Source organism: Lactuca serriola, chromosome 1 (genome assembly GCF_051521515.1).
Source record: "Lactuca serriola cultivar US96UC23 chromosome 1, Lser_US96UC23_V15, whole genome shotgun sequence".
NCBI lineage: Eukaryota > Viridiplantae > Streptophyta > Magnoliopsida > Asterales > Asteraceae > Lactuca > Lactuca serriola.
The window spans coordinates 64,014,921-64,087,009 of record NC_136408.1 but is presented as its reverse complement, the minus strand read 5'-3'; the positions used below and the strand labels follow the sequence as shown (position 1 = coordinate 64,087,009).

At 34.1% G+C, this 72,089-nt stretch overlaps 2 protein-coding genes, 1 long non-coding RNA gene and 1 pseudogene across 4 annotated transcripts; 1 reads left to right on the top strand and 3 right to left on the bottom strand.

Moving 5' to 3' along the window:
- Positions 1-31,092: 31,092 nt before the first annotated feature.
- Positions 31,093-34,666, top strand: LOC145089840 (putative glycosyltransferase At5g03795). The gene is made up of 4 exons (XM_079028233.1): positions 31,093-31,802; positions 32,988-33,235; positions 33,438-33,789; positions 33,869-34,666. The coding sequence occupies exons 1-4, from the start codon at positions 31,452-31,454 to the stop codon at positions 34,541-34,543; spliced, it is 1,626 nt and encodes a 541-aa protein (XP_078884359.1). The 5' UTR covers positions 31,093-31,451; the 3' UTR covers positions 34,544-34,666.
- A 13,090-nt stretch (positions 34,667-47,756) lies between these two features.
- On the bottom strand, positions 47,757-48,772 carry LOC145056354 (uncharacterized). Its single transcript, XM_079004195.1, has 3 exons — positions 48,685-48,772; positions 48,190-48,605; positions 47,757-47,972 (listed from the first exon to the last, which is right to left on the bottom strand). The coding sequence occupies exons 1-3, from the start codon at positions 48,770-48,772 to the stop codon at positions 47,757-47,759; spliced, it is 720 nt and encodes a 239-aa protein (XP_078860321.1).
- Positions 48,773-57,734: 8,962 nt separating this feature from the next.
- Positions 57,735-59,258, bottom strand: LOC145089836 (uncharacterized). Its single transcript, XR_013701406.1, has 3 exons — positions 59,212-59,258; positions 58,510-59,124; positions 57,735-58,406 (listed from the first exon to the last, which is right to left on the bottom strand). It is a non-coding gene; the product is annotated as an uncharacterized LOC145089836 (long non-coding RNA).
- A 231-nt stretch (positions 59,259-59,489) lies between these two features.
- On the bottom strand, positions 59,490-60,781 carry LOC145089827 (GATA transcription factor 24-like; annotated as a pseudogene). The gene is made up of 6 exons (XR_013701405.1): positions 60,668-60,781; positions 60,388-60,471; positions 60,164-60,296; positions 59,999-60,050; positions 59,677-59,925; positions 59,490-59,521 (listed from the first exon to the last, which is right to left on the bottom strand). The product of XR_013701405.1 is annotated as a GATA transcription factor 24-like (transcript).
- Positions 60,782-72,089: the final 11,308 nt, after the last annotated feature.

Genomic DNA, 72,089 nt, shown 5'->3' with positions numbered 1-72,089 from the left:
TCAAGCTCACGAGGTGAATATTAGAAACTCATGAGGTGAGCTAGTTCACGAGGTGAATATTAGAAACTCATGAGGTGACCCCAGAAAATTCACCCTATAAATAGAAATCAAGGTTCAGCCGATTTAGGTTGCTCATCTCTTACTCTCCCACTCCCGATACTCTCTTTAAGCCCTATTTTAAGCCCCCGAAGCCCTGTTATCATTCCCAAGACCCGAAGCCCGAAGATCCCGAGAAGAAAAGAGTTTCCGATCCGAAGCTTTACCCGCGAGAAGCCTGGTGTGTGAATTGATCCCGGTTTCACCGAAGAATACTACTCTTATAGCCGTAGTGCTGTCCGATCATCTTCTGATCAAGTGAGTGTGTAGTTACTTTCTTCTAACGTATAATTATGATGTATTTTATACAAAATACGTATTATGTGTATATTTTGTTCTTATATGTGTAAATGTATATTCACTTTCTTCTATCTCATAAATATGATTTAATCTCTATGAAATACGTGTTATGTGTATGTGTCTCATCTATTGATTAGAATATGTATTTAATGACAACGCTATACAGGTTTTAAACTATGTATAAAAATATATATTTTTATCTATTAATATGTTGGGTAGAATATGGGTAGATAGTTGATGTGTGATAAACAGATGAGATGCATCGATGTTGTTGTTGTTGATGGAGTTGTTCAGCGAAGTATGGATAACGACCACAGACTCTTTTAGACAGTCCTGTGGAACGCTAGCAGGTTCATAACCTGTAGGTGTTGTGAACGATGTGTTCAGCGGTGTACTCTATCCCCCTCATGGTTGCCTTTAGGACATATACTGTTGAGGAAACCCCTTTGCAGTAATGTTCGTCCCGATGAAAATCCTAGATTTGGTCCCTTGAGATAGATGTTGTTTTAGGGACGTAAAGTGAGGATAACAGGAATGGGTAATCGGGTTACTGTTGGTTGGTGAAATTAAATATAATTATTTATTATGGGTTGAAAACCCTATATGCTCACCAGGTTCCCAAGCCTGACCCACTCAGTTTATTTGTATTACAGGTAGTGGCGCGAGGGCATAAGATGGATGAATCATCAAGTTATTTTGTTTATTAGACTAGTTGTTATATGTAACTGTTGTATGGTCTATCTTTTGTTGTTTATGCTTTTGTGTCTGTAGCAAAACATGACATCCCGAGTTTCGATTATATAATAAAAAAACATTTCTTTATCAAATGCTTTGGTAAATATTATTTTATCATACTTTGTTTTTGGGAACAAATTCCGCAACTCTTTTAAATCAAAAGGATTTACTCTAAAATTATTTTAAAAGCAAAAATGAAACCGGTCTTTTCTGGCCGTGATTTTGGGGATGTCAAAAGTTTTTTGATATGTTTCACTCGAGATAAGTGCCTTTGGTTAAGAGAGAAAGATGAGCCCAGGAGTATCTGGACCTAAGGCAGGGGACGGAGACGTTGACCGAGATCACTAAGATGTTCACTGAGAGAGCATTGTTCTGCCCTGATTTTGCTGCTTCTGAGCAAGCTCAAATGACCCGGTACTTGAGCACACCCAAGACGGACATCCGCTAATTTATGCCTGCTCAACGCTATGGTACAATTGTGGAGTTACAGGAGGCCGCTAGGCAACAGGAGATAGAGTTGGAACTCCAGGCGAGGGAGCAGGGGCAGGCTCCGATGCAGTCGCAACCTGCAGTGATGCATTTCAAGGCCGCTGATGTGAGATCTAGGAGTCAGAGGGGCCTCACTTTTAGGACGTGCGACAAGGTTCATGAGGGACCTTTCCGGTTATCTGTTGGATGCCACAAGTGTGCAAAGGAGGGGCACTTTGCAATGGATAATCTACAGCCAGCCCCAGTACCGAGCACCAGGATTTTCTACCATTGTGATTAGGTTGACATGTGAAGGTCAACTGTTCATTGATCGCCGCCAAGCCAGCTCAGACCCCGACGCCAGCCACTCTGAGGATCACTAATGGGCACCAGGGTAGGGCAAATCCCCCGAGGGCTTGGGGTTGTGCTATTCAGCTCATTGTCGAGGAGGTCAGGGCAATGCCAGGCGTCTTTACTGGTATGTTTCTATTTATATTACATTGAATTATTTATGATATGCCTATGTTTATGATTATTTTAGGTACCTTCCTAGTGAACTCTTTTCCCGCTCTTGTGCTTTTTGACTCAGGTTCGAGTCAAACTTTTGTATCCCAGACGTTCATTAGGGGGGTTGATATGCCTATTAGAGAGTTAGAGTGTCCATTGCGGGTTTCTATCGCCAATGAACATTGGGTTTCGGCATACAGGGTTTATCGGGGTTGTATTTTGGAGACTTTTTGGGTACTTTATCCGATCGATTTAATTCTGATCCCCATGGGGGATGTGTGTGATAGTGGGAATGGATTGGGTGAGTAGGTTTGGTGCTATAATAGACTGCAAGGGTCAGTAGGTGGTGGTTCAAACCCCAAGTGGGGGAGAACTGTTTATCTATGGGGAGGGTATCAGGACTGGGTCATCTTTTTACTCTGCTGCCAAGGCTCGGCAGTATATTCAACATTGTTGTATAAGTTATCTACCTTTTGTGATTGATACAAGGGTTTCAAGAACCCTTTCAATTTTTGAAACTGCCTCCATTAGGGTTCAGTTTCTATAAACCCTAATTTTGATCTATTCAACTTTCTGCAAGATTAATGAGAACAATGGCTCTGATACCACTTATGGGTTTTATATGTTACAAAAAATCTATTTTTGGCGGAAAAACATAAACACTAAGTTCACATGCACCCTAAGGATCTATGTTCTCATTATGATTTGCAAACAACTATTGAATATCAAGAACCTTAGAAGTACATTGCTATTTTCGAAAAACACTAAATGATTATGAAAAAAATACATACCTTATGTTTATTGTAGTAAATAAACAATGATTCCTTCCTGATCTAGCTTAAGAAAGTAAGCATCAGAAGTCTCGTGCCTCTAACGTTTCCACCTAAACCCTAGCAAATTGGAGGTTAAAGATGAGAGAGGAGGAGAAAGGGAATTTTCAAAATTTTCTTTTGAATGAGTTGAATTTCTAAATCCATAACCCAAGCTGGTTTATATAGATGATAGGGAGGCTAAGGATAAGCCATGTTTCCTTAGATAAGCCCTTATCTATTTTCTTGTTCCCTAAGGCATTCCAAGCTTCCTTAAAGCCCAAGAATACCTCTAGAAACCATATAGCTATCTAGAATTTCGTCCCCCCTCCTAGGGAGGTTCTAGAATTTGTCAATGTTCAACTTTTGAATAGTCACCATTAGTCCTTCCAGATTTAATTAATCCAATTAACCCCAAAATTAATTTCAATTAATTTCTGATTAATTCTTAATTAAATAATACTATTTCTATTTAATATATTATTCTCATAATATATTAATAAATCACTTATCTTTTATTTTTTTAATTTATTAACTATATAATAAGTTAATAAATCAATTTCTCTCTCTCCAAATAGCAATCTAGGCAATTACTACGTTTGAGGGCAACCCAAAAGGACTTTGCTAATAGTTCAAGATTATACTAATTTATTTATTGGCTTAGACACCTAATCTAATATAACTATCCTGTTAACTTTGATGTATTCCTAGAGGGATACGTTAACAATTATAAGCATGATACTTTCTGTTGGTGTGCTAAACTATGGGAGTTCTTTGTTTATCTTTCATCTGAGTTTAACTGGGTTTGGTTGTATGGAGTATTTGATTTGTGAATAAGAACTAGAACTATTGAAGGATTTTTATGTATTTTTTAATTTTCTCTCCGTGTTTGTGTGTGTGTGTGTGTTTTGTGCGTGTTTAATTTTGTGAGTGTGTGTTCTTGATTTTCAGGTTTAAATGTTTTCAATTTATGCGTTTTAATTTGGTTTGTTACATGGATTCATTAGTGGAGGAGACGAGTTTGCAGGTGGAAGAGCTTAACATAAAATGAGAAGGGATATAGACACCAAAGTCGATGGTGGGAAGGATTCCGACGAAGTCCGACAATATGGGATTTAGATGGTTAAAAAAAAGGACCGTTGCTAGGAATTCAAGCTTGAAAACTTTTAAAATCACAGATCTTACATGGAGCTTGTAAAAATATTGAAATCACCACCTTCTCTTTTCATGATCCTAGTTTTCCACGTATGTATGTGTGTTTGGGGGAAACCAAACATAGAGCTTGAAGAAACATAATCACAAAATTAGTGATGGGTGAGGAAGAAGATGATGTGATATATATATATATATATATATATATATATATATATATATATATATATATATATATATATATATAGAGAGAGAGAGAGAGAGAGAGAGAGAGGGGGGGGAGAGAAAAAGAGTAAGAGAATGAGAGGGTATGGGGGAGTGATAGGGTGGGGTATGCTACTTTTTTATTATTATTATTATTATTATTATTATTATTATTATTATTTTAAAATTAAAAATGTATAAAAAGAAATATAAGAAATACAAAAAGGAAATTAAAAGGATAAAATAGTCTTTTTTAAGTTTTTTAGCACTAAAGTTACGAATTTTTTTTATTTTGGACCTTCCATGCAAGTTGAAAACTTTTTGGCTCTCGTACACAATTTTTTTTGCAAACAACAGGGACCAAATTTGCAGTTTTGTCTAATATTTATTGTTTGATTTCTAGAGATGGTTCGAACGCCAATCCAAGGCTATCTTCTAACCAATGCAAAGCAATTCTAAAAGTATCAAACATTTAGTTTATAAACAATGTAGACCCAACAATCAAATATGAATTTTAAGAAAATACATTAACAATGTATAATAACGAGAACACATGTACCAAGATATAAAATATGTAAGTGGCAAGCAAATTAACACAAGAGACACATACATTTACATGGTTACAAAATTAAGATTGTCTACATCCGTGGGGAGAGACATATGGGAACTTGTACATTGATAATCATATTGTGATCGCAAAACACTTAAAATTATACAAAATGAAGATGCAAACACTGGAGCCTTCAACAAATCTTCAAGAGAAAATGACATAAGAACTATGGTGAAAATAAGGCTAAATATTGGATTTATGACTCATGGTCCTTATTAACAAGTTGGTAGAGACATTACCAAGTCACACAAAATCCACCCTGAAAGCACCATATGTGCTATGCATGTCGTGTCAGGCATGCGGCTAAGTCTAACTACACATTCCAACAGTCAAATGTGCGGACCTATGTAACATGTGAACTTGTGAGCATGTAACGATCACAAAGCATCAACGTACTTGATACCATTTCATGCGACATGCATGTCATGTAACCGAAGGTGTGAGGCTCTTCTAGATAGCCTCCTCTAAGGCTGCAGATTGGTTTTGTTCATAAGTTTATTGGATTTCACTAACAAATAACACTCCACTTTGATACCAATACATCCACAAAAAAATCTAAGAGTAACACCCTAGTTGAATAAATGTATGCCAAAATTTAATATAAAATTTTCACTCTAAGTTGTGACCTAACCATCACTTAAAAATGGTCGACTCCACACAAATGACATACCTTATGAGTCCATATCAACCACAAAACCGGCCATCAAATAATTAACCATCCCCATAAAATATCTTTTGACTCGAACACATTACTTTGAAATGTTTTTTGATATGAACTTTATAAAGACATCTAGATAATCTTCAAACTACTTTGTAGAACCATACCGATTGAACCTTTTTGTGATAACAATACTTTTCTTCATGGATAAGAACCATAAAATAGTCCAATATATGTAAATGTTTTCGTTCTCGATGTGAGTAACAAATATAAACAATGATGAATTATGTTTGTTAATTATATTCCACAACCACTCAAAATGAACAAAAAAAACCCAAAAAAATAAATAAGGAGATTGAAACAAGGAGTTCAATATCATGTGCTGTCTTGTGGTTTTTATATAAAAGTTGAATATTTATGATGTTACCCATCCAAATATAACACTGGCATACATAGGAACGGTCAAAACGGGCTTAAAGAATAGAAAACACACACAAAAGTAGATTCTCCCGAGAAAGATATGATGTGTAGAGTGAGGTTATTGCAAACGTCAAAACGAACCTACAAAGATCAACATAATAGACAGTGACATTACCAATGTTTGATACCCCTGACAATATGCAATGATCATGGCATCATGGAAAAGGAAACACTTCTAGTGATTGTGTATCTGAAGACAAATTATAACACTCGTCATTGTGGTAAGTCATATAATTATTTAAGTGTTGGTACTTTTTTTAGACTTAGTTATGACCATTATACACAATCAAACATAGGAACATAGATATTGAAACTTTAGTGAAGTATATAGGGGGAAGGTGTTTAAATATCCAGCGGCAGTGGAATAAAATATTAAATATTTGTTGCACCATATTTCTTTCTTTTTTGGAGCTATAGACGATAATATTTGTACATATTTTTTAGTGGTTGAACCGTAATACAAAAATAAAATTTTAATTTTTTTTACCCTTATAAGATGAAATCGAGTGGTTGTCCGGGCCACCCCGGAAACCCTTTATCTCCGCCCCTGAGTGCAATATGATTAAAGTAAACAAGTTAATGGTGTATTTTTAATTAAGGATTAGAATATATGTGTACTAGATAAAAATATGAGAACACATTAGATAAAAATATGAGAACACATTATAGCAAAGATACAAAAAATATGTACTCTTTGTTCTTGCATTCAAACCTCTTCCCTCCTAATTATGTCCAAGATTTTTTATGGATGTTTTTGTACCATGGTGCAGTTCAAAAATAAGGCACGATTCATAGACACACATAATTATAAAGAATGAATGATATATATATATATATATATATATATATATATATATATATATATATATATATATATATATATATATATATATATATATATATATATATAAAAGTTATGACCAATAGGTGATTTTATCACTCTCCAAATGATTATTCATTATTTCTTAAAAAACACAATAACTCTACTATTATTGTTGTTGTCAGGCGAATGGTATATACTAATCATAGGTGATCATCTTGAAGAAACTACAAGACTAAGGACTTTCTTAATGATCATTTTCATATTAAATATCTTGTCTACATAAACTATTTTTTTGGATTTGAGTTTCACACTATCGGTCGTTGCATGGTTATTCATCAACAAAAAGTTTGTTAATGAACTTCTCACATAATATTTAATGTTTAATTTCATTCCAGCATCAACATCATTGCCACCAAAGCTTCATTTGATTCCCCTCATGGAAAATCCATTAAAAGACCCTACTATGTATCGATAACTCATTGAAAAAAATATTTTTTACTACATACATAGCCTGAGCTTTTTTTTTGCATAGTTTAATACTTATTGAATTTAATCAGCATCCTTTTCATGTTCACTATGAAGCGACTATTCATGTGTTAAGTTATCTTAAAGCTTCAGGAAACTTGCCCTCTTACATGACATTCCATAAGTGGATATTTCATTTTTTGTGGCAGTCCCATTTCTCGGAAATCAAAGATACAAATAACTATTTCGTTGTTTTCAACTTTAGTTGAATATAGATCAATGTGAAGAGTATGTGTTGAATTGGCATGACAGAGTCAATTGCTTAATGAACTTCAAGTTCTTGATATAACTATCACTCCCCTCAATTATGATAATTTAGTTGTTGTCTATATCAATTAGTTTCGAGCCTCATTAGAACAAACAAAATGGCAGCGAAAACAAAAAACAATTTGATCTAAAACTCGAAACACATGGATCTAAACTCAACTAATCTATGCAACTTATTAGAATTCAATAGATCAAAAAACATACATTTGCTTTCTTCTTAGGCTTCTTCTTTTCACGGCCCAGTTGGTTAGACTTAAGAACCCAACGTAGAGTTCATCTCTTGTAATCGCACCCAAGACGCAAAAATCTAGCAGATATGAATGAACCACCACGAACCAACACGAAACAAGCTTAAATTGATGATTTTGATCATCACCACGTCGTGGCATATGAGGTGCCACATCGTGGTATCGAGTCTTCAGGTTTTCTAGGGTTTTCTCAAGGGTTCCAACTTTTGGAGTAAGGAGGCTAAGATTACATTCATCCAAAACCGGAATTTGACCCCTTTATTTATAGGGAGGTGATTTGAAACCCTAGAGATAATTACCAAATATAATAGTGATTATCTATGGTATTAAAACCATTCTGGAATATTTCACATTCCTTTATTTACTATTAATTATTTAACAAAACAAGTTCATCAAATATTTATCTTTTCAGTTTTATTTTGTTCTGTTTTTGTGTGTAACCTAAAAGGACATTGTTATTTATAGTAATATTATCGAGTTTGTTGTGGCTATATGCACTATTCTCCATCATATATAGCTACAAGTTTTGTTTTTCACGAGAGAAAAAATACATTGAACTACATTGCCACTTTGTTCAAAAGAAGTTAAAAAATATTTTAATTTTCTTATCGCATATGCTATTAACATTTAACAACCAACTATTAACGGTGAATAACGTCATTAGCGGCGACACCGCTAATAGAAGCATCATCAGAACATGGAGTTCTGATATCGCTGCTAATGATGTCCCCTAATAATGCTATTTCTTGTAGTGGACCCTCATGAAGTTTTTTCCAAGCCAAAGCCAAGTCTAATTCCTTATCCTCAATATTAAAAAGGGGGGAGGGAGTTAGCTTCACATTCTTATTCGCTTATACATTTTTTGTTGCTAGTTAGTAATTATGGGCATGATAGTAATTTAACCAAATTATTTCAGAGAGTTTTTGGTATTCTCAGTCTTAGTTTAATTCATGTATATATTATATATGTCTATTTACTTTTGCTTAATCAATCAATGAGAACTTTCAAAACATCTCTCATCTTTCCCGAAGCTTAAACTACAACAAAACAACAACAAAATATCCAAAAATAATTAACCTGATAATATGTTTAAAATAAAGATTTAAACAATTTTTAATATTTTTATGATAACTTAATAACATATTGAATCGAGCATAATTCACCAAAGGTTATATGAAGTACAAGTACAAAAATAGTCATGATGCATTCTACGTTTAATTCGATAACCTAATTGTTGTATTCGTGTATACGTAGGTATGTTAACAAAATCAAATTTCCGTGTTTTCTTAAGAAATTTGAAGAATATAAGAATATGCCTATATTTTTCTCTTAAAATATACTCTATGTCTTGTTAAAAATTGTATCAACACTTATGATATTAAACTTTATAATAAGAGGCAATCCTTTAAAGTATTATCCTAATATATTAAATAAATAACGTCGATGAAAATTTTGGTTATTAATTAAGTAGAAAGTAGTTTTTGTCCATGCAAGAGGGTAGAAGGTAGTTGTTATTTTGTGGTGGTGACCGAAGAAATAAAAAGTTATGCTTGTAAGTAAACTTTCATAATATTTTATAAAATATTATAATAAAATACTTTGGTACATGCTTTTGTTGTTTTACAGTGGCATAGTCGTGTCTTTATTATTTAATTTCGATCAAGGTCAATTTTGCTAATCATGTAGCCTATTATTAATATCATTTGTCGTTTCCAAAAAAAATCAAGGTCAATTGAAAAACAATTAGATCCAGATAACGGACAAAAGTTCATAAAAAATATTCTCTCCGTCCCAAAAGTGGACTATCAAATTGGGACGAAGATAGTATTAAATATAATAAGGGTGTCATTATATATACGTTCTTACTCCATAAAAAATCAAATGTACACTCACCTACTCACACAACAATACACCACACCTTTAAGAGGGTACATATAAAATATGTGTATAATAACTATAATTAATGATTACATTATATATATATAAAATAGGCTTATAATAACTGTAATTAATGATTACATGATATAACGCATCGATAACTTTTTATCTGATAATAGATTAATGTCATAAAAGATTATGATGCAAATTTGTCCTGCATGTTAAGACATCTTTAGGTAACACACCCTAACGGGGAAGAATTGATGGGAAACAGAGCAGTTGGTAGGAGACTAAATTTCAACTTAAAGCGGGGACGTGTCCTGTTTTAGCAATTCACTTTGGTGTGTGAAGTTTTGACCACCATTTCACCACCTTGTCACCATTGCTCCAAGGGGGTTGATGGGTGTTCCAATTTCCAGCTCAATGTTATTAGCTATTAAGTGTTTAACAGGTTTGGCTGAAGACCAAACCTCCAAATCCTGCTAATGAACTTAAGCGAAGAAGTGTGATGCTTATGTGTTGATTTTAATCAATTTCTTAATCCATTAAAATGTTTGATGTATGAACATGGAAACACATGGTTTAAGATTATGAATGTTTGTGAGCTTAACTATTAAGTACTTAATTAGTAGAGTGCAATTTAGACTCAAACTTTTTGGTTTTCCAAAATTATGAAATTGTCCCCTATCTTGTAAAAACCATATAAAATCAATGGATTGTCTAATTTTCATGTGTAATATGTCCCTAGAAATGTATGGATGTCTAGTTTCATTCATGCTAAGTTCTAGATCTAATTTCAAACACAAATGCATAGCTATTTCAATGAATATATATTGGCCCGGAAAATCCACTGATCACTTAAGCTATTTGTAAAAAACTCCAAATTACATGAGTTTTTTTAGAATTTGTTAATTGTGTCTAGTTTGTTTCCTAAAATGGGTTGGATTGATTCCATTCCCAAGTTGGATGAAATTGGCATTCTCCACATGCTTGTCCATAAATTGTTCTTGAAAAAAATCTAATTGGAATGAGGTCATGTATTAGGTTTAGATGAAGATTTTAGTTTAACATATAATTTTTCCATGGATCAATCTATTGAAAATATTGCTCATGGTTATTAATTATTTTGGTAATATTTCTAACATTAACAGGGTCCTTTGGGTTGGCATCATGAACCAAATAACATTATGGAAATAGAGATAAATAAGTTATTAATTTATTAATAAATTAATAAATTAATTAGAAAACATTTTGTAATTAATTAAACTATTTTAATTAATTATAGAGCTTGAATATTAATTAATCTAAGAGATTAATTGGAATATTCCAGAAGCTCCTAGAGAGCATAAGGTGGACGGTTTTGGATGCTCCCTGATAGGGATAAGGCAAATATTTGATAAGGTAAGGATAAACCTTAATAATTTCTATCCTTTTGGGTTTCACGAGTTGCCTATAAATAGACCGCTAGGGGTCAAACCCTAAGAGTTGAGTCCTCTCATTATTTCGTCTGACCTCTCTCATTCTCTCTTCATATATGAAATTTCTAACCTCTCTCCCAAGGGTAGAGAATTTCGAATAAACCCTACCCTAGGGTTTTGCCTTCTTGCGTTTTGGTGGTTGTGGGCCTGACTTCATTAGAGGGGTTCCACTTTGGATCCTTCATCCATTGCAAACACTGACACATATGAGATCCTAAATGAGAAATCAAGAGGCTAGTATGTTTTTTTTCTAGTTGATTCTTAAAGTTCATTGCTATAACTAGTAAAACCTATATCTATGGAGCATGTACACTTAGATGAATCTTTTGATTGTTTTTGCTACATTTAGATAGTGTATTGATGCTAAATAATCTCAACAGTGGTATTAGAACCTATTATGTTTTAGTTGATTGCAAAAAGTTTATAAAAATAAAAAAAACAAAGAAACATGTTTAATCGATGGACGCGACACGTCTATCCAGATTTTTCAGATTTTGGATTTTGATTTAATTTCAAAATTTTGGGGATAAGCCTCTAGTTTAAATTATTATTTTAGTTGTTTAAATATGAATATTCAAATATAAGATTAATTTGAAATGTTATTTAACTGGAATTTAAATTTTTATATTTAATTAATTAAATTTGAATATTATTTAAACTTGAATTAAAATTGGAATATTTATCTTGAACTTTATTTAATAAGAGAATTAAATTAGCAAGACCTAAATATAAATTTAAAAGGTTTAAATTTAGTATATTGTATAATTACTATATGTGTAAAAACTATACTACTTGTGCCCTCACATGTTTAGTTAAAAACATTATCGTCAAATCAAGATTAGGTGTGCCTGCTCTAATACTATAAGAGAGGTTTAAGAGGGTATATTTGATTCCAAATGAGGTTGATTTTTAAAAGGATCATTGCATACCACCCTCTTCGCCTTTTTTTGTTTTGAGAGTGGAGTTACCAAAAGGCGTTGACCAAAATTTGTTTCAAAAATAAAAGTATTAACTAAGTAAAAAAAACAAAATTCTCGCTTTATATTAAAAACATGAATCATGTGTTACCCATTAAAATGCACATATTGTTTATATTTTGATGATGAAGTGTGTGTGGTTAACCGACACGCCATTGTGAAAATATATAAGTTAATATGGTGTGTCACTCATGAGATCATTATGTAGACGGAGTGTGTGTGGTTAACAGACACATCAACATGAAAACAATTTTGTTAGATTTTGGGTCTTAAGAAAATAAATATAATAGGATAATTTCTAGGATCATGATTTTAATCACTTTCCAAGATCTGTGATTTTGACCTATAGCCTACGGTATCACGAAATTAGATTTGGGATAATCTAAGAAAGACAATTTAGAAGTCAAGCCACTTCTAAATCTGAAACACTGAAAGTACATTGTTGTTTTGTGTTTGATGAAATAGACAATTTATTATGATCAATTTACTATTTATGAGAGTTCAAACCTTTTCCTAGAAAATTCATATTCCATTTATACAAGGAAGAAAGTGGTTAAAATTGGCTACACCCCAAATTGCACCAAAAGAGGGTAGTTATTGGACAAAAATTGATGCATCATCATGATTTCATCAATAGGTTTTGGCAGGAAAAGACAGGGTTGGATTCCTTCCTGATACAAAACCACCGCCAGGGGCGCTGCCCCTTGGAACCCCATACCAAAGGGTGTTACCCCGCACCCTTGTATTCCCAACCCCACATTTATCACTTCGAGTGTGCACCTCGCACCTCTAGTCTTGGTGAGTAAATAGAACTCAACATATCTCAATATTAATCATAACTACAAAATATGTTAATAACATTAAGATCATCAACATTCCTCCCCCAATTTAGTGTAATCCTAAGTTAACTAAAAGCAAACACAAAATCAAACTCATGCATAAATGAAAATATCTTGAATATTGGATTTTTCACATTAGTTAAACACAAAATCTAATGTTTCTTACTTAACACTATTACAACCATGCATATCCATTCACAAGTGCATAAAAGCCTAGCCCAAGCTTTATGAAGAGGCAACACTTCACACTCACATAGGTAGTTCTTCAACTTCATTTACCTTCTTATTCACTTTTCCAAAAGAGCTATTAAAAAAATCAATCAACCTACTTTAGCACTACAGGTTATAAGCACATACCTTGAATGTATGCCTTTTCCTAGGTGGCAACACTATCATAGTGTCTAGAAATAGGTGATATAGGCTTTGTCCATAAATGATTTTCATAGATCAAATTCCTTAACCATTATGCTTCTTTTCCAGCAACTATAAGGTTTACAAATTCAGATTCCATAATTAAATTTGTGATACATGTTTGTTTCTTAGAAGCCCATAAAATAACACCTCCACCAAGAAGGAATACCCAACCATGTGTAGAGGAATGGTCTTATACATTGATAATCCAACTAACATCTGAATATCCTTCTGTGCAAAAGGAAAAACTACATAAGTCAAATCATAATCCATGGTTTTCGTAAGATACTTCAACACCATCCTTACTGATTTCCAGTGATAAGTATAGGATTGATAGTAAACCTAATTATCTTTCCTACATCGAAGAAAATATCAGGCTTTGTGTTGGTCATAACATACATCAGACACCCAATGACCTTTGAATACTCAAGTTGTGAAACTGCTTCACCAGTATTTAACATAAGTTTCATACTATGTAACGCCCCGATTCCCATGTATAAATTTTAAAGCTTTTATATTCATAATTACAGACCTACTTGACGAGTTGGCTGCCCCAACTCATCATGTAGATACCGATCAGGCTGCGTGGTTTATGGAACCTACTCGACGAGTTGGAGGACCCCAACTCGAAGAGTAGAGGTTGTATATGAAAACCTTAATTTTTAGAGTTTGCACCCTATTTAAAGGACCTTAAGTCCTTTCCCCCAGCCACCCTTGCCACTTTTCACGTCCATAAGCAAACCATAATCGATATAACCCTATTTTGAGTGTGTTTGAGGCTAAAAGTGTGTATTTGGTGCATTTCTTGAAGAGGCTTGACGAATTAGAGGCTTGGAACGATAAGAAGCTTGTAGATCCAGTATCTACATCGTGTTGGCATCCAAGTGAAGGTAAAAAGTCTTTACCTTGGATTTCCATTTCTTAGATCTCTTCTTATGTTAGTATATGGGCATTTTGGTGCAAAAGGGGGTCATTCTCGGATTTGAACTCTTCATGAGAACATGGTCTCAGATCTGGACTCCCCCATGCCCTCATGAACATAAAGTTCTTGACTTTTTCTATCCCTAACCCTTTTCCATGACCTAAACCTTTTCCTAAGGCTAGTTTATGTGATAACTACACCCTAGGAGCCTAGATCTAAAGTTTGGAGCCTTGGTTTCACTTAAAAGTGTCTGAATTTGAAAAGGACTGAAGGAACTCAACGAGTTGGATGAGGGTTTCCTGCTTTTTGGATTCTGCATAAACTCGGCGAGTTAGCGAGATGAATCGATGAGATGGATAAGGTTTTCCCGATAATCTGGATGATGCATGGACTCGATGAGTTACTTAGTAACTTAGTAAGTTGACCAGGGTTTTTGCGACTTCTGAGTTCTGAAGGAACACGACGAGTCGATAAGCTGCACTCGACGAGTTGGGTCAACATGGATTGTTGACCTTGACCATTAACTTTGACTTTGACCAAGGGTTGACCAGTTTGACTTCTGAGGGTATTTTGGTAATTTGGGAATTTATGGAATTGGATCAATGATGGTTGTAGGTGTTGGTGTTTGGAGCCGTATTGCTACAGTTTGATATTTCAGTTCCGATCGATATTGTGAGGTGAGTTGTCCTCACTATACTAACATGGTCGAAGGAACCAATGTTGGCCCTTATTGTATTATTATCCTGGTTATTGCATGATGATGTGCTTGGTGACCTGTTAGGTCAATATCCTGGTATATAGGATGATGTTATGTTTAGTGACATGTTACGTCGGTATCCTAGTATACAGGATGATGATATGATTAGTGATATGTTAGATCGGTTTGACTGTTTATACATGCTAGCATTGTTATCTATGTGTTGATCGTATGCTTGGGGGTGGGTTGAGGCAGACCTACATGATGTTGTAGGCCAACATACCCAGGGCGGCCCGGATAGACTACATGCCTAATAGGGCGTATCAGTCAGGAAGAAGGCCCAGAGAACGGTCTAGACAGGCTGAAGGCCCGGTAGGGTGGACCAGACATGTTGAAGGTTTTGAGAGTGGGCTAGATAGACTAAAGGCCCGATGAGGGCGGTCCAGTCATATTGTAGACTCTATATGCATGTTATTTATTATGACATGGTTATGGTTTGTATGGCGTTGGTATTTTGGGGGAAACTCACTAAGCTTCGGGCTTACAGTTTTGGATTTTGTTTCAGGTACTTTGGATGACCGCGGGAAGGCGAAGGCGTGATCGTGCACCTCCTTGCATTTTTATGATTTGATTTATAGAATACTCTGATATGAAACTATTTTGAAAACATTTTGTAATAAATAATGGTTTTTGGAGGCTCAAAAAAGTTTTAAATTTTTATGAATTTTATGTATGTTACACACTAGGATCAAAATGAGTACTCATAGGAGAACAATTTGAACAATTGAACTTCTTAAGTACTTTCTCAATGTAATGAGACTGTGAAATTGAGATTCCTTGATGTTCATGTTTGATTCTTTTTCCAAGAACCACTTTGCCTCCTCAATATCCTTCATGGAGAACTGGGATGATAAAAACTCTTTGGTCATGTTAACTAGCCTTAGATTAGTACCAAAGATTAACATATCATATACGTATAAGCATATGCTCACTCATTTTCAAGACTCATCAAATTTACTATATTTACACTTTTTTGATTTATTTAACTTGAAACCATGTGGCTTCTGGAGTAGACCTTAATCTAAAATATGGCTTAAGGGGCCCAAAACTGCCCAAATAACACCCTAAGTTGGATCTAGCATAAGGAACCATCAAGATGAGAGCTTTTTACCTCAAATAACTTTCTAAGATGAAGATGACTCTGGATCTACAAGCTCAATCCACTCCCAAGAAACATCCAAGTGTTCTTCTTCTTCTACTTCACCAAAAACACCACCAAAACTCACTTCCAAGCTCAAATCTCACAAATGAAAAATAGGATTTCGATATTAGGGTATAAAGAGATGGAGATTATTCATTAGGAGGTCCAAGGGTGTCATAAGTTGTTTAAATAGGGCACAAAACCTAAAAAGTAGGGTTTCCCCCTACATTACGTACGCCCAGAGTATATGGGTGCATCTGCAATCCATTAATGATCTAGTACGCTAAGCGTACTCATAAAGTAACCCCCGCGTACTAGATAGGGTCTAAACTGAGAGAAGTTTTTACATTAAGGGTTAAAAAGAAACATACCAATAATCTCCAAGGTGACACCTTCAGGAGAACCATATCCCTAACCTGGAACTCTAGATCTAATTGACACTTGTCGGCATAGCTCTTCTGCCGACTTTGGGTTGTCTGGAGTCTACCCCGAACCTGCTGAATCAACTTGGTATTATTGAGTACCACTTTAGTACTACCCATGACTCGTTGAGCGACCTCACCCCAACATATCGGGCTCTTGCATTTCCTCCCATAGAGCATCTCAAATGGAGTTCGATCGATGATGGCATGATAACTGTGTTATAGGAAAACTCTGTCAAAGAGAGATATGTATCCCAACTCCCACCGAAATCCAATACACACACCCAAAGCATATCCTCCAAGGTCTAGAAAGTCTGTGTGCTCTATCCGTCAGTCTGTGGATGGAAAGTCGTGCTGAAATGCAGACGAGTACCCAACTCCACATGGAACCTCTTCCAAAATCTGGAAGTAAACCGGACGTCCCTTTCTGACACCACATAAATCGACACCCCTGTCGTGCCACAACCTCCCTGATGTAAATGTCGGCCAAATTCTCCGCATAAATACTCTCCTGAATCGGAATAAAATATGCGCTCTTGGTCAATCGATTCACGATGATCCAAATCGAATCCACTACGTGCACTATCTGAGGAAACTTTGTAATGAAATCCATTGTGATCTCCTCCCATTTCCAAACGACATTTTCTAACGGGTGCATCTATTTGTGAGGTCGTTAATGCTCGGCCGTGACTTTCCTGCAACTCAAGCAGCTCTCCGCATACCAAGCTATATCCCGCTTCAAATAGGGTCACCAATAATCAAGATGGAGATCTCTATGCATCTTCGTCTACCTAGGATGAATAGAGAATCTCGATTTATGCACCTCCCTCATCAGAACCTGATGCACACCAACCCAATAAGGAACCCACACCCTTCAATGGAGAGTCAATAACCCCCAACTGTCATAATCGAAGGAAGCCACCTGAACCACTATGTACTCACTCTTTCGATACTCTTCCTTCATACCCTCAACCCGAGCCTCCCGAATATGCTCCAAGAGTGGAGTAATCATTGTCATTCTCATACATATATCCTTGATCGGAGCCGCAATCGCCTTGCAGCTGAGAGCATCAACCACCACATCCAACCATCGGCGTTGCCTCAAGTTCAGATTCGGCTAATCCATCAGATACCTTAGGCTCTCGTGATCTGTGTAAATAGTACAACGTACCCCATAGAGGTAATGTCTCCAAATCTTAAGGGTGAAAACAACAAACCCCAGCTTAAAATCATGCGTTAGATAATTCGCCTCATGAGGATTTAGCTGCCTCGAAGCGTAAGCAATTATGCGACCCCTTTGCATCAAAACTGCACGCAAACCTACGATCGACGCATCACAATAAACTACGAAATCCTCGACACCCTCAGGAAAAGTTAGAATTAGCGCCTCACATAATCTCTATCTTAGGGTCTCAAAAGATGTCTGCTTCTCAGGCACCCAACGAAAAGTGGCAATCTTCTTCGTCAACCGAGTTAGAGGAACCGCTATCCTGGAGAAATCCTTAATGAACCTCCTATAGTAACCTGCCGACCCAAGGAAACTCTGAATGTCAGATGGAGACCTCCGAACCTCCCACCTCATCACGACCTCGACCTTGGCTAGATCAACCAGAATACCATTATGGTTAATAAGGTGCCCCAGAAACTGCACCTTGCACAACAAAAACTCACACTTAGAGAACTTAGCATACAGTCTCTCCCTCCTCAGAGTCTCCAATACCTCCCTTAAATGCTCCTCATGCAACTCCTCGGTCTCGGAATAGACCAGGATGTCATCAATGAATACAATCACAGACCGATCCAGTATCGGCCTGCATACATGGTTCATGAGGTCCATGAACGTGACTGGAGCATTGGTGAGCCCAAAGGGCATCACCGCGAACTCGTAATGACCATAACGATCCCGGAAGGCCGACTTATGCACATCCTCCTCTTTGACCCTCATCTAATCATAACCTGAACGTAGATCAATCTTGGAAAGCCAAAATATACCCTGGAGCTGGTCAAACAAATCATTAATCCTCAGAAAGTGGATAATGGTTCTTCACTGTTAGCTTATTCAACTCTCGGTAGTCAATACACATCTGATGCAACCTATCCTTCTTCTTCACAAACAGGATTTGGTGCTCCCCATGGCAAACTACTCAGTCGAATGAACTCATCGTCTAACAGCTACTACAGTTGTGCAGACAACTCTTTCATCTCTGGAGGAGCTAACCGATATGGTGCTTTGGGTATTGGAGCCGTACCCGGAACCAAGTCAATCCTGAACTCCACCTGCCTCTCCAGATGCACCCCATGCATGTCCTCCGGGAACACATCCGAGTATTCATGGACAACTGAAACGTCATCCACAATCACCTTACACTTCTCCCGGGTATCCATAACATAGGCAACATATCCATAACAAACCTTTTGAAGATAACGTCTGACCCTAGCTGCTGAACATAGAATCGACCCACGTTGAGCGCTCTCCCCATGAACCACTAACTATCCCCTACTTGGGGTCTGAATACATACCAACTGATGCTCGCAATCAATCACCACTTCATTGGGGCTCAACCAGTCCATCCCTTCAATAACTTTGTTCCCGCACAAAGGAATGGGAACCAAATCAATCAAATACTGCTTGCTGAACATTTCAAGAACACAACCCTGATGAACCCTCGATACCTGGACAGATTGATCATCCATAATCTCAACCTCTATGGGACAATCCAGCTCCCCCGGAGCTCTAACAAACCTCTTGCTAAGTGCAAGAGATACAAGAGATCGGTTAGCCCTTGAATCAAACAATATTAATGCATAGATACAGTTCACGAGGAATGATCCTAAAAGAAAGCACACAAATATAAGAAGACAATTCAATATAAATAATGATATAATGAGAATATACATATACTCGTCACCACATCAGGTGTTGCGCGAGCCTCCTCGGCTGTCAGCTAAAAAGACCTGCTCCTCACAACAGGCTCATCCGCCTTACCCTAACAGCCATCAGTAATCCGTAGAGTCGTTGGAGTGGGTGTACCACTGGTCATGTTGCTACCAAACTCAGACAATTAGCCTTCTTATGGCCCCTATGATTGTAATAGAAGCAAATCAGATCAAATAACGAGGTGGTGGTGGTAGTAGCAATACAATCCCTGGTAATATGACCCGTTTAGCTACACTTGAAGCAGCCAGAACCACCTACACTGCACATCCCATCGTGCGTCTTGTTACACTTGCCACAGTGGCTTCGACCATGCTACCCTCTCGATCTCGAATCAAAAACCTTTGGCCTCTTTCCCGAAATATCTGAACCCTAAACCTGATCCGGCTTCCTCTTCCTCTCCATCTCCAAATCAATATCTCTTTCCCTGACCCTTGTTATCATATCATCTAGTGTCTTGCAAATGGATCGGATCACAAACGGTCGGATATCACTCCTCAACATCTCATGGTATCTCGCCTTCTTCATCTCGTCGTCCGCCACATACTGTGGAACTAGCAACGCCCTCTCGCGGAATATAGCAGTGATCTCAGCCAGCGTCTCAATAGTCCGGCAGAGATCCTGAAACTATCGCGCCAGCTTCTGGACCTCAATCACAGGTGCGAACTCGGCCCGAAATCTCGTCACAAAATCCTCCCAAGTCATGTACTCAATCGCCTCGCTTCCCAAGGGATGTCCTACCTCCTCCCACCAGTCTCAGGCTCTGTCTTTCAGAAGACAGGAAGCAAGTCTAAACTTTGCTCCATCGAGACAACTGCTAGTACATAAGGAATTAACGACATCTGCTAACCAATGTCTGCTCGCAATTGGGTCCTTCTCCCCAGAGAATTCCAGGCTCCACATGCTCGAAACTCACGGAAAGTCAAAGTGCGAGCTCCCATCATCGCTACCATCTCATAACAGAATGAGCCCAAATGCTCCTCTAAAACCTCCATGATACCCTCCTTGATCGTACCAAATATCACAAGAATATGCTCGAGTACGCTACAGGTAATCTAAGAAGAAATGAACTCCCACATATGATCATCCAACTATCTGGCTCCAAAACCCGAACCTGAACCCTCTCCAGCTCCAGAACCACTACCCGTTTTTCCTCGAAGTGTCACCATACTGAAAATAGACCATTCAAACCATCTGAACATGCATACATACATACATACATATATATATATATATATATATATATATATATATATATATATATATATATATATATATATATATATATATATCGAGGAGACTCATATTCTACAAGCTTCCTAGTATCATCGCAACTCTCCTTGACTCGAGTACGGATCCTCTGCTTCCAGTAGTACGAGATCATACTACCTTCCACATCTATCTGTACTTTCTGCAAGGATCGTCGTGAATCCTCTAAGTCTCTCCTTATCCATACATATAATCCTCAACAAGACAATGATCCCAACACTAAATCTCTTCCAAGATTTTCCTAGGGCAATCACCACCTTAATCCCTGCTATCAGCTGCAGAAGGAACTCCCCCTACCATCCTCTAACTAGCTCATGAATACAATTACATATCACGGACACCAGATAATTCTTCGAATGAAAGGTCTCACACTACAACGGTTGGACTCAAACAAGAGCTACGAATAGAGTTAAATCTTAACCTTCTAAAATTATTTAGTCTCAACAATATGTAACTTAGTATACTCGCTTACTAGTTTGATGAGGTTGATGGAAATCCTAAAAGCATAAAGCAAACATCATTCGAGCGTCGTGTAATCATTACAAGCATAACCTAAACATGTCATCCTATCTCTGACTAGTCAGTACTAGCATGCGATTCCACAAGCTCATACATTAAGCATATAAAGGCATCTCTCCTAGAATTCTCTCATGCAAATCCTAAGCATACCCTTAACCCTAACTAGCATGCAATTCACAAATCAAAGCATATCATAAAAAATGTATGGCTATTTTGGGAAAACTTACTTGAGCTCGGTCTATTACATGCCCTATACCCCTTTTCTTTAATTAGAAATCCTTTTTTTAATCATTTCTTTTTGAAAAATCCACCAAACCCTGATTTTGAGTTCAGACACACCCGAGAGTATGCCTGAATCCCTCAAACTAAGGTTGTGATACCAACTTGTAACGTCCCAAAAATTAAAACCAATTTTTGTTTTTATAATAATATTAATAAAGCCATTATCCATAACAATATCATAAAACCATAGAGAAATCAGAGTATATCAAATAACATCCAAAAACATCATAGTCATGTAAAATGCGGAACAATATGGTGTGTGTAGTGCAATCATCCTGAGCGCTTCCCCTTTGAACCAGAAGTACCTAAAACATAAACTGAAAATCGTAAGCACAAAACTTAGTTAGTTCCCCAAAACATCACACATATCAAACATATAATAGGCCCCGCCTGACATCAATCCCCATTCGGAACATATATGTCAATCATCAGGTCGCGCCTGATATACATACAAACACATAAACACATGCAAGAATCACAAAGATAATAGCATACAATATAATCATCAGGCCCCGCCCGATAAGCATATCAGAAAACATACATGTAGAGTCACATAGACAACTAGCATCCTAATCATAATAAACCATGGGTCGACATTGGTGCCTTCGACCCGCTAAACACAGTAAGGAAACTCACCTCAAGCTGTTGAATCTCTTAAATAGAATCTTGGTCTACCGATCCGGAAAATCCTCGTGCTAACACCATCAAATAATATCGAATTAATATTTGGATCTTGACCCATTATCAAGAATCTAAATTACTTGTCCAAGATCTATGGTAAAATACCATTTTACCCTTTTCTTACTTGGCCTAAAACCAAGGCCCAACCCGTTTGCTCAAAAGGCCCATATGCCTAAATGGCATCCCAAGGCCCAATATGGCCCAACTTCCTAATTAGGCCCAAGAACCATCATGGACCTAATTCCAAGAAAGCCTATAGTCTAGCAATGGCCCAAAGTCAGAAGTCCAATGGCCTAACAAGGCCCAAACCTTAAAAGTCCAAAATATGGCTCAAACCCATGAAAATCAACCGAAGGTTAAACTCCTGAGTACGTTGGGCGTACTCAGACTTACGCTTAGCTTACTCCTTCTGAGGCCATTACGGTCAGCATACAAGCTGAGTACGCCCCGCGTACTCCGCAAAAAACCAATACAACCCTTTAAGCACTTAATCGGTTAAGCCATCAAGCCAAACTCTCATATTTGATCCTAAATGGTGACTTAACACGTAAAGTTGGCTACTTTACTCCCATGCATGACTTAATGGGACCCAAAACTCAAAAGAACCACATTAAAAATCCTAACACATGCATGGACCAATATAACTCATAAAGGTTGCATTTTTATGGATTATGGACCTTAAAGGTGCTAAGATCTAACATTCATGGCTTCTGGAGTAGAACATAATCTCAAATATGGCTTAAAGGACCCAAAAATACACAAATAACACCCTAAGTTGGATCTAGCATAAGGAACCATCAAGATGAGAGCTTTTTACCTCAAAGGACTTGCTAATATGAACATAACTCTAGATCTACAAGCTCAGGCCACTCCCAAGCATCCTCCAAGTGTTCTTCTTCTTCCACTTCACCAAAAACACCACCAAAACTCACTTCCAAGCTCAAATCTAACAAATTACAGTTAGGGTTTCGATCTTAGGATATAGAGAATGGAGCATGTTCATTAGGAGGTCCAAGGGTGTCATAAGTTGGTTAAATAGGGCACAAACCCTAAAAATTAGGGTTTTCCCATGCAATACGTACGCCATGCGTACTCCCACGTATACCCATCATATGTGGGTGCGTATGCGATCCATCAATGAGCTAGCATGCTAAGCGCACTCCAAGAGTACGCCCCGCGTACTAGCTAGGGACTAAATTGAGAGAAGTTTTTACATTAAGGGTTAAAAAGAAACATACCAATAATCTCAAATGTTACAATTTCCTTTGGAGCTCTATTTTCCCTTTCAAAAATCTCATTTTCTTGAGGAGTATATGGAGCTGTTATTTCATGTATGATTCTAACATAATGGAAATAACTAAGATCATAATACTCACCACCTCGATCAATGTGAAGTCTTTTGATTAAATCATTTTGTTGCAATTTAGCTTCATTTAAAAAATAAAATTAAATTTATCAACGACTTCATCCTTAGAATACAATAAGTACACATATCAAAAACGAGAATAATCTTCTATAAAAGTAACTACGTTTTTTTATTTCCTAATGATGGAGTTAAATGCAAATCACATAGATCACTATGAATGAATTCAAGAATAACATAATTCCTTTTTACATTAGGAAAAGGTTGTCAAGTAAACTCGGTTCCAAAGACCAACTAATCCCGCACTTTGTGCTGGAGCAGCTATAGAGGAATACCATCAGACTTCGGTTTGTTGATAATGGTTGTTCTAGACACATGATAGGGGAAACCTCTCAACTGTACAATATTCAGAAATTAAATTGAGGGTATGTGTCCTTCGCGGGAAATGAAGAAAGAAGAGGATCACAAATTGGGATTGTTCTTAACGAGGTGCAGAATTTTTGGATCTGTTCCAAAATTGAGACATAACTAACATTGAATGTGTTGCTGCATATGTGTGTTGTTCTTAGATCATTTGGATTCAACTTCAATTGGTGAACTACGATTTGTGTTTTCTCAATACTCCTGAGTTTTTCTTAAAATGATTCGTTTTGAAGACAATTTTTTTTTTAAAAATTATATTTGCATTTATTTTATTTTCATTTCTTCCCCATGCCCAAATTAAGGGGGAGAAATCAAAATACAAAGAAATTATAAAAATAAAAAATACAAAAATATGTTTTCTTTCGCAAGTATTTTTAGGAAATGATATGAAGTTTAGTGTTAAAGGGCAATTTGAAATTTGTGTAATGCACTGAAACTTAATTGTTTAGACTCTGTGTTCAATGTGCTGGTAGGCACAAAGGATTCCAAATTAATGGACTAGACACGATTGACAATGAAAGGACTAGACAATGTTAACTCATCTGGACTTAGATAGTTTCATTTGGACTGACCATACGACGCTTGGATAGATTGAGCAGTGAGATAAACAAGGGACCCTACAAGATACATTAAAGTTACTTATTATCTAGAACTGTGGCTCAACACTTCTTCGATGTACGGACCTAGGTCCTTAATTCTGGTGTTGATAGGGTGACTAAGGGGTTCTGATAAAGTAGGTTTGTGTGAAATTGTGTTCTTGCTTTCTATATGTCAGTCATATGTTGCCTCTTTTGCGCGATTGGAACATATCCGACCTGAAATGCAACATATGCAACTCTATTTCTATGCATCTTCTTATCTATGCAATTCTTTCTATATGTTAGCTATATGATGTCTCCTCTGCGTGATTGAAAACGATCCGACCTAGAGCATATCATATGCAACATTCTACCTCTCAATCTCTATTTGTGTTAGTCACATGTTGTCCCCTCTACGTGATTGAAAGATCCGACCCGGGGCACAACATATGCACTCTATATTTATTTTCTCTCTTAATGATTGAATAATCAACTAAAGTAAGGAATTCTTTGGAAGTTCTTGATTGTTGGGAAGTAGGGAACACGTTCTAGTACACCTAAAATTGAACTACTTAAAAGGTTGTCTGTAGATCTCGCTGCTGAATTTAAGTGGACAACAATATCCTTGGTCGTCGTTAGCTAAATGGTCCATTTAGGAATATAGGTGCATTGTCTTATCACTTATAATTTGTCAAATTTGTCAATATCCTTTGTGTTTTAGAGGACCACAATATTGGTGATTGACCAGAGCTAAACATTCATGTGTGTGTTGATAGACGATATTGAATTGCTTGAAAACTTTGATCCCAAAAATGTATTAAATTTAGTTATTATTTTGTTTTTTTTATTTTTGTTAAATTTCTTCATATTTTCTTCTATTTACAAATTTAGGGGGAGAATTAAAAAATCAAACAAAAAAAATCATAAAATTTAAAAAATCCAAAAATATGTTTATTTCTATTTTTATTTCTTTTTCAGAAAAAACCAAAATCCAAAAATATTGTTTTGCATTTTTATTTTTTAGTTATTTCTATTGTGTGCTAAGTCTATTCACTTTTATTTTTTTATCTCAAAGTTTCATTTGTCTTAAAAAGCGAACTCAAAAGAAGAAGAGACTCAAGGAGAATTCAAAGGAAGAAGAGTAGTCTCTTTCTGAGCCAAGGTTGAGTCCTTGAACAACTATGGTGAGAAGGGTCTTTATGATTCTGTGATCCACATGGACTTTTTAGTCATGATTACTTTTCAAGACGCAACGGTGATCATTAAAGAACATTCATTCGAAGGAACAAGAAGTGAAGATTATTTTTCAACATTCAATATTTCAACCCCAGAAGCAAGGTGAAGATGTACTTGAAGTTATGTGACAGATATCATTGAAGCCTCCTCAATCAATTTGCTGCTATCTATGAACCTGTTGTAGTGATCCAGAAGAATCGATCTCTCTGTTATTTTCTCTGAAGATTCTTAAAGCTGCAAGTGCTGATTTTCAAGAATCCTTACAAGAAGCCTCCACACCCAATGTGCTTTCGAAGTTAAATTTTTGAAGAAAAGTCCAACTGTTCAAGATGAAGTCATTCATGCAGAAATTCATTTGCTCATCTTGAAGCTGTGAAGAAATCAAAGATAAAAGTTGAAGCCAAGCACAAAGTGAAGATTGAGAAGTAAAGAAAGCTATAAACCCAAGGGGATTGTTAGGTCATAAGAAAAGAAAGCTATAAACCAAGAGGGAGATAGTTAGGTCTAAATTTATGGTTTATACTTTGCTTTTCTAGGCTTTTATGGTTTTCGGTCCATGGCCGAAATCCCTATGAGTTTATTTGTTGTTTGGACCGAAATCACATGTGATTTCGGTCATGCTATTGGGTTGTCGGTTTAGGCTTTGTGATTTGGGTCCAGATATATAAATTGTATTATTAAGGGGCGTGAAAGAGGGTTACTAGTGAGGTTGGGATGTTCTAGGGGCTGGTATATGCAAGGGGCGTGATTAGGTGAGAAAACAAGAGAGAACGTGTGTTATCATCAATCTTATGTACCAGACTATATTAAATATAGTGTGCATTTGAAGATTAATCATCTTGTGTTCTTGTTCTTCTTCTCTATTCTATCTTGCATCATTCATTTGACTCAGACTCCACACCATCAAGTGAATCTGATTGATACATCAAAGCGAATTTGGGACTTACATAATCTATGATTGCCGCACTTTAATTCAAAAGTTGTATTCAATAGCATGCATGTGTAGTAATGACTTCATCTATAACTTATTTTTATTGTATGATTGTTCTTTGCTCATCAATAGTTTATCATCTTTAATAAATTGGTATTGAATATAGTTTTTTGTTTATTTTTAAGTAAGAAATATTCCGAACTTGAAACCAAAAAGGAGCATCAGGTGTAAAGTCAACTAAATTCATTGCACCTTAGGTTTTGAACCGCAACAGGACTTCAACTGCAAAATTCTTAAGCAGACAATTACAAGATGAAGAAGTCGACTTCCCAAAATCATCAACCACATCTAATGCACCTATAACATCTAGCACCAAAACCCCTAAACCTAAATCATTAACACAAACGATCACTACCACTTCCTCAACATCACTTACAACATCCACACCATTCTTAGCAAATACATCTAAAACTTCAGCAAATGGAACATCAACACCATCTTCAACACTTACATCTACAACCAAACTTCAGCACCTACATCATCGAAATCATCCTCAACATCGCCATCGACTACCACATCATCAACACATATATCTACTACCACAACCTTAACACCTTCACTGGCACTACCATCCTCAACAACTACAGTAACTGCCACATCCTCCTTACTGCCACATCCTCAACATATACATCTATTCCAACACCTACCACATAATCTACCCCATCACCAACACAACCAACCATGAATGGATCTGTTGTGGAAATGTGGAAAGTAAAAACATTTCCTCTGAAGATTATGGACCAGAAGGATGTTAACATGTTCATGTTTGGAAAAAAAAACGTGATTTACTAATCATATCTTACAACTTTTTTCTATGTATAACCTTTTGGTGTACACGTACATATTAATTAAAAACTAAAAAGATCACATGATTATTTACAGGCTCATGCCACCAAGACCTTGTGTACACATTATTAGTCGGTCCTTTTTTACAAGTAGTAGATATAGAAGGCTACATTTGGGGAAAAGTAAGCAAAGAAATGCGTGAATTATATTGGGAGGAGTTCCAGGTAGTTAAGTATATGTGATAAATTATTGTTTGGTAATATTTACATTTAAACTTATGTTTATATTGTTAATGTTTAGAAAAAATGTTGGGTGAAACAATGGACTCGCTGGTGAGACAAGCTTGGGCAAGTAAAGCGGTACAAATTTATGCCTAATATCTCTACAACATGCGGAGCCCACAAAGAAACCCACATGCCTTTAAACTAGCTCATATTTCACAAGAAGTCTGGAACTACTGGCACGCAAAATGGAATACAGATGGATACAAGCTGAAATCCGAGCAGAACGGTGTGGCTGATGGAATAACACAACCTACCCATAACGCTGGATCCACAAATCATTTGAAGATAGCTTCTGATTTGGTAAATTTTTTTTAATGGTACATCATTGTTTATGTTTATGTGTATGTTTTACATTTTATGGTATTTATGCGTACGAGGAAATTAGGACGTGATCCACCCCATAGTGAATTGTTCCTGTATACACACACAAAGAATCGCGATGGAATCACATTTACAAATGAAAAAGATAGACAAATTCATGTAATATTCATTTAAGTGCAATTAAGCTTTTATATTGTAGCTAGTCCTTAATGTCATTCACAAGTTTGATATCTTTTGATTTAAATTATTATTATTATTTAGGTAGTCTATACATAAAAATGGGAAGAGCTGGAAGTTGAAGGTGCTAAATTTGAGGATGACAAAATATTTTATGATGTTGTTGGTGGGCATGACAAAAAAAGAAGAATTTATGGATTATGTTCTTTTGCAAAAGCGGTTCCCAAAATTAATGGTAAAACGGATGTATCTTACATTCCGGAAAAAATGATGAAATTGAAGAAGTGGGGGAGCTTGTTGCAAAACAAAAAAGAGAAAAATGAAGAGCTTATAGAAATAACGAAGGCCCAAGAAGACCAATACAATGCAAGAGTCGAGCAACTTGATAAACAACATAAATCGGCAATGGATCTTATTAATATTATTAGAGAACAATAAAACAAGTAGGGATTTTCCATGTAATAAATAATTATTGTATTATTTTATGATATAAAGTTATTTGATTTTTTTGTTATTTTTGTTTTTCATATAATCAAGAAAATAATTTGGATTTAATTTATAACTCGGTTATCCATCATTCCCTATGGAATCTGCTATATAATATATACCATGAAAATTGCTAGGATTTATGACCATGAAATTTTCTAGGGAGTCATCACCAAGGAAGTTGCTAGGGATTCACTACCACATAATTTGTTAGAGATTCATCACCACGGAATTTGCTAGGGAATCACCACCACGGAATTTGCTTTGGATTCACCACCACGGAATATGCTATGGATTTACTACCATAAAATTTGCGATGGAATCCTACTACGGAATACAAGACGGAATACCATCTACAACAGATTTCATTACATTGTCACATTTGCAACGGAATGATTGTTTCCCAAGCAAACCCTCGCTACAGGGGGGTTTTTGGTACGGAAATCGGTTGTCGCAAATTTCGTTGCTATTCGTCTTTTGCAACGGAATTTCAGCTTTCCGCAACAGAATCCTTCTCTAGCAAAATCGTGTTTTTCTTGTAGTGTTGGTGGTTGTAGGTCTGACTTCATTATAGGGGTTCTACTTTGGATCTTTCATCCCCTGCAAGCATTAGCACGTACGAGATCCCAGTCGAGCAATCAAGAGGTTAGTATGTTTCATTTTTGGTTGATTTTATAAGTTTGTTGCCATAACATGTAAAACCTATATTTTGGGTGCATGTACATTTAAGTAAATATTTTGATTGTTTCTAGTACCTTTAGATCGTGTATTGATGCTAATAAAACCCAACATATTCTTCATTCATTCTTGGGTGTTGGTTGCCATTTTCAATGGTTGGTCTACAATAATGATTGATTTTTATGATCAAATTGTGAAATCTAAAGAAAATGAAAGAAAAATAATTAAAACGGGTGTTTTATATCCATAAGAAGCTAATGATATGTTCTTTAATAATAAGTATTAAGCTTTTGAAGAAATAGGGATGAGAGAGATAAATCGATCGTCATCGTCGAGGTTTATAGGTTGGGATAGAGAAAATGTGACTTGAGTTTGGGGTTGAGATGGTTGTGTTTGAAATTGTTAAGATTGAGAAGGTTGTTACCAAAGAGCTTTTGGCCTAGCCGTAAGGAGTGACTCTCTCAATTAAAAATAATTAGTTCAAGTCTCGTTGGAGACATATGTGGTAATTTAGGATTAGATTAATTTGTTGTTTAAAAAAAAGTTCGTTGATGAAAAGCTTGAAATTGAGAATGGTTGAATTGTTGTGGTATATAAGTTGTTGAATCTGGGATGTTAACATTTACATGTAAGTATCAACATGTCAGTATGGATCATTTGAAGTATTTGAAGTGGTTAGAGTATTTTGATTTGGATCCATAATTTGAAGAAAATATAAGAATATAAAAAGAAATTGATGTGTTTGTAGTATGAAATGTATATAAAATGGTTGGTTCAAATATAATTTTTTTTTATTATACCAACGGTTATATAGCATCGGTCGGTTTTGTGATAGTTTTCGAGCTAGCCAATCACATTCTCTGTAATCGTCCGTGAAGCTACCCGAACCACAACACAATTACGCCCCCTTGGCCGATGTTCACACATGAGAATCTCCACCATGTCGGTTTTGGTCCGTAAGCAAACTCACCATACCGGGCAGCCTTAAGAAAATTGATTTTTGTTATATATTTGATCAAATACTTCTAAAGTTAAATATATAGTGGGGAAAAAAAATGAGGCAAGGGCATTTATGTCAATTAACTCGTAACACTAAAAATAGGCAAGTAAATCAGATCACTTGTGTTTTGAAGCGGCAATGTCTTAAATGGACCCATATCTCACCGTCCTGTTTTCATACGCATGCGTTCATACCATCATCTTCAAAATCCAACGATGTATAGCGCGAGTGAATTTCAAACACCACTTCTGCGCGTATAATAAACAAGCAATGCCCCAAAATACGAGAAATTTATGAGATCATCGGTTAAAGCATTGAGGGACATAACCGTAAAATTAATGCAAAAAAACAAATATTTAATCAGAATTAAATACTTTTTTTGCATGAACAACTCGGAAACTGAGAGCAAAACAAGACGAGACGAGACGCTTGGCGTGATGGCGCAACCATCTTTCACCAATTGTAAAACTTCTTCTGTTTCTAGAGAGAGAAACCTATAGATACAGCGTGTATATATATGTACATATATAGAGAGACAAAGAGAGAACATGAAAGTTTAGAGAGAGAAAAGAACAGAAGGAAGTAGTGGTTTGCTTTTTGGTAAGGTATCTTATTCCAGAATTGAAAACTGGGAGATGAATTTTCGGTGATCTTAAGAACAGGGTTTTGTAGAGAGAGAGAGAGAGAGAGAGAGAGAGAGAGAGAGAGAGAGAAGAAGAAGAAGAAGAAGAAGAGATGGGTTCATGGCGGAATTCAGCCACCTCATCCATGAAGCTTCTATGGCTGATTCTGCCGTTCATGGTGGTTGCTGTGTTTATTGGGGTTAAAAAGTCAAACTTGGCTGATGGGTCAAAGTATTATCCTTGGGTTTGGAGTTCTGTGATTACTTCTTATTCTAGTTCTGCAATTAAAGATAACGAAGCGGTGGCAGCGGTGGGTTCTGTGTCATTGGGGCGACGGCCAACGGTGGTCGAAGGTGGTAGTGAGGTGGCTGAAGGGCCATCGGAAGATTATGTGTTTCATCAGACTTCTAATTCTTCTTATCCACCGTTGGCTATGGAAGATGAAATGGACGTTGAGTTGCCTGTAAGTTCCCTGTTCCCACTTGATTTTACACATAATTTTAAATAATTAATCAGGTTTTTTTGATATCTTAAATACTTATAACATAAGAATCTAATATATTCTAATTCCAATTCAATGAAATTATTTTCAATTAAATGAATAATAAATAAATTAAATCTAAAATTTGGTCAAAAGAGTTTAATTCGGACGTTGGAAATGTAAATGCATATTAATTGGTGTGATACCGGTTTGAAGTATCCTATAAACACTAATTTCACCATTTCTTTTTTCATATTTAAGATTATAAATACCTAAATATTACAATAATTGTTTAATTTTGTGAATAGACTTAGTTCAAACCATTTTAACTCATATCATGTAGCCCAAAATCCATTAATATATGCTTATAAATTGATCAAGGTTATTAACTTTTTAAATTCTTGAGGTTAACCAAAATTTAAAATTGATGATTAATAAACTTTTGTTCTCAATCGCATTATATTGTTGTTTTGTGAACTTCAAAAAAAATGTGATCAGTTGTTTTGTACGTATTGTTTGTATATTGAGTTGGCTAATTGACCATTGGATTTATTTGGGTGATTTAGGCCAAACAAGCAACGTGTTAAAACTAGCCGGTTGAATGGGGGTTTTCTTAAAAATAGAACAAAATTAGCTGTAAATGAGATAAAAATGTTTCGGGTCGACCCGACCCATTAAAAAGCAACACCTATATTTTTGCCATTTATTTCTTTTGCAAAGAAAATTTTTGTATAGAGAAATATATATGAGTAAAATAGTATGAAATTGAATCGTATTCTTTTTAAAATAATTTTTTACGTTGATCCGATTCATTTTAAAATAATTCATTTTTTTATGCTTTTTTTGGCATGAAAAGTCAAAGTGAAATTCCTTTTAATATTTTTTTGCACTTGCTGAAGTATATGTGGATAAGGACCATTCATATGAAAATATTCTTTCTACGCCATCATTTGTCTCTTTTCATGCTTTCTTTTAGGATGTTACTGAGAGCTTGTGTCCTTCTAATCTTTCCAGTTTACGTAAACCGCTATTTACCTAAATTGGGTAAACGTTTTCTTTTCAGAAAACGAGCATAGTCAGTTTCTAAGAATATAGAAACGTCCAACATTTAGAGCATAACTACAAGTTCTTATAAAGAAATTGTACTAACTTACAGAATCTTGACAGGCTATTGCCAAGGAAGATGACATGAATGTGACGCTGAGTGGACCAGACATTTTCGTGTCTGTTAATCAAACTCATGGATTTCCTGTTGATGCACGAATTAACAGGAAATCCACGAGTTTGGATAAACTCGAAGCTCGTCTTGGACGGGCTCGAGCAGCAATCAAAGAAGCTGAATCCGGGAATAAAACTCATGATCCGGATTATGTCCCGGATGGTCCTATGTATTGGAATGCAGCTGCTTTTCAACGGTAATTATACATGTTTTTTTTTTCTTAATTATGCATTGATGAATTGTACTCTATCGACAATATCTTAGTATGTGCAATATTATAGGGATATTCTGGTTTATCTATATAATTATTTTGTGGGACCACATGGGTGTTACTTACCTTCCTATTATATTTCATATTTTTTACTTCAAAGTTGACTCATACTTTGTCATATATATAGGAGTTATTTGGAGATGGAGAAGCAATTCAAGGTGTTTGTGTATGAAGAAGGAGAACCCCCGATATTTCATGATGGACCTTGCAAAAACATATATGCAATGGAAGGTAACTTTATATACCAAATGGAAACCACTAAATATCGAACAAAAAACCCCGAAAAAGCACATGTGTTTTTCCTCCCGATGAGTGCAACGATGATGGTACACTATATATTTGAGCGTAATCCAAATGTTGACCATTGGCTTCCCATGAAGCAAACGATTAAAGATTATGTCGATCTTGTGGGATCCAAGTACCCTTTTTGGAATCGCAGTTTAGGAGCCGATCATTTTACAGTTGCTTGCCACGATTGGGTAAGTAGTATTTTGTGTACGTAGTTTTTATGTGGTTTTCATTTTAGTCATATGATTCTGAAGTGGTAACGTTTTTTAGGGTCCGGAGTTGTCGAAAGCAGTTCCTTACCTTTTCAAGAACTCTATTCGAGCTCTATGCAATGCGAATACATCAGAAGGGTTTAATCCTACGAAAGACGTGTCCATCCCAGAGATTTTACTCCCAGATGGAACGACACATGGGATACTAAATGGGCCATCACCAAGGTACCGGCCCGTTTTGGCATTTTTTGCAGGTGGGGTACATGGTCCTATTAGGCCAATACTTCTAGAGTATTGGCAGGACAAAGACCCTGACCTGCAAGTCCACAAGTACCTTCCAAAGGGTGTTTCGTACATGGCCATGTTGCGACAAAGTAAATATTGCATTTCCCCGAGTGGTTATGAGGTGGCAAGCCCAAGAATGGTGGAAGCACTTTATACAGGTTGTGTGCCGGTTCTCATCAAGGATGGTTACGTTGCCCCATTTAGCGATGTCTTAAATTGGAAATCATTTGCAGTTATACTCACGGTTGAAGATATCCCGAACCTTAAAAAGATCTTAACTGGTATATCTACAAGACAATATTTGAGAATGCAGATGAGAGGGAAACAAGTTAGACGACATTTTGAGGTTAATTTTCCTCCAAAAAGGTATGATGTTTTTCATATGATACTACATTCGGTTTGGCTTCGTAGGCTTAACATTCGAATTCAAGGTGTGGCTGATTCTTGAATAGTTTTGGTTGTTTTATATTTTAATGGGGGCTAAATGGTGCATATTAGGAAAATAGAGGGGTTGTATATGTACTTTTTTCATGATTCTTGAGGAATAATTTCAATATTTATTGTATTTTAACTCGGTTGATTAATCGATTTCAATCATCCATGATCACCCACAAAATCAATGAAGATTTGGATATTTCAAGGTGTATTTTCACGGATACCTTCTCTTGATGAAGATAAATCATACTATATAATATGACAGATCGGATTTTATTAAAAGAAACAAAAAAAAATATTAATACATTCTTTTGGTGGTTGATGAAGACGTTTCAACTTTTTCAACATGGAGTATTTCCATTATTCCACTACGAGGCTTCATAATGCGATTGGTCGCTAAGAAACTTGACCACCCATTTCAGTTTTATTCCCCATTCAAGACTTCTTATTTTATAATTATATAAACTTATATAACTTTTATGATCATGCACACTCTAAACTTAGGATCAAATGAAATTTTAGGGGTGTATAATTCTGACATGAAATTTTAGGATCAAATACATACTGATGCACAATCTCCTAATAACTTTGCGATATGTATGAAATTACTGTTAGGGGTACGATTTACTTTTTTCATAATGATGTTTATAGATAGATATTGAAATTTTCTTTTTGAATATCTTGATATCCAAAACATGAAATAGTGGACGATGTAATTGTGCGCAATTTGTAGGAAATAACAACGTATTCTACTATTTTTTTTTATTAATCTATGCAATATATTTTACTGTTTAATTGTTTATTTACAAAGTCGAACTTTAGATTAATGACGCTGATATTGATACAATCTTTAAAAATTAACTTCTGTGACAGCCTTTTATAGGAAATGTAAATTAAGTTCGATTTTGTGTGGAAAAAAAAACGTATTTCAAGTTTTCAACCCATTTTCACCATTAATTTTGTTGGCTCGTTTATAGAAAATGTTTCAAACATGACTTGGTGATGGCAATCAGGCAAGGGAAATAGACTTAACAAGGTAATTAACTTTTTGGTTTATTTACATCTGGATAATTTTTTTTTGTATACATTTATGTAACCAACTTTTTGAAAATGTTCACATATAACCATTATGACCGGCTGTAACAGGTTACATCCGGTCATAATGGTCATATGTGAACACTTCTTAAAAGTTCGTTACCTAGATGTGTACAAAAAAAGATAATTACCCAGATGTGAACAACCGAAAAGGTAAGAGTAAATTACACGAATGGTCCCTGTAGTTTCATCAATTTGTGCGTTTGGTCCTAACTTATTTTTGAACTTGGATGATCTCTACTGTTTATTATTTTTTTTTTTTGTATGTTTGGTTCCTGTTTTACATCAAAACACTATTGTGCCTTTTTTTTATTTTTTAAGTTAATTTCCTTATTTTTGTATTTATTTTTTATATATTTTAAAAAATTAATAGACCCCACATATTTGTATCTTCTCACCTAAACCTGAAACCGTATTCGAAAAATTTAATCTCAGTCCCACCAGTCACCATCCCATCTCTCATACATGGGGTCTAGTAATTTTTTAAAATATATAAAAAATAAATACATAAATAAGAAAATTAATTAAAAAATAAATTAAAAAAGGGCCTAATTGTCTTTTGAGGTAAGACATGGATAAAACGCACAATAAAAATAAAAAGTATGAATCATCCAAGTTAAAAAATAAGTTAAGGACCAAACGTACAAATTACCCAAACTATAGGGACCATTCATGCAATTTATTTTTACCTTTTCGGTTTTTTCACATCTGGGTAACTATCTTTTTTTTGTACATATCTAGGTAACGAACTTTTTAGAAGTGTTCACATATAACCATTATGACCAGATGTAACCTGCTACAGCCGATCATAATAGTTATACGTGAACACTTCCAAAAAGTTCGTTACCTAGATATGTACAAAAAAATAGTTACCTAGATGTGAAGAAATCAAAAAGTTAATTAGAAGAAGTTATTTTCTGATAATGTCATTAGAAAACGAATAGATCATGTCCAAGTTGTCAAAATGTCAGACCAATAAGTGAAAAGTTATTAGCATAATGGGCTTAGACATTAACTTTTATACTGGGCTTTAGACATTAACATGACCCAAAAATAATATATAACTAATATTTATTTGAAGCATGATTTCGGTGATTACACATTTTCAAACAATTTGAAAAAATAATTCATCAAAAACTAATTATTTGAATTAATAAATATTTTTTATATTTTTATTTAAACATTTGGAAAAATAATTATTAACTATCAATCCATGTTGATAAACATTTTAAAGTAAACAACTTTAAATACCCTTAATAAGAGAAATAAATCTGTAAAAGTCACTAAATAATTTTTTGAAACTTAAATAAATTTACAAACGACGAGAGTTTATACTTATTTTCATCATGGATTATATATTGGTCATTTAGTTGTATTATTTTTGGGTCAACTTAATGTTCAACCCCAATATAAAAGTAATATATCTAAACCCAATATACTAATGTATTATATTTTTATCAACTTATGTGTGTTGGTTTGTTGGGTTAAATAGACAAAACTACAAAATTGGTCCTTGTGGTTTACAAAAATCTTTGGATAGGGTCCAAAAAGTTTCCGACTTGCATGAAAGGTCCAAAATCGAATACTTTCCGTGGTTTTAGTCCTAAAATAAAGAAATTTCTGTATTTTTGGTCCTAGGGAAACCTAAAAGGACGATTTTACCCTTCTAATTTCCTTTTTGTATTTTTTGTATTTTTATTTTAATCTTTTATTAATTAAAAATAGAAAAGAAAAGAATGACCCATTTCACACACACTCTCTCTCTCTCTCTTCTCTCTCTCTCTCTTCGATGACCAAGAAGATCACGACTCAGACTATTCCTCTCCTTTCGTATACTCCTCCCTAAACCCAATGACACCACCATGATCCTCTAAACCTGTGGTCATCGGCACCATCGTCGGTCACCGTCGCAACCCTATTTGGTTTGCAATTTGTCCCGATTAGCCCTTGAATGCCATAACTCACCAGAATCGATTCAATCCACGACTGTGGATGTTGGCGTTATCCCATCTTTCCGATTTGAATCTGGAGGCGATTCTGAACCCAGAAAAACCTATCTATCTCATGTTCAAATCAATACAATCTATGAATGCATTATGGATGGACCAGATTCTGAATCTTTTCATCTGATTAATCCAGATGGGTTTCTTGGTTAAAAAGAAGATAGGAGAGACATGGAAGTCTTACCCTTCAATCACAGGTTCAAGGTCCAACTGAACCAGATGAATCGATTTGAATCGATTCAACACGGGTCTTGTAAATTCTAGGGTTAACTGCCATGGATATTGCAAATCTAGGGCTTGTAAAGTTAAGATTCACACCTGCAAATTGATTGTAGAGTGTTTGTGTATGTATATAGCTATGCATGTGTGTTAATTAGTGTATAAGAGTTTTGAATCAGGAAGATGTCGATAGAGAAATGGAAGATGATGCAGGTTAAAGTATGATTTTGCATGTGAAAGGGAGAAAGGAAGATTGCAGGGGCGATCTTGAAGTTTCAGTGCTCATCGAAGTTCAGGTGTTCATAGGAGATCTTGGTTTCTAAAGAGGCGTACACGCATAAAAAAAATTGTTTAGAATTTTTTCTTAAGTTGTAGGTTTTGTATGAGAGAGTAAAAGAGAGGGACAACGAGAAAGTCAAATGGAAGAACGATAGGGTTATGGGTTGGTCTTTTGTTTTTTTTTTTTAATTTGCAGGTGAAGAAGAAGAAGAAGAAGAAGAAGAAGAAGAAGAAGAAGAGAGAGAGAGAGAGAGAGAGAGAAAGAGAGAGAGAGAGAGAGAGAAGGGGTACCGTGGGTGTAGTCATGGAGAGGGGGGCGGTGATATTTTGTTATTTTTTATTTTTATATAATTTTTTAAATACTAAACTCAATAAAAAAAAATAGAAAAAAGAAATAATAAGGGTAAAATGGACATTTCAATATTTTCAGGACCAAAACCAAAGAAAATTCTTGATTTTGGACTATCCATGCAAGTTGGAAACTTTTTGGACCCTATCCAAAGTTTTTTGAATACCACAGAGACCAATTTTGCAGTTTTGTCGGTTAAATAACTAAAAGCAAGTGATGGCCAGTTCAACTGGCTTGATGCAGTGGGTTTACATCCCCATGTGGTTTGGGGTCAGGGTTTCAAACTGGTAAAACTTAATTTGTGTGCTTTTTAAAAAATAACTAAAAATAATAATAATAAAAATGAAAAATAGAAAAAAATATAAAATACTTTAATTTGTCCCAACATCAAAATTAATTTACGATATGTTATACATAGCGGTTTTAGTCGTGATATTTTTTATAGAGTATCGACATTATCTTTTTAATCTGAACTCTAAAGTTCAACTTTGTAAATACGTTAGTATTTTATACAAATAATTGTAAGAATGTTGTTTAATCGAAATATAAATGTGTTTTTATTATGAGTTACATCATAATATCATCATAAAAATGCCGTCAAAAAACTATAAAAGATATCAAGGTGGATGATGATTGGGTAACACAACCAGATAGAATTAAAGCCGGTTTTTAAAGTTTTATAAGGAAAAGTTTTAATCGTAGCTCTTGGTTTTGGAATTTAACATCGGATCAAATACTTGCTTGACTCGATGCCAACTTTGGAGGAGGTTAGAGATGCAGTATGGGCTTGTGGGAGCGATAAAGCTCCAACACCATATGGATTTACGTTTTCTTTCGTCAAAAGATATTGAGAATTAGTTAAAAAGGATGTGTACGGGTTTGTGATGCATTTTTTTCAAATTTCCTCATATTTCGCCTGGGTGTAATTCTTCTTTTATCATCTTTATTCCAAAGGTGATAATTCCACTTCCTATTAAAGATTATCGGCCTATTACCCTTATCGGAGTTCAATGTAAAGTAATAGCTAAGATTTTATCTCTTTGCTTGGCTAAGATGGTAGATTATGTTGTGAGTACAGAATAGTCAACATTCATTAAGGAGTGATAGATTTTAGATGGACCTTTGGTAGTTAACGCGTTAGTGGACTCGTGCAAGTGGAAGAAGAAGAAAGCCATGAATTTTAAAGTAGATTTTGAGAAAACTTACGATTCCCTTTCTTGACATTTCTTTTAATAGTTATGAATTTTATGGGTTTCTCTACTAAATGACGTGATATGATTCGGGCATGTCTCTCTAATGTTCGATCATAAATGAAAATTCCACTAATGAATTTTCTATAAAAAGGGGGTTGAGAAAAGATGATCATTTATCACCATTCCTTTGTATTTTAGCCATGGAAGGGTATGTTTGGGTTAGCTTTTTTATGTCAAAAGTGATTTTTAAGAAAAGTATTTATTAGCTTATAGCTTTTAGGAAAAACTGATTTTAAAAAGTGTTTGAATGTGAAAAGTTGCTTTTTCATGAGTAAAATGGTTAAAAAGCTAAAAAGCTAGGATTTTCCAGCTTTTTGAAAGCTTTATTTTTTCTCATCCAAAAAGTTGTTTTAAAAAACGCTTTTTAAATAGACAAACACTTTTTTAGCTTATTAGTTTTTTAAAAAGCTAAAAAGCTAATAAGCTTTTTTTTTAAAGCTATCCCAAACACACACGAAGCGTTGGATGTTGTGGTTAAAGAAGCTATGGATGTCGAGTTGTACTGTGGATTTTCTATTAGAGAAGAAGATCTCATATTGTCTAATCTCTTTTATGCAGACGACGCTGTATTATTTAAAGAGTGGAGTAGAGACAATATTATTAACATTATAACTTTGTTAAAATGTTTTTATAGAGTTTATGGACATTAAATCAATCCACAAAAATCCAATCTTTTTGGAATTAATGTTTCTCAATTGGTGGTGATTCCACTTGTAGAGTTGACTAGATGTAAAGTTTCAAAATTACTTCTCTTATATGGGGCTCTCAGTAGGTGATATGATGCATCGTTTTCTGGTTGGAAGGCTATTATAGACAAATTCAAAAAGAAATTATCCTCGTAGCAGATTAAACTTCTTTATATTGGAGGTCCGACTGTACGACAACACTTCTTAAGTTTTTTTTTTTTTTTTTTTTTTTTTTTTTTTTTTTAAGGTTATAAAAACCTAAACATTACAATAATTGTTTAATTTTGTGAATAGAGTTAGTTCCAATCCTTTTGACTCATTTCATGTAAGCCAAAATCCATTGATATATGTTTATAAATTGGTCTAAGCCTCTAAGTTTATTAACTTTTTAAATTCTAAAAGTTAACCAAAAATTAAAATTGATGATTAATAAACTTTGGGTCCTCCTATAGACACACCATTCTATTAAACATTAATCTAATATACCTAAACTAATCATTACAATTAATAAATTATTACTTACATTGTTTTCCGAAAAAATATATTTTTCTTTTTCTCTCACTTTTATATATATATATATATATATATATATATATATATATATATATATATATATATATAACAAATAGTTTTTTCTTTTTTTACATTTCAATAATGTTGCAATATAATATGTATTTAACACAATATATATATATATATATATATATATATATATATATATATATATATATATAGAGAGAGAGAGAGAGAGAGGTTATAATGTGGATGAACAACTATTATGTGGACGTGTGGATAATGTTATTTTATGAGAATTACTAAGAGAATATGTCATTTACTAATTTGAATACGTTCAATCTTACAGAACTATTGTTATTTTAATGGATTCTCACTAATTCTAATTTATTTTTGTTGTTATTCATCGTTTTTCATTTATTTTTATTCTTACAGAATACGACTCAATAAACATCCTGATAAATTTTATGACAGAATGATAATAATTAAAAATACTCTATAATAACTTTATAGACGATTTAATTAGTGAAAATACGTAATAATTACAATAATTATATAAGATTGAACATATTCATATTATCAAACAATAAATTTTGTTTGTTATTCTCACAAAATAACATTATCTACACGTCCACACAATAGATGTCAATCCACATTTAAACCTCTCTCTCTCTCTCTCTCTCTCTCTCTCTCTCTCTCTCTCTCTCTCTCTCTCTCTCTCTATATATATATATATATATATATATATATATATATATATATATATATATATATTGATTTTCAAACTTTCATGTTAAATTTGGAGGTTCGTTATAAACTTTTTTATGGATGATACTACTAAAAAATGATATTTTTTTTATTAAAACCAAAAAAGATATTAAAAAAAAAGATGTTTATTATATATATATATATATATATATATATATATATATATATATATATATATATATATATATATATTCTTTTATTAAACTTTTTTTGAACGTCGGAAATAAAGTATCAAGATCCAATTTTCTTTTATTAATAAAAAACATGTCATTTTGAACTCAACCGTCTTGTATTCGTTATAACCATATTAAAAATCAATAACAATTTTATTACTAACTTTATAACAAATTAATAATTTTAATAAAAAAATTCCAAATAAATTTTCAACAGTTTTTTTATTCTTGTTTTTTATTTTCAAAAACCTAATATCATTAATTATAAAAAAAATGTACTATTGTCTAAAAAGGTATAAAATCATAATTTTTTTCTATGTTCATTGATAAAAATGTTACCTCAAAAAAGTAATGTATATGCATACAGTTATAATGTATATATATATATATATATATATATATATATATATATATATATATATATATATAAAACCACGGTTAAAAAATTAATTAAACTTTCGTATTAAAAAATCAAAATTATTATACAATTATTTTAAATAAATTATTATTTAAGAGATATTTTTTAGTTATATAAAATTATAATCATTGATTTAAATAAATACGTGGAGTTATATCATTTTATAATTTATATTAATTTTATTTTATTTTTTAATCTAATGCTCTTAATTTAATATAATTAAAGGGGGAAATTTTAAATTTTGAAATTTAAAATGAAGAATCAATTATTAATTTAATAAAATTAGAGTGTGGAATTTAAAATTTGAAATTTGAAATGAATAATTAATAGGTTGACAAGTGGCATGATAAATAATATATAACATTAATGAGGGGTTCTAATTGCATGACACTTGTCAATATGAGATTAAACCTATTCTTTTATTAGAATAGGGATATATATATATATATATATATATATATATATATATATATATATATATATATATATATATATATCATACATACTTATTAAGGTAACATTTTTTCTTGAATCTCATGCATTTGAAACCCCCATTCTTTTTTTCTTTCACCACATTCATTTGAAACTCCCATGACTTTTCAATTTCTTTATAATAATAATTATAATTTGGTATTTAGGTTAAATAAATATCAAATCTAAAGTGTATTTATATATAAACTAAATTTCAATATTAAAATAATATCTTTAATTCTACTTATAAAATTATGTTTTTTAACTTTTAACATATTATACTTAATTTATTAGCTTTAATATATTGTTAGATGTAAACCATTATCATTTTAAAGGTATAATTTTTGAATAATTTGTATAAAATACTTACATTATTAATTAAAATATAACATTATAGGCTCAACTTAAATATAAATTTTATTTAACTTAAACAACCCAAAGATTATTTTATAAATAGTTAAAAGCGATAAATTATAGTGTCTTTCTAATAATGATTGTAAGTTGGTTAATAAAGTTAAATAAATATCAAACTTAAAGTGTAATCATAAATAGACTAAATTTCAATTTTAAAATAATATCTTTACTTCTTTTTATAAAGTTATTTCTTTAAATTTTAACATATACTTAATTTATTAGATTTAAAATGTTGTTGCATGTAAACCATTATCAGTTTAAAGCTACAATTTTTAAACAGTTTGGACAAAATACTTAAATTGTTAATTTAAATATAACATTATAGTGTCGACTTAAATATAAATTTCAGTTCCACTAAAAAAAACCAAATAATATTTTGTAAATAGTTAAAATTGATAAATGCAAAAAACTAAATTGTAATATCAGTTTAACTAAAATATTTCCTAAATATATTTATATAATCTTTAAAAATTTTCAAATAAGTAGCTTAAAATAACTTATAATATCAATAGTTAAAATAACTCTATATAAATAATTATATTGTTACCTTTAAAATCAAAAAATAATGTTTGATGTTTTAAATAATTATAATGATATAAATTAAAACATTAAGCAAATATATTTTAAAAAATTAGTTAAAAATAACAACTATAAATAATATTAAACCATATATAATATTTAATTTTATTGATGTATAACTCGCGAGTAGAAGTCATTCAAATGATTGAGATTATGACGTTACAATATATTTATATATTATCATATAATTCAAAATAGTCAATATATTATATCAAATTAATATACGGATTATTATATCAAATTTAACAACAACGTTAGTGTTATATTTTAAAAAATATATATTTGTAAAGACTTGAACTATATAGGTGTTTCTGCGCATTACAATGTCAACTCAAATATAAATTTCTGTTACATTTAAAAAAAAACTAAAGAATATTTTGTAATAGTTAAAAGTGATAAATTGTAGTGATAAAAGCAAAAACTAAATTGTAATTTCAATTTAACTAAAATATTTCTTAAATGTATTTTTATAATCGTTAAAAGTTTCCAAATAAGTAGCTTAAAATAACTTACATTAAAAATAGTTAAAAACAACTCTATATAAATGATTATATTGTTAGCTTTGAAATAAAAAACAATGTTTGATGTTTTAAATAATGATAATGATAGAAATTAAAACATTAAGCAAATAAATTTTAAAAAAGTAATTAACAATAAAAACAACTATAAATAACATCGAATCATATATTAGATTTAATTTTATTCATGTGTAACTCGCAGGTAGAAGTCATTCAAACGATTGAGATTATGAAGTTATAATAAATGTATGTATTATCATATAATTCAAAATAATCAATATATTATATCAATATAGTATATAGAAATTATTATATCAAATTTAACAACAACGTTATTGTTATATTCAAAAAATCATATAATTGTAAAGACTTCAACTATATAAGTGTTTCTGCGCAACGCGCGGGCATTCGCCTAGTATATATATAAAGGAAGTATTTTTCCTTTCACTACATTCATTTGAAACTCCCATGACTTTTCAATTTCTTTCTAATATTGATTATAAGTTGGTTAATAAGGTTAAATAAATATAAAACCTAAAGTGTAATCATATATAAACTAAATTTCAATATTAAAAGAATATATTTTCTTTTACTTGTATAGTTATGTTTTTAACTTTTAACATATTATACTTAATTTATTAGGTATAATATGTTAGTGTATGTAAACCATTATCATTTTAAAGTTACAACTTTTGAACAATTTGTATAAAATACTTAAATTGTTAATTTAAATATAACCTTACATGATCAACTTAAATATAAATTTTACTTCAACTTAAACAACCCAGAAAATATTTTATAAATAGTTAAACGTGATAAATTGTAGTGTCTTTCTAATCATGATTATAAGTTGGTTAATAAGGTTAATTAAGTATCAAAACCTAAAGTATAATCATAAATAAATTAAATTTCAATATTCAAATAATATTTTTACTTATAATTATAAAGTTATGTCTTTAACTTTTAACATATTATACTTAATTTCTTAGATTTAATATTTTGTTGTATGTAAACCATTATCAGTTTAAAGCTACAACTTTTAAATAGTTTGAACAAAATTCTTAAATTGTTAATTTACATATAACATTATAGGGTCAACTTCAATATAAATTTCAGTTCCACTTAAAAAACCCAAAAAATATTTTGTGAATAGTTAAAAGTGATAAATTTTAGTGCAAAATGCAAAAACGAAATTGTAATATCAATTTAACTAAAATATTTGTAAAATATATTTTTATAATCGTTAAAAATTTTCAAATAAGTAGCTTAAAATAACTTATAATAATGATAGTTAAAAATAACTTTATATTAATGATTATATTGTTACCTTTAAAATCAATTTTTTTTGATGTTTTAAATAATTACAATGATAAAATTAAAACGTTAAGCAAATCAATTTTAAAAAACTAATTAACAATAACAACTATAAATAATATTAAATCATATATTATATTTAATTTTATTCATAAGTAACCTGCGGGTAGATGTAATTCAAAAGATTGAGATTATGCAGTTTTAATAGATGTATATATTATCATATAATTCAAAATAGACTAAATTACACAAATGGTCCCCATGGTTTAGAGTAATTTGTGTGTTTGGTCCTTGACTTATTTTTTAAACTCGAAAGGTCTCTACTATTTGTTTTTGGTACGCACTTGGTCCCTGTCTTACCTAAAAATACTATTTTTCCCCTTATTTTTTAATTTATTTAAGTAAACACACCCCTAACCCCACCCATCACCTTACCTTACCTACCCAACCACTTTTTCCAATTTAAATAATAGTCTTTTTAGGTAAGACAATGACCAAACACATAATAAAAACAAACAGTAAAGACCAAACGCGAACAAAAACAAATAGTAGGGACTTTCCAAGTTTAAAAAAATAAGTTAGGGACTAAGCGCACAAATTACCCTAAACCATAGGGCCATTCGTGTAATCTACGCTTCAAATTAATCAATATATTATATCTCCTTAGTATAGGAATTGTTATATAAAATTTAACAACAACATTATTGTTATATTTAAAAAACATATATTTGTAAAGATTTCAGGTATATAGATGCTTCTGCACAATGCACGAATATTCGCCTAGTATACTTATAAAAGAATATTTTTTTTCCTTTCACCACATTCATTTGAAACTCCCATGACTTTTCAATTTCTTTATAATAATAATTATAAATTAGTTGATAAGGTTAAATAAATTTCTAACCTAAAATTTAATCATATATAAACTAAATTTCAATATTAAAATAATATATTTACTTTTTACTTATAAAGTTATGTTTTTAACTTTTAACATATTATACTTAATTTATTAGTTTTAAAATGTTGTTGTATGTAAACCATTATCATTTTAAAGCGAAAAAACATCATAAATGGTCCCTGTGTTTTCCCAGATTCTGAAGTTTAGTCCCTGTGGTTTAAAAATCTCATAGATGGTCCCTGTGCTTTCAAAACTTTTGACAGGTGGTCCTTATCCCTCACACCGTTAGAAACCCACCGTTAACCCTTATTTCATTAAAATAATATAAGGTTAAATCGGTCTTTTCACCTGTGCCCTCTTCTTTATAACCAAATGCATGTCTATATTTTGAAAACCCTTCTCGCACCCACCCTCTTCTACTCTCACTCTACTATGCATCCAAATGCAAAACGATTTCTGCAAGTGTACAAGATGGCGATTTGTAGATGTGGAATGGAAACAACGAAGTTGACCTCATGGACGAATCGTAACCCAGGAAGGCAATTTTTAAATTGTTCAAGATGTGGGTTCGTAAGGTGGGTTGACCCTCCGATGTGTGCAAGGGCATTGGTGGTGATTCCAGGTTTGATAAGATCAATGAATCGATTGGAAGAGAGGGTTGCGATTGCAAGTGCAAAACTGTGGAACTACCGGTTGATGTTGTTCTGTTCATGGATGTTTTTTTTTTTGGTTTTATTTTAACCAGTAAGGATTTGGATGGTAATAGGATGGGGGTTTTTGGTTTCTTTTGTACGCATCTAACTAGCTCAGGGGGTTTTGGATTGTGGTGGAATGGGTATTTTTGGGTTCATTTTGTTGTATGAAGTGTAACACATTAAGTTAATGGAAATGATGATTATGTATTTTGTTATAAATCAGTGGTGTTGATGTGCATTTTCGTATGATACATTGTTATAACTGCATCTTGCAAATGGTTAGGAATGGTATTTCAAATCTACATTGTTATACATGCATCTTTTTGAGAAAGGTTTGGAGAGGGTAATTCATAAGCAAAATGTTGATAAAATCATTACAAGTCTGTGTTTAACCCATACAAACATGAGACTTACTTTCAACATACTTACTGATGGAAGGTCTTAACCCATACAAACATTACAAAAGACCTAATTACCATAATTTAAACAACCAAACCACAATTTAAGTTGCAAAAGACCTAACTACCCAAACATCCAACTAACTACTTAACAGAATTTCCTAAATTACCCTTTCCCTTTCCTTATGTCTTCCCCTTTGCCTGTGTCTTCCCTTTTCCCTGTGTCTTCCCCTTTGATCCAACTTCACTAATGCCTCCCTGCCCTTTACATGTTCTGGAATTGTGCCCCTTGTTATGACACTTTGAACAAGTGACTGCAAAAAATTTCCTGCTCAATTTAGTTGTTTGGTTGTTGGGCTCATCAACACCTCTCCTTCTCTTCTTTTTTGGCCTCCCAACCTACACATATGCATTTATTACATTTAAAATATTAACATACATGCTGGCATTAAAAGTACATATCTAGCCTAGTTGACATAACAACTTGTGTGTGATGTTATGGTGGAGTTAAAGTGAGTGGACAATCACTTTTGGGCCACATTGAACGACCATTTATTGGATCAATTTTGTTCACATACATGGCTCTCCATGTTGATAAATTATAGCAAGGATGGACCCAATCCTCAACATCAGGGGCATCTTCTCCATTTTCAATTTTGTTCCATATAGCAGAAACAACATGCCTACATGGAAAACCTGTAATCTCCCAGAACCTACAAGTGCAACTTCTTTCATTTAGGTTCACCACATACTGATCCTGCCATGTGCTTGCAACTTGGTACTTTCCTGCCCCATTATACTTAGCTACATACTTTGCTGCTTGAGTCTTAATCTCCTCTAAAATTATAGTTGCAGTAGTACTTAGTTCCCCTTGACACTTATCTATCTCCTTTTGCACAACACACAATCTCTTCATGAGATACTCTCTAATATACTCTAAGTAGGTGATGATTAGTTTATCCCTACCTTCCTCTATCTTAGCATTGAATACCTCACAAAGATTATTCAACAAACAATCAGTGTGTACCCTACCTGTGAAAAACATATTCAAAAAGAAAAATTACAAATTTTATATTAAAACATAAAACTCAACAACTTCTAAATGACATACCACTGAAGTAAGATTTAGACCATGTCTCTGCAGGAATCTTACATAACCAAGCATGAGCTTCATCATTCATTTTCTTCCACTCATCCATTGCATATTTAAAGTGATTTAATGTTGTTGCTCTACCACATTCCCAAACCAAGTCACTCAACTCTTTTCCTTTCCATTATTTCTTCAAATTCTCTGGACTATGCCTCAAACAAAACCTATGTTCTGCATTAGGGAATACCTTTGCAACTGCTGGTATTATCCCCTTAACAAATGCAAATACAGTCAGTTTCATTTATAAAAATAGAAAGTAAGCTACATTATCATGAGAAATAATTAGGTAAAACATACCTTTTGTCTATTAGAAATGAAGGTAAAATTTGAATTTGCTCCCAATTCCAAGTCTTCTCCTAACAGTTCCATGAACCAGGTCCAAGAACTAGTTGTCTCAGCCTCTACCACTGCATATGCTACAGGGTATATTCCATTATTTGATTCTAGACCCACAGCAATTAGTACCTGCCCAGGATATGGGCCTTTCAAGAATGTACCATCAACTCCCAGGATATCCCTTAACCCAGCTTTGAATCCCAACTTCAATGCACCTAGACATACATATATTCTTCTAAAAGTTCTTATAGTAGTCGACAAGCATGGTTCAGGATACACATCTATCCTAACAGTTGAACCAGGATTAGTGTTTAGCAGTTCCAAAGCATAATCCATCAGATACCCATATTGATGTTGGTAGTCCCCACTAATCACACGTTCAACCATTTGCTTTGCCCTACCAACCTTTTGAACTGACATACCAAGCTCCAGCTTCTTACACAACTCCTCGTGTAAAGCTTTGATTGGAATTTTAGGGTTACTCTGAATTTGTGGAACAATTAAGTTTGCTAAATATTTGGAAGTACAAGCTTTAACTGATCTTGTCTGCAAACATTTATGGACATCATGTACTGTTTTCACCAACCAATCCTTATTCTCATCTGGCCTCGAGATTTGGACTGCCCAAGGACATTTTCCTTTTTTACTAATCACATTTTTGCCCTTGCACTTTACCTTACTTCCAGTTGATGGCCCACCACATTCAACTATTTCAGTAGATTGTCCCTTGCACTTTACCTTACTTTTAGTTGATGGCCCACCACATTGAACTGTTTCACTAGATTGGCCCACAACACCTCCACATTTGACCCTTATCCTGATTTTATCATTTTTTGCTATGTATAGGGACCTCCTTGTATTTACAGCATGTGCATGCATGTAGTCCACAACTTCCTTCTTTGTTTTGAAACACTGCCCCACCCTATATGGTTTCAAATGGATCTCCCCATGTGAGCATGGAGTTGACCTACTCAACTCCTTAAGCATTTTTGTCCTTTCATCTTCATAAAATCCTGCATACTGATAATCATCACTTTGAATAACTTCCAACTCTTCATCAACTATGTCATTACCTATAATTTCGGTTTGCTTGTTTAAAATTCCATGTTCATCTACATCCACGACACTTTGGAATTCACTCATGTCTACATCCACATCAAATTGAAAGTTAGACTCATGAACAATGTAGTCACTATCATCAAAATCATCTCCACTAAAATCAAAACCATCTTCATTCTGACTATAGAAAGCATCTCCACTCTCATCACTTACCATGCCCTCTAAAATTCCATTTCTACTTGATTGTCTTCACCATTTGGTACACTGTACTCAACATCAAAGTCAGCATAAGTTGAATAATTGATATGTGTATTTATATATATATTTTTATGCACTTTATCTTAATATTTTGGCCTTATTTATTCTATTTTAGAACTAAAAAGTACTCATAATACTTTGAATCATGTTTTGCAGCTATTCGTTGTCAATAAAGCACAAAAGAAAAGACTGAAGCGGAAACCAGACTTAGAAGCTAAAAGAAATCAAAAATGCTGAAGGAGTGATTACGCCCCGCGTCCAGAGTGATTACGCCCCGCGTAATGACCAAAGCGACTTACGCCCCGCGTAATGTAATGGTACGCGCCGCGTACAGACTTGCCTCAGATAACTTCAATCGCGTGATTATCTTGAGTACGCACCGCGTAATCCTAAGTACCCCCAGCGTACTTAGGTCAGCCACAAAGATTATAAATGTCGATTTTCAGCTAACCAGGAAGGGGGATTCGACTTCTAACCTAATTTAGTCGACAATTAACTTCTGTTAAGCCGTTTTGAGGGTTTAGAAGGCGGCCGGAAGGCCGTTAAGCTAACGGGAGCAGAGATCGGAAGGGTTGGAGAGCGGATACATGTCGGTAATCGTATGGATTGTTAACGTGACCATGTTTAGCATTCCATTGTGGTACTTTCTGTATTTAGTTTCTGATTTGGGTGTAAAAACCTTTTACTTTGTGTTTATGATTGAATGAAGCTTTGATTATTAGACTAATTGCTATATTGAATAGTTTATTTGTGTTTAATTTATCTTGCCAAGCTTGTTAAAAGATCCTTATGTGTTAATGATGATTATTTTCTGTTAATTGTTAAGTGAATTAAGTTGTATGAATATCTGCTTTATTTGCTTGTCTCTTATGATTTTTGATGACCATCGAGATTATAAGACTAGAAATAACGAATGTGAAACTAGAATTAATTTGAGAATAAGTAAGTTAATGTGTGAGCCTTGTTTGATGACCATCAACAAGAGGTTAATTGATTAACTATATTTACAAGTCTTGCTTGATACGAACTGAACACTAGGAAGCATGTTAATTTAACCAACTGATCACTGTTTGAATTGACTTGTTTGCTAAAGGATTAGTTATAGTGAACGTGAATCTAATCATTTTAGGAATCGGTGAACATGAATAAATGAATTTGTGTATGCAATTGTCTATGTTTTTAAGGTGTAATTTGTTTAAACCAAAGTACCTGAAGAGATTTGTTTTCCTGTTAGTTTATCGAGAGTAGTTAAATTAATTGTTAGTTTGAAATTTATTTCTTTATTCTTTTCATGTGACCTATAACCTATAATTAAATATATTAGATTAATCAACCGTTCCCTGTGATCGACACCCGACTTACCTAAGCTATACTGTAATCTGACTAGGTACACTGCCTATAAGTGCATAGATAGTCTAAGTTTGTTAGGTTATAAATATTAAAATTAGTGGGTACTTTCGTGCACATCAAGTTTTTGGCGCCGCTGCCGGGGAACGGTTTGTCATTAATTTAGTTTATTTGATTATTCGTTATTTGTTTTTAGTTAGTTTTTATTTTTAGTTTGATTTTCGATGATATCATTTCACTTGTCGGGAAGGTTCTTGTTTTTATTTTGCAGGAATTTGGGATTGTACACATTGTTTGACGTTACTTTTTGCATGGGTTTCGGGAATGAAAGCGATTAGGGAATTCTTGAACTGCTTAGCCTACTACTTTGTTGAATTGTCCAACTCAATCCATGAGGCGTAGTATAGCAAGGCGTATTGTGGTGGTTAAGTGGAAGACCGAGCTCTTGCTGTTCTTAACTAGTTAGGTCACTTCTTGTTCCGCTTTTAGTTAAAGGTGCAAGGAAAACAAATGAAATATTCTAACAGGTCCCGAAAGTGGGTGTTCTCGCAAACCAATTCTTGCATGCAGAGGTTTTTGATCAACCATTGTCGTTAGATCTTAACAAAGATAAGTGATTATGACGTCTCTGTTTTTTTTTTTTTAATTTTTTATCACTCATCGTAAAGTCATCATTAGCTGAAGAAATTAAAAAGAAAAAAAAATAATAAAGTTTTTAGTCCCTTGATTAAATGATTAAAAAGAAAAGGAAATTCAATTAAAAGAAAAAGGGAAATTTTATTTAAACTTACGCCTTGCGTAAGTATGATTATGCCATGCGTAATAAGACCCGAATCGCGAATGAACATTTTAGGGTGTTGGGGTTACGCCCCGCGTACATCAACGACCAGGTATATCTTTTGACCCTTTGACTTCCCTGTTATTTTCCAACCCAATTCCTTTCTCGCATACGCTGTGAACGACAACTTTCTCCAAGATCCTCGATTATTTTTAGTTTCTTGTTAAATCCAACACACAAGTAAGTATTTCGGATACTCAATGGCTTAGATTTATGTTTAATTTGATGAAATAAGCTGCATTTAGCTTTTGTTCGAATTCTAGGGTTCATAGTGTTCTTGATTTAGGGCCGATTTCGCACATGCATGTGTTGATTAGGGCTTGAATGGACCGATTTCGGTTAATACATTAAACCCTCGAACCTAATTTCGTCTTAATCCCGTCCCACACCATCGATTTGAGCTTGGGGTCGTACGCCAAGCGTACCCCTGTGACTTCGAGTTCTTGACTGACTTCGATTTTTGACCGCTATGCATGTTTCCCTTATAAATGTTTTCTAATAGACAAAGAATTTACAGGGATTGATTCATATTTTTTTTAGGGAGGTCCCAATTTTTCTCCTACTACCTTTGGACCACGCGATGTTTAAAAATTAATTGTGTTGATGCCCCTGCTGTGTTTAGTTGGATATGGATTATGACTTTAGCACAAGCAAACGGACCAGGACACAAAATCGCAAGCCTGGACGAACGCCCAGCGTACGCTGGATGTACGCCCAGCGTAATGTCCCTATCCAGATTCAATTTTGTTGGTTTAAAATTTATTAATGCTACCATATTTTGTTTGGTTTTGTGTTTTTGTTTATTTGTGCAGATTATGGCCCGAAGGACACAAAGAACTAACCCACCCGAGGATGTGACCGATCATCGTTTTTTACAATTTCCGCAAACGCTGAACGATGTTACCCGGGCGCATTATGTCACCAACTTGAGCTTGCTTCTCACAAAGGAGATTGATATTGCACCCTCATTCGATTGGGAATTGGCTACCAGGACTGGACTTGCTGCATTGATCCAGGAATTTTTGCAATACACGCACTCGGACGCGAGTGGGGTGGAATTGTTTGTGTGTCAGGGATGGGCGCGTATGTTCAGGATCCAGGAGCCTGTATATCGGGAGTTTTTGCTGGAGTTCTACGCTACAGTTTCCTATGATCCTAGGAAGGCACTCGATGACAGGACATCCTTTGCTTTCAGACTGGGAGGAGTGAGCCGGGAATGCAGCGTGATAGAGCTTGCTACTCGGATGGGTATTTACATAGCCGATGAGACGAGGAGTGTCCACTTCCCGACATTTCTTGCTGACTGTCTCACGGATCGGCCAGAAGACTATAACGAGAACACTTTTTGGGCCGAGATTATGGGAGGAGTTTATACACCATCTACCGCTCGAGGGGGGATGATTCGGTCTATTACATACCGAATGTTGCACCGGTTGATTTCTATGTCTCTCACGCATCACAAGAATAGTGAGAGAGTGCCTTCGACGGACCTGTATTTCCTATGGGCGCTAGTTACTCCAGGGAGGCACCTGAACCTTCCCGTTGCGTTAGCTGCATATTTGGGACGGAGGGCCAGGGGACTTCGGGGGGATAGCCCGATATGCGGAGGGCAGTTTATCACACAGTTAGCTCGGTCATATCAGTTGTTGACGCGTGAGATCACGAGATCGATGGTGTTTCACGACATGAGGCCGATGAGTCTTCAGCTATTGGAGTCGATGCGTGTATTAGAGCGGGGTGGAGATGGTGTTTTGAGGGTTCGAGCAGATGATGTGGCAGATGAGGAGGGTGTCGCCGAGCAACAGCCGAGACGGGTCCAGCGGCGTAGACCTGCTCCTCGGGGAGCGCAGCAGGGACCTGAGCGGGAGATTGATATGCGCTACCTGGCTCAGGGTATTGACCATCTTGACATGAGGTTCCAGGACCTTAGCGAGTATGTTGCACATGTGGACAGGCAACAACAGTGGTATGGGAATGCGTTGAACGCATTCTTTGCCCACCAGGGGTTTCAGTATTCGGTTCCCTTTCCACCACCATTTCAGTCACGATTGGATGGGGCCGGTACTTCTGGGACACAGCCACATGATGATGGAGATGACGAGTGATCCTTTTTTTTATTTTGTAGTTTTATTTTATTTTTTTTAGTTTTTGGTATGTAATTAAACTTTGATTTAGTTTGTTTTGATTTTGTTTTCCATGTTGATGCTCTTTGGCTGTTTAGATTTCTGCAAAATTTTCGCCCTTAGGAAGCTGGCAGTAAGTTCAGCAGTTAGGTCCGACTGTTGCTAGAGAAAGCAGTATGAGAGTTGAAGATTATAGTCGAGACCCACAATTTGTCATAAGTGTGGGGTGCATATTTATTTCGTGAGCGATCGTTTTGAATATTGGCATTTTTACGATGTTTTGACTCTTATGATATGGATGAGCAGTTCCCACACCATAGAGTTTTATTTCGACGCGAGGAAGAAGTATCATCCTGGCTGCCACGACATGGTTGACACTTTCCTATGTTGTGGGGGATTTTTCATCGTGAGAAGAGGATGTCATTCTTGACGAGACGACGTGGTCAACACTTTCCCACGTCATGGCTACTATACATTGCATTTAATTGCAATATTTTGCACCACATTTTTGAAGATGGCGGTCTTGATTTTATTTTTCGGCAAATTCAGTAGCAGCAATTCCAGTTTTCAGTCTTTCAGCAATATTTGGAGCAACTTGTAGCAGCCTCATTCGGTCTCGCCACAACTACCCAGGGGAGCCTGTTCCTTTTTCTCCTTTTTATGTTCTTAATTTGTTTTAGCATACAATGAGGGCATTGTATGAAATAAGTGTGGGGTAGGGGGTCGGTAAAAGTAAATTAAAATTATAAGAAAAAATGAAACTGCTAGATTTGGAAAATTTAAAAAAAAACTTGAAATAATAGTTTAATTTAGAAAAATCTAGTGATAATTTAAATTTTTGCTAATATTGTATGAAATGATCCGATGAGAACTCAAATGTTTAGTTGAGCCAATATACGTTATAGTGCATTTGTGGCTTCCCTTATTTTAGTGAAATCATGAAACAAAAACATAACCCTGCTTGGTTTGAGGGATGCAATATGTTTAGCAGCCTAAACCTGAAATGTATCCAGGAAAATTATTATCATTAACCAATAAAGATTGAGGTTGAGCGCCTCTGCTTAAGCATGTAGGTTTTGAGTGAAAAAAAAAGTGAGTTACATGTGAAAAAAGAGAGAGAGAGAGAGAGAGAGAGAGAGAGAGAGAGAGAGAATTACGAGTAAAGTTTGAAGAATTTTGGGGCAAATAAAGTGAAGATTAAAAGATCAAAATTCCAAAAGTTCAAAAGTTGAAGATACCAAAAATCCAAAAGGTGGTGAATTCAAAGAAATTAAAGATCAAATTATCAAGAAAGTGAAGAATTCCAAAAGAGCTCCATAGTGGTATCATAAATTGTAATTCTAGATTATGTATGCTTAGGTTGCTCAACTAAAAATACCTTGAGGTTAGGAGGTTTTCTGCGGATGGATTCGGAGGGTTGCATAAAATGAGCATTGTTCGGAAAAAGTGGGCGAGTGTTTATGAAGATTGTGAGTTTTTAAAATATGGGGGGGTACTTTAGGAAAATTTTAGACACAAATGTACGCGTTGAGGTCTTGGCATCATGGCTGAGTTTTAAATGGATTGTTTAGTGCAATATTGGTAAAATAAAAGTAAATTTGCTTGGGGGCAAGCAAAAACTAAGTGTGGGGTATTTTGATATGTGTATTTTTATGCACTTTATCTTAATATTTTGGCCTTATTTATTCTATTTAGAACTAAAAAGTACTCATAATACTTTGAATCATGTTTTGCAACTATTCGTTGTCAATAAAGCACAAAAGAAAAGACTGAAGCGGAAACCGGACTTAGAAGCTAAAAGAAATCAAAAATGCTGAAGGAGTGATTACGCCCCGCGTCCAGAGTGATTACGCCCCGCGTAATGACCAAAGCGACTTACGCCCCGCGTAATGTAATGGTACGCGCCGCGTACAGACTTGCCTCAGATAACTTCAATCGCGTGATTATCTTGAGTACGCACCGCGTAATCCTAAGTACGCCCAGCGTACTTAGGTCGGCCACAAAGATTATAAATGTCGATTTTCAGCTAACCAGGAAGGGGGATTCGACTTCTAACCTAATTTAGTCGACAATTAACTTCAGTTAAGCCGTTTTGAGGGTTTAGAAGGCGGCCGGAAGGCCGTTAAGCTAACTGGAGCAGAGATCGGAAGGGTTGGAGAGCGGATACATGTCGGTAATCGTATGGATTGTTAACGTGACCATGTTTAGCATTCCATTGTGGTACTTTCTGTATTTAGTTTCTGATTTGGGTGTAAAAACCTTTTACTTTGTGTTTATGATTGAATGAAGCTTTGATTATTAGACTAATTGCTATGTTGAATAGTTTATTTGTGTTTAATTTATCTTGCCAAGCTTGTTAAAAGATCCTTATGTGTTAATGATGATTATTTTCTGTTAATTGTTAAGTGAATTAAGTTGTATGAATATCTGCTTTATTTGCTTGTCTCTTATGATTTTTGATGACCATCGAGATTATAAGACTAGAAATAACGAATGTGAAACTAGAATTAATTTGAGAATAAGTAAGTTAATGTGTGAGCCTTGTTTGATGACCATCAACAAGAGGTTAATTGATTAACTATATTTACAAGTTTTGCTTGATACGAACTGAACACTAGAAAGCATGTTAATTTAACCAACTGATCACTGTTTGAATTGACTTGTTTGCTAAAGGATTAGTTATAGTGAACGTGAATCTAATCATTTTAGGAATCGGTGAACATGAATAAATGAATTTGTGTATGCAATTGTCTATGTTTTTAAGGTGTAATTTGTTTAAACCAAAGTACCTGAAGAGATTTGTTTTCCTGTTAGTTTATCGAGAGTAGTTAAATTAATTGTTAGTTTGAAATTTATTTCTTTATTCTTTTCATGTGACCTATAACCTATAATTAAATATATTAGATTAATCAACCGTTCCCTGTGATCGACACCCGACTTACCTAAGCTATACTGTAATCTGACTAGGTACACTGCCTATAAGTGCATAGATAGTCTAAGTTTGTTAGGTTATAAATATTAAAATTAGTGGGTACTTTCGTGCACATCAATAATCATCTGTAAATGCTTCAGATTCATCGAGTCTTACACTTTGTTGTCCATCAATATCTTCACAAATTGGTTCCTCTGCAAGATTGCCTAAATTACCCTTACACACTTCTTCTATGTGGCCCATGATCAATCCTTCATTCACATCAATGACATTACTTCGTTGGCTAACTTGAGATATAACATATGGAACAATAGTCTTTGAATGATCCTGACTTTCATCCATATCTATTACCTTTGACTGGTCAACAACATGGTTGGCAGGGTGGTCTAACTCAAGCTTTTTACTACACGATCCTACTTCTCTTCTACAAGGTTTTTTTCTATTAAGTTTCGGTGACACACTCTTAGGTTCCAGTTCCTCAATAACAACTTTGGAAGGAGACTTAAAATAACTAGCTACCCTAGTCTGACCAATTTCAATACAGACCTTTACAAGTCTGTGCTTAGGGACATAGGAAACCAATTTAAGAACATCTTGGTCATTAACTAAAGAGTTTGTTCACCTTTGTACCCTAATTCTCGAACCATGTCATCAATTTCATGGACTGAAAATAAATCAGTGTCAACGTCATCTACGTATGATATAGTACCATCGACGTATTTCCTTCCAGGTGACTTGGTGAAGACACCACTATAGTGTATCTTCAACGTGAAATAGTTATCATATCCCTCTGCAAACACAAAAATAGAAAGGGTAAAGAAGATGATTTATCTTCACGAATACATTCAAGGAAAACAAAAACTTAAAGTTTTTTTTTTTATGAAAAATCTTACCGTATCTCGATTGCAAGTCCTTCAAGCACGCATTTTTTTCACGCAAACACCATACTGACAGAACCATTGTCAGAACCATTGTCCTTTGGTGCTGTGTAAACCCTAAACCCCAATTTCGTTTCTTGGATGAGAGTGATTTGTTGAAGACGAAGTCACTTTACTCTTGGGAGATGAAGAGTGTTTGGGAGTTGACGTGAAAAAGATAGTTGCATAATCATTTCCCTCAATAAAGAAGAGGGCACAGGTGAAAAGACCGATTTACCTTTATATTATTTTAATGAAATAAGGGTTAACGGTAGGTTTCTAATGGTGTGAGGGATAAAGACCATCTGTTAAAAGTTTTGAAAGCACAGGGACCATCTATGAGATTTTTAAACCACAGAGACTAAACTTCAGAATCTGGGAAAACACAGGGACCATTTATGATGTTTTTTCTTTTAAAGCTACAATTTTTTAACGGTTTGAATAAAATACATATATTATTAATTTAAACTAGATTGGTAACCCCCGCTTCGCGGGGGCAGACAGAGCAGATGTGTAGAAATCAAACATATTTGCTTTAGCAATCACAACTTTAAAAAGCTCCCTCGATCAATCTCCACAACCCAATGAATCCTAAACAATAAAAAAATAACATTTACGATAAAAAGATCAGATAAATAACAAAATTATACAAATTGTACAAAATGTTTCAAAGTTCACCTCCAACATGTAACGCCATAATTCCATGGAACACCTCTAAGCTGAAAATGAAACATTAAAATGTGTCAGGGTATAATCATAGTCAAATCCATAAACATGTATGCTGTCCAATCTAAGATTCTTATTAACATATATACCTGAGATATCTACAATCTTTGTAAACAGTAACTACTCTCTTATTTTACACCTTTTTTCCTTCAACATAAATATATATCTCCATTGGCTTTGGCTGCAGCAACAAATAAGTGAATAAGACAAGGAAAGGAACTCCTCCCTCACCTTCACTTCCATTCCCTTCCCCACCCCCACTCTGCAAATAAACCAACAACACATCAACACAAATGCCAAATACCATTATTATTATTATTAATTACATGTACCCCTCCTACACCTGCTCATTAGTAGTCTTTCCACTCAACTCAATAAATCAGTTAAGAATTTCAACACCAAAACTAATTGACAAACCTTGTTAGCCCATTTCAATCCACATGCATTGCACAATGTCCTTGGCCCAGAAGGCCCACAACGCATCATTGGGGTTGAATTTGAACTGATCCCACAGTGCCTACATCTATAAAAAGTAATACAAACTACCAAATTACTGTTTACAGAACATAATAGGAAAAAAAAATTGCAAATTTCTGTCCCTCTTCATCCTCATCATAAAAAAGCTGTTAAGTCCCATGAAAGAAATGGACTATTGTCTTATCGAACCTACAAAATAAAATAAAATAATTTAAAAAAAAAGAAAAAAAAGGAAAATCATTATGAAAATAAGGCTGCTTACGTTGTTTCTTCATCTTGGCCAGGACAACTGTTCTAGTCTGAAAAAGCTAAGCCTGTTTCATCACAATTGGCCTTGGATTATAAAATGTGAATCAGATGTAATATATCCACATCAACTTATAAGCATGTAATAACTTCTACGTGAAACTTTAATATATATAATTACCTAAGAGCAACTTCCTTCCGTGCAGTGTAACGGATTTTCTTATCGAAGCATCTTTCTTTTCTCTTCTCCCTGAATGGACTAAAGCAACAGCCCTTTGTGGTTGACTTGATCTTCCAGGGAACTCGTTTAAACCCTATTACATTCATACCAAAAAAATAAATTAATTACTCAGATAAAATGAATCAGAAGTCCAGACTTGTATGAATAATTTGCTGTACTCATACCCTTTGATTTTGAAGGGGCATCCCTAAGGTAGGGGCACCCGTCGGTACTTCATAACCACCCAAAAGCAATAACACGCCTGGCACCTGTAAATTTGTGGCAAATCAAGAACTAAATCAATCATCAATATGCCTAAATGTCAAAGGACATAGGTCGTTGATGCCCTAAAAAAGCGTGTGAAAAATCCACAATTTTAAAAGAAAGAACAGAGAAATTGGAATTGGAATGATTTCAAATAGTTTAGATCATTAACAGTGGCATAACTGTAATTAATTAACTAACCTTTTCTTTCTTCTCTTCTGGTTTTGGAGCTTCTTTCTCCTCGACTTTAGGCTCCTCCTCCGTCGGATTTGGTATCAGAGATACGTGTATCTCGCTCGTCAATTTTCTTCTCTCTCACTGGTAGGTAGGCGTTTCTGTTATCGCGATCTCCTTTATCTATCGAAGAAGAAATCGGGTCCCTTTCCCTACAGAGACAAGAAAAAAATGAAAGGAAAATAGAAGATACAGGGGGCAAGCAGCAAAGGTTGTACCTGATTTGATGTCATCTTATCCGAGTGGAGCTGATTACACGAAGAAAATTTAGATAAGAGGCTCAGATCTGCAAGTTTGGAACCGGAGAAAGGAGATGAAACACTGCCATGGCCGCAACACCATTTGTGCTCACGCCATATGCTTGTACAAAACATAAATCGACATCCAATAACCGAACAATTTGCGAAACTGTGACAGATAATCGCTCCATGTCGAACCCTCCTTAGACAAAGGTGGAATAGAAACGAAGAACAAATGGTGTGGAAGTTCAAGAGATGGACTGAGGGGAAAAAGGGATCGGCTCTCACCGCCGCCTTCGAGTCCTGTTGTTTCCGTTCGGATTTACTTCAATCTCTCAATCGGAGACCTAGTTCGGTCGATCGGTCGTGTATTTCTTCTAAGAGCAGTGGGGAAGGTCACAGAGAAGAGGGAGGTATGTAGAAATAATTAGGATGTATTTGGATCGGTGGATGTGAGTCGGTGACAGTAACCGTATTTCTATTGGCTTCTATAGCGGTGCACATTTGGTATCGGTAACACGTGTATATAATAAAATCAAGAAACAAACAACCTTCAGCCATGTTGACAACGGTTGGAAATATTTACAAAAAAAGGGCAAAGCAAGCGAAAACGAAACACGTGGGAAAAACGGAAGAAAACTATATATAAAGTGTCAAAAACCACCCAAAACATATTCCACCCAAAATCTATTGAATACAAATAAAATACAAAAACCAAAGGACCATTTGTGAAAAATAAAATTATATGTTTCAAGCGGTTCCCGAATTTCAACAGCCACGCAAAATAGCATAGAAAGCAGCTGCGCAAAATAACACAACGACACTATTCCTAAGAATAGTCCAACTTTAATATATATATATATATATATATATATATATATATATATAATATAACATTATAGGGTCAACTTAAATATAAATTTTAATTCAACTTATAAAACCCAAAGAATATTTTGTAAATAGTTAAAAGTGATAAATTATAGTGTCTTTCTAATAATGATTATAAGTTGGTTAATATGGTTAAATAAATATCAAACCTAAATTGTAATCATAAATAAACTAAATTTCAATATTAAAATAATATCTTTACTTCTACTTATAAACTTATGTCTTTAACTTTTAACGTATTATACTTAATTAATTAGATTTAATATATTGTTGTATATAAACCATTAGCAGTTTAAAACTATAATTTTTGAACAGTTTGAATAAAATACTTAAATTGTTAATTTTAATATAATATTACATGGTCAACTTAAATATAAATTTGAACTCCATTTAAAAAACCAAAGAATATTTTATGAATAGCTAAAAGTGACAAATTGTAGTGCTAAATGTAAAAAACTAAATTGTAATATCAATTTAACTCAAATATTAGCTAAAGATGTTTTTATAATCATTAAAAGTTTTCAAAGAAGTATCTTAAAGTAACTTATAATAACAATAGTTAAAAATAACTCTATATAAATTATTATATTGTTAGCTTTCAAAAAAAAAAAACAATGTTTGATGTTTTAAATAATTACAATGATAGAAATTAAAACGTTAAGTTAATAAATTTTTCAAAATTAATTAACAATAACAACAACTATAAATAACATTAAACCATATATTATTTTTTATTTTCATTAATGAGTAACTCGTAGGTTGAAGTCATTCAAACAATTGAGATTAAGCAGTTTTAATAGATGTATATATTATCATATAGATCAAAATAATCAATATATTATATCAACTTGTATACAAATTACTATATCAAATTTAACAACAATGTTATTGTTATATTTAAGAAAACATATATTTGTAAAGATTTCAACTATATAGGTGTTTCTGTGCAACGCACAAGCATTCGCCTAGTGTGTGTGTGTGTGTATATATATATATATATATAGAGAGAGAGAGAGAGAGTTATGTCATTAAAAAATTTGAGTAAATGGGTGTAAAAATGACACGACAGAACAATCAAAATTAGTGTGCAGTTGGTGCCTAAATTAAAAACCCTATACTAGATTGGTGTGTCAAAAGAGAAACCCATAAAATTTTGTTCTCAATGGCATTATATTGTTGTTTTGGGAACTTAAAAAAGGGATTGTGATCAATTGTTTTGGGAACTTCAAATTCGTATACGCCCTTGCTAAACAACTAAATATCGTATTTGTCCGGCCTAAATTCTAAATATCGTATTTGCCCTTCTTAATGTTTTTTTAAATCATAAATACCCAAATCTATTTTTTTTAAATATTTTTATTGATTTATAATATTTTTTTACCATTTTAAAGCATAAAAACATTTGAAATAGACAATTTTGCCCTTCTTCTAAATTCCAAAATCATCCTCACTTGAACAAATAGAAATCGCAGATGCCTTGCGTCCTGCTTCATGAATCATAATCCCTTGCGTCTCCATTGATCAACAATCACACACAATCGTCGATCAGCAATCACACGTCGAACTTAGTTGTTATCGGTTCTCAGATTCATTGCGTCTTGCAACTTCCTTCCGTCTTGCACTTCCTTCCGATTACAGCTTCCTTCCGTCTTGCAGCTTCCTTCCGATCGCAGCACACAACATGCTTCTTCTCCCTATTGTCTCACACTCACATCATCGCATCAGGTAATGTCGATTTCAAGCTATTCCTATTTTCTATCTCTTCAATTTCGTTTTTAGGGCTCCTAGTTTCAATTGTTCAAATTATTTTAACAATCAGTTTAGTTATGTTGTATTTGATAGCTTAGTTGTTTTGATTTGAGCTACAATCAGGTTTCCAATGAACTTCGAACTTTTAATATTCTACTTGATACAAATCTAGGGTGCTTTACTTGGTGGTTGTAGAATTCACAAGAATGTGGAACTTGCTTCCAAAATTGGTCAAAAGATAGGTGATTTCAATCTTGAAGATGATAAAGTTGTTGCTTATTTAGTGCTATTGTCAAATGTGCTTATTTAGTGCTATTGTCAAATGTATATGTTGGTTTTAAGAGGTGGAAAGATGTTGCAAATGTTGTCGCACACTCACATCTTCGCTTCAGGTCATGTCGATTTCAAGTTATTCCTATTTTCTATCTCTTCAATTTCGTTTTTAGGGTTCCTAGTTTTAATTGTTCAAATTCTTTTAAAAATTAGTTTAGTTATGTTGTATTTGATAGCTTAGTTGTTTTGATTTGAGCTACAATCAGGTTTCCAGTGAACTTCGAACTTTTAATATTCTGCTTGATGCAAATCTAGGGTGCTTTACTTGGTGGTTGTAGAATTTACAAGAATGTGGAACTTGCTTCCAAAATTGTTCAAAAGACAGGTGATTTGAATCTTGAAGATGATAAAGTTGTTACTTATTTAGTGCTATTGTCAAATGTGCTTATTTAGTGCTATTGTCAAATGTATATGTTGGTGCTAGGAGGTGGAAAGATGTTGCAAATGTGAGGGAGTATATGGTTAAAATGGCACTTAAGAAGCCTCCTGGAAGAAGTTGGATACAGATTGGTGGATCAGTTCATGAGTTTTTAGCAGGTGATAGGAATCATAATAACCACGATGTGTCTTTGATTTATGAGATACTTCTTTTAGTCACCATGGAAGCATGATTAACTCGATACAAGCCTGATGTTTATGAGTCAGCTCAATCTTATATAACTCAAAAGGTAAAGCTACATTATATGTTCTTGAAATTTTACAAATTTACATACGCTATGATGCTGTCAAGATCCATATTTTATGGTCACATTTATATAACAATGTTTGTTGAAAATGCTTTAAATGGGTGTTATATGTTTAAATTTTTATTTTTATTTATTTATTTATTTTTGACAGTTTAAGATATACACAATGGAAACTAGTGTTATGAGTTATGACTTGTTAAGGGGGTAAATTGGGAAAGAAGTTGTTTAGAAGGTGATATATTGGAAGACATGGAATATGGTGTTTGCCATCCTTAATTATTAAGTTTGACATGTTTCTTTGTTGCTGCTCGTGTAGGTTTGACATCCAAAGCATAAACTATTTGACCATATGCTAAAGCTGAAGTTGGGTTACAAGCCACAAAAGAAAACGTACTCAATATCCTCAAATTCACTACACCAACAAAATGATTTTTGGGGGACTCTTTGCATTACCTTTACCTGGTAATGAAGGGTTTCCAACATATTGTATCCAAGAGCATTCAATCAATAATTTGATCCACTACTCATCAAATGAAGAGATATAAAAGAAGGGCTAAATTCTAGAAATAGCATCGTACTTTGAGAAATTCATAAGATATAGCATTGAACTTTCTTAATTTTGTAATAGTTAATTACATTAGCTATATTTATAATCTGAGTACTTCTTAATATTAATATATATAATTTTTATCCATAAAGAATATATTTGGAATTAATTATAGTTTGATCCCTCTTTTTAAAATTTATCACTTATTATATTTTGGTGCTTATACTTTTTAAATTTACACTAATTACTATTTGGTTTGTATAATTTTTAATTTATCAATTATTACAGTTTGGTCCCTGCATTTTAAATTTTCACTTATTACAGTTTGGTCCCTGGTCTTTAAATTTGCACTTATAACAGTTTGGTCCTTGGATTTTAAATTTGCACTTATTACAGTTTGGTCCCTGGTCTTTAAATTTGCACTTATGGCAGTTTGGTCCCTGGATTTTAATTTTGCACTTATTACAGTTTGGTCCCTGGTCTTTAAATTTTCACTTATAACAGTTTGGTCCTTGGTTTTCAAATTTCATTTATCATAGTTTGGTCCACGGTCTTTAAATTTGCACTTATGACAGTTTGGTCCCTAGATTTTAAATTTGCACTTATTATAGTTTGTCCCCTGGTCTTTAAGTTTGCACTTATGACAGTTTGGTCCCTGAATTTTAAATTTGCACTTATTACAGTTTAGTCCCTGGTCTTTAAATTTGCACCATATATACGAATTTGACAACAAATGCAAATTCATGAAAAGAAAAGAAATATCAAAATATTTATTTATGTCACATACTAACAAAAAAAATCCATCAATTGAACCCTAATTAAGAACATTTACTACTTAAGCTAACAAAATTATCAAAAGCACCAACTAATTGCACGAGCTTTTTTTATGTAGACCCCGAAACTCCCAAATCACCATGCGATTTTGTATTGTTTCAACGTTTCCTAAAATGAATAAAAAAATTATTTTCATTGTTATTATTGTCATTTACTAGAAAAAAATGGAAATTTAAGTAACCTTTTAGAGGTGGCTGTTTCACTTTGATCGAAACTCCAGATGCTGGATTTTTACATGTATTTAGACGATGTCCATACTCACCACATCGCGGACACTTTTGTCTTCTTTTAGACTCATACGATGATTTAATTCTATTTTTTCTTGGTCGTCCAGGTGGGCGTTTGATAATAGGTGGATATATTGTGTCCCCATTTTCTTTTTGCCCATTGATCCTGTCCGGGCATCAGAGCAATTTGAAAAGCATATGCAGATTTAAATTTCTCTACAGTGAAAAAGGGGTCAACATATTTTTCCCAGTTAGCATCCTTATAAAAGCAATAAAAGCCGTTGCATGTACACATGGTCGACCCTAAACTTGCCACACTCGACAACTACATTTTCTTTCATCTAGGTTGACCTCCCAACGTGTTCCCTTGTACTTCACTTCATCTTGATTCTCACAACTTCTAGTAACTTCATATTCACCCAAGTTCTATATGAAAAATAAAAAAACATATATATTTTAGATATATGTATTATTGAAGTAAAAACTAAAACAAATATAGTTATTCAACCTAATTATTTAGCATGCTTACCTTAGCGATGTCGTTGAGATGATTTTTAGCAATAGGAACCAATACGCCATTCTACGTATTCACTAAATTCCTTTTCTTATCAAACCATTTCATAATCTTTTCCCTAATTGCGTCAAGAAGATCAAGCATGGGTTTATAGCGCATTTACCAATCCAAGAATTAAATGTTTCTGAAACATTATTAGTGATGTAATCACACTTTGAAGTAGTTCCAAACTTGCTTCTACTCCATATTTTTTGTGGTTGCCATTTAGATATGCAATGGCATCTTCATTTTTATCACTAGTTTCCTTTAATAACCTATCATGCTTGGTAGGACGATAGGTTTTCGCAGCAACCCATAGTTTGGCGTTAAAGAAGTCACCACGAAAGTGTTTCTTGAAGTTGCTACATAAGTGTCTTATACATTCTCTATGCTCAACATTAGGATAAACATTCATGATGGCTACTTCTAACCCTTTATGCATTTCCGATGAGATAACAAGACCATTTGGCGTTCCAATTGATTTTTTAAGTGAGTCAAGAAACCATGTCCATGATTGTGTGTTTTATGATTCAGGCACACAATATGTTATTGGAAAAATAGAAATGTTACCATCAATACCAGTTGCAGTGGCTAGTACACCATTAAACTTTCCTTTTAAATGACAAGCATCAAGACCAATATACGGACGACAACCAGCAACAAACCCTCTAGAACAAGCTGCTAAACAAATAAAAAACCTTTTGAAAAGTTTCTGTCCACCAACTTTGTCAAAGTCAATTTCAACAACGCTTCCTTCGTTCCTTTTTAATAGTTCTTCTCTAAATTTGTCCATCTTCATGAAAGAGTCTTCCCACTTACCATACATGTCAGTATAGGCTTGCTCTTTCCATCTAAAAACTTTTAGGTACGACACATAAGCATTGTAAGTTTTCATAATCCAATTTCTAAGCTTATATGAAGAGACATCCCCATCAGATTTCAACTTGTCAGTTACTACATTAGCAATCCAACCTTGAGTGGCATGTTTATTGCCACCCTTGTTTCTTCGAGTGCAAGTATGTACTTGTACCATTTTTTAAACCTAAAAAAATTAAATAAACATAGATATATTTTTAGTATAAAGCATGTTAAATATAACTTAACGTATACACTTACTTCAAAGGTAACTTCATCTTGTGTAATAGAAGCATGAATTCTCCACTCACATTCTAGGTTTTCACACCTTGCTGTGAATCGTGTCGGATCACTTTTCTGAATGTAGTAGTTAAAGTCATTTGTGACTGCAAAGTGGTTCAAAGCTCTCCTAAAAGCAACCACGTTTTCAAATTTTGAGCCGACTTCCATTCTCATACTAATCTTACTAAATGATTTAACATCATCATATTCATCATTCATTAGACCGTCTTCATTATCATAACTGAGATGACTATGATAGCTTTCTTCACTAGGACAAAGGTATGCATTACACTCATCGTGTGGTTCATCTCTGTTGGTAGATGAATGGTTAGTATGAATATTGGAGCCGAGATTATTCTCTGTTGTCACATAAATGGTTATTTGTTTCTCGCTTCCATACATGCTAAGCATAGCAATGAACTTTTCATCAGAACCAAGCTCAATAAACGATTTGTCTGTTACATACTTGTCAACATAAAGAATAGAAATTTTTGGGTTGTTCTTTGATGAATAACGCTTTATCACTTCTTCATGTAGTTGACTTAACTTGTATAGATTTGTGTCTATGTGGATACATTTTTGAGAGCCAAAGCAATATATTTTCCTACAATTGTTCTTCGTTAGAGAAACAGTCATACATTTTTGTAAGGGTTTAATAAATTAAAATTAAGATATTCAAATAAACATACTCGATTATTGGAGATGTTGCCCTGCTTTCCCATATTGGTTTTGATGTGTCATCAAGGGTAATATCTTCTGTTTGAGAATGATCTTCTGATATTGGTTTGTATCACGTCTAAAACATAATTCTAAATCGGCGATAAGAAAAACAAATATAAAGGTATAACTGATGTGTGTAAAACCCATTAGTTTTAAACCTACTTTTAATTATCAAATAACACACAAAAGGCAGTGAACCTATCAATTGTGGTATAGCTAAATAAGCAAGGTATCGAACACAGGGAACGGCAAATTAAATTAAAAACTAATTTAATCTAAGTTAATTAAAAAGCAGGGGTTGCTCTCTAGTTTTACAAGACTAGAAACTTACTAATTATTACTAATTTAAGCTAGAAAATAAAGACTTTGACTAGATTCAATAACGGAGAAGTACTTCTATTTAGTTCAACTTAATTGATCCTATGGTTGATTTCAAGGTAAAAGTGCAATGGATTAATTCTTTTGCTAGTTACCGATTCAATTGATTAGTTCCGTATTCACTTCATTAATCCTTAGCAAATAAATCAATTTAAACAATGGCCAGTTGTCTATTTCAATTAAATTTACTAGATATAATATTCGGGTTAAGTTAGACTTGCAATAGCTAATTAATTTATCCTTTTAATTAACTTTTTGTTTAATGGTCATCTCACAAGCTTGCACATAAATTTACTTGATTTTCTTATTAATCCTAGTTTCATGTTCACTACACTAGACATATGACAAAAAGTGTTCACTAAGCATATGAGATTGATAACTAATAGATGTTCATGCTAATTAATTATCTCCCTATTAACAGAAAATCAATTATCATTCACACACAAGGTTCTTTAGCAAGCTAAAATAACTAAATTAACCAACATAGAATTAATCCTACCAAGAATCAAACCATACTACCAATTTCGTATCCCCAAATAGAAGTTTAAAGGGTTTAGCTCATCATTGAAATAAAATTCAGCAAACAAACAGAATCTAAATGTTCAAACATAGTAACTAAACACAAAGATTTAAGAAGTATGATAAATTTTGCCTCAATGCTCCTTCGGAATTGAACTCTAGCTCGCTTTCGTCGTCTTCTAGGGTTTTTCAGGCTTCTCAATCGTAGCAAGATACTTCTGAATCGTCCCAGAACTCTTATCTCTCGATTTGTGGAATTATCTTTAAATAAGCGGTCTGACTCGTCGCGTCAAGTGGTGACTCGTCGAGTCCCTCTCACATTCCCCGTATTGCGATAACTATCTGGGATCCCGAGTCATTATCCTTCTGATTCCTCGACCGGACTCGTCGAGTAGCTATCTGACTCGACGAGTAGAAGCTTTTTTTTAGTGTTTTTTCCTTCTTCATTCCACTCTGCTCCTAACCGCTTCTCTTGCTTCCTTTTGCTTCCGAGCTTCATCTTTGGATTGAAAAACATAATTTAACACTTTTAAGTACCTTTTGTCCATAATATGCGATAATTTAGCTAATATATGAATAAAAAACTATACTAAATACACACTAAATATGCACATATCAAAATACCCCACACTTGTCTTTTGCTTGCCCTCAAGCAAAACTGAATTTTAACACATTAGAATTATGTATAACAACTCCAATCTAACCCAGCCATTATGCCAAGACCGCAACGCATGCATTTGTGTCTAAAATTTTTCCTAAAAAACCCCCCATATTCCAAATACTCACAATCCTCATAAACATTCACCCACTCACCCCGAACTATGCTCATTTTATGCAACCCTCCGAATCCATCCGCAGAAAACCTCTTTACCCTCAAGGTATTTTTAATTGAGCAACCCAAGCATACATATTCTAGAAAATTACAATTTTTCGATACCAATATGGAATTCTTTGAATTCTTCACTTTCTTGATAATTTGATCTTTGATATCTTTGAATTCACCAACTTGTATTGACTTTTGGCATCTTCAACTTTTTGGATTTCTTGGAATTTTGATCTTTTGATCTTCACTTTATTTGCTCCAAAATTCTTATAACTTTTCTTGTAATTCTCTCTTTTTTTTTATTTTTTACATGTATACCTCACTTTTTCTTTCACTCAAATCCTTACATGCTTAAGCAGGGGCGCTCAATCTCAACCTTTATTGGCTAATGATAAAAATTTTCCTGGATACATTTCAGGTTTAGGCTGCTAAACATATTGCATCCCTCAGGCTGAGCAAGATTGTGTTTTTGTCTCATGATTTCACTGAAATAAGGAAGCCACAAATGCACTAAAACGTATATAGGCTCAACTAAACATTTGGGTTATCATGCAATTATCAACACAACTCTAATATGGAATCCTAATTTTTACCAAAATTTTCTAAATTAAGACCTAAGCATTTTTAATATGCAAAATTTTAAAATTAACCTAAATTAAGACTCTAGATTTTCTATTATGTAACCAACCCCCTACCCCACACTTATGTGATGCAATGCCCTCATTGCATATGATGCATAAAAACATAAAAAGAAACTAAAGAGGGAATTGGAACAAACTCCCCTGGGATAGCAGTGAATAGGCTGATCACACTCATTTAAGCTCCAACTTCAACTTTAGACATGGTAACATCTCATCCATGCCTTGGGTGTCTCGTCTCGTGTGGGTCGCTCCAAATACGCGGAAATCAGTGTAAGATCTTCAAGAATGGATATGGAAGAATAAGTGAGCAAGTGGGACAAGTAGCAGCATCAAATCAACAGTCCGTCGGTATAAAAATTGAACGACTCGTCGAGTCTTATGGTGGACTCGTCGAGTACCAGCGCGCCTTCTCAGAATATATAGAAATACAAGGCGACTCGTCGAGTCAGCTTAGTGCACTCGTCGAGTAGGCCACTGAACGAAAAAAAAACTTGGTATTTTGCAACTGTTTTAGCCTCTAAAAACTTCTTTAACCCTTCCTCACATTTGGACTCAATTGCTCATACCCCTAGGACCGGACTCGACACTTTGACGTTAAAAACCCGCTTCCTTAACTCGCTCTCACTCGCGAAAACATCGATGCTTTACATCTCTAAACCATCCTAAGCAAGCAATCATAATTCAATCCTGAAAAATAACTAAAGCAAACAACCATTAAACATAATAAAATCTCAAAGCATACACACCAAATAAAAAAAATAAAACAAAACAAAAAATTAATATTGTTTGATTAAAAACACAAAAACATAAAAATCAATCTTCATCCTCCTCATCATCATTGGCGGCTCCACTTCCCCCAGCTCTGCTTCGTCGTGCACCAATCCTCTCATCCCAAGATGGAATGAATGGGTAATTCCCACCATCAATATGTGGAATATTGAAGTGGTCAAAAAGTCGTATATGGGATTGGTTGCTAAAGTTCAGCCCCCTCGCCATTTGATCCTGCATCCACCTCATCTCCACATTGTACCAATCCATTGGTACGTCTTCATTCTCAACCGGAATCACTGGCGGCTCGTCCTCCACATCCCGTTCTCTTCTTGATCTCACCCTCC

Coding starts and splice junctions, on each gene's coding strand:
- LOC145089840 (XM_079028233.1), top strand. CDS start 31,452: ATGGGTTCATGGCGGAATTCAGCCACCTCATCCATGAAGCTTCTATGG. Junction 31,803..32,987: donor AAATGGACGTTGAGTTGCCT/GTAAGTTCCCTG, acceptor GAATCTTGACAG/GCTATTGCCAAGGAAGATGA. Junction 33,790..33,868: donor CAGTTGCTTGCCACGATTGG/GTAAGTAGTATT, acceptor AACGTTTTTTAG/GGTCCGGAGTTGTCGAAAGC.
- LOC145056354 (XM_079004195.1), bottom strand. CDS start 48,772: ATGGATGAGTGGAAGAAAATGAATGATGAAGCTCATGCTTGGTTATGT. Junction 48,606..48,684: donor GTCTAAATCTTACTTCAGTG/GTATGTCATTTA, acceptor TGTTTTTCACAG/GTAGGGTACACACTGATTGT. Junction 47,973..48,189: donor CCCCTGATGTTGAGGATTGG/GTCCATCCTTGC, acceptor GCATATGTGTAG/GTTGGGAGGCCAAAAAAGAA.